Source organism: Tamandua tetradactyla, chromosome 1 (genome assembly GCF_023851605.1).
Source record: "Tamandua tetradactyla isolate mTamTet1 chromosome 1, mTamTet1.pri, whole genome shotgun sequence".
In the NCBI taxonomy this organism is placed as follows: Eukaryota; Metazoa; Chordata; class Mammalia; order Pilosa; family Myrmecophagidae; genus Tamandua; species Tamandua tetradactyla.
This window is the reverse complement of record NC_135327.1, coordinates 35260673-35332761: the sequence shown is the minus strand read 5'-3', so window position 1 is coordinate 35332761 and position 72089 is coordinate 35260673. Positions and strand designations below refer to the sequence as shown.

At 44.1% G+C, this 72089-nt stretch overlaps 1 long non-coding RNA gene across 2 annotated transcripts; it reads right to left on the bottom strand.

Moving 5' to 3' along the window:
- Positions 1–17594: 17594 nt before the first annotated feature.
- Positions 17595–71483, bottom strand: LOC143684030 (uncharacterized). 2 transcript variants are annotated; one of them, XR_013175796.1, is made up of 3 exons: positions 71348–71483; positions 33221–33296; positions 17595–17741 (listed from the first exon to the last, which is right to left on the bottom strand). It is a non-coding gene; the product is annotated as an uncharacterized LOC143684030 (long non-coding RNA). The 2 variants fall into 2 exon arrangements; XR_013175795.1 differs by lacking the exon at positions 17595–17741 and adding an exon at positions 22919–23077.
- Between the last annotated feature and the right edge of the window lie 606 nt (positions 71484–72089).

Below are 72089 nucleotides of genomic sequence, written 5' to 3'. Positions count from 1 at the left end.
TGAGTCTGTGAAAAGTAATTGTCAAAGACCTTTCTTCCCTGCAGTGCCTCAGGGCAAGGAGCTTGGGGAGGTGAAGCAGGGCCGGAAGTGGCTGGGCTGTGGAGGACAGGCTGGCCCAGCCCCTCTGCTCAGGGAGGGAGGGCAAGGCTGGGGCCCAGGCCCTGGCACTGCCTTGCAGGTGCCCGAAGAAGACATCAGCAGCTCAGGCTCTGCCACAAAAAAGCCTCTCTCCTGCAACAGGTTCACAGCGACCGAGATGCCACCCCACCCCTGCTCTGCCGCCCTGTCTCCTGGAAACAGAGTCACATCAGAGCCAGAGGTCACGCCCTCTGCTGCCCCCTCCCTCAGCTGAGAAGACACCTGTTTGGGGAAAAGAAGGAGAAGAGGCATATAATGGGTCCAGAGAAAACAAGTAGAGAAGGATGTTCCTAGTGGAGGTTTTATGGAATTCACCATGGAAATAGAATATGAGCTTCTTAGGGCTGCACTTATTAATGGGAGAATGGTATGCGTAAGTACGTGTGTGTGTGAGAAATATACAAAGGGCACAGACATATCTTCTCAAAGTGCTGTCCTCACTGATGTGGCAGAGTTGCCTCCCCCCAACCAAGCTGCATTTGAGCTCATGGGAGAGAAAAGTGAAGTACACAGTTTCCATTTTAAATGCCAGCAATCCAGACATGTGCACTTACCCACATTCCATTGGCTGGAAGTGGAAGGGAGGCTGGGCAGTGCATCTCTAGGTGGGTGGCTGCACACCAGCAAAAACTCAGCAGTTCTTGTTATTAAGGGGAAATGCACGGGGGGGGGGGGGGGGGGGGGGGGCGGGGGGGGCGGGAGTGAGCAGGCAGACCTGGTGGCACGTGCACTATTAGAAGAGACTGGGACAGCCATGCAGCATAGAAAATGGAGCTCCAAGAGGCAGCTGTCCTTTCAGCATCATCCCAGGCATGGGGTATCTCCAGCAGAGAATGGCATCTCTAGACATTCATGAACCAATGTTCCACCTGCTACTGGACCAAACCTGGGAGAAGATGGATACATCAGGCTGACTGGCCAAGCCTGATTGTTATTAAACATTCAAATAACTGCTCCCTATACTAATCTTGTGCTCATCAAACTGCTTTCAATTCAGTTTACTGCATTGCGCTTACCCACAGGAAGGAGAAGCTCCCGAGAGACAAGGTTTATTCATGTCTATTCCACCAGGAATTTCCCACTTCACCTGGAAAATTTAGCACACTGATGCTCTGGTGTATACATCAATCTCTTATCAGCTTTGCTAATGTGATTCAGCACTCCCACTTCTGATCAACTCTGGGAAATTAAAGAGACTGGAAGTCTGAGACTGGAAGTCACTGAAATGTGATCACAGCAGACCCTCTTATGGTCTGCCAAGCAGTCAGCCAACATTCCAAAGACACACATGCCATCACTCTGGGTCACAAGTGCCTGTCAAGTGATGCACAAGCACATTCTTCCTCATTGGCAAGAAATAAAGATCTCAGTGAACTTCAGAGACCTCGTTTTCAATTAAATAAATGCTCTTTATTTGGCGCGAGTGAAACCACGATGTTGCTCATTAATTATTGTTCTGGGTGATTTGCTCCCAATTCCATACTCAGGTTTTTATACAAATGCCCTCAACACGATGCTTGGGTCAGGCAGTGTTCCAGGGCATATGAAGCTTTGACTGGGTTCCTTGGGGATGATTATGGCACAACAGGCAGAGACTGGTGCTTTGGTCCTTCTGACACGGCTCCACTTTTGCAATCAGCAGACTCTTCAGGCAACTTCTCAAGCTAAACATCTTCTGAGTGGTTGCCTTTGTTGGAAGACAGTCTCCTTTAGCAAGGGGCATGGGTGTTTAAGACCTTGGGTTTCATGCCAGGTCATTTCACAGCTTGAAATGGCCAGTCTACTCCAGAGGCTTACATGTTTTCCCCAGATTGAAAGCCAAAGGGCTTTGTGGAAACTGGATGGTGCCGGATGTGGGGTTGATGAGAAATGCTGTCCTTGGAGAGCCACCCTTGCAGCATGGGGGTTGTGGGAGGAGCAGTCAGGAGCACACAACACAAGCTGCAGGACAGCCAAGACCTGCCCTGTCTACAGCCTCCCATCCTCAGCGCACAGAGGTGGGATGGCCCTAAAGCCAGAGAGCCCAGGCCAGTTACAGTACCTGAGACATCCAAAAACCCTACAAACGACTTGGGAGGGCATGCATGCATTTTAAAGGAAAGAAAATATTCTATCTTCTGGTCTTCTGTGGAAACCTCGAGCTAGATGCATACCCAAGAGTGAAGACCTCTGTATGAGACAATTTTTTCCTTGACCAGTCAGCAGAAAGAGGTAGGAATCAGTGGAAATTCTGAGGATGCAGAGGTTACCTCCTAGGAACCGCACACAAAGATCAGCTAAATTCTTGATTATATTACATGCCTATTCAGGGACCTCAGGCTAGCCTGTGAGAATTATAGTCACCAAGGGGAGAAGGCTAACAGGGACCTAAATGAGGGGATGTTAGTCTTATGGACTAGGATTCTGCTTTCATCCCTGACATTTTGGGTTTCCTGAAATAACCTTTTCTGCCTTAATCTACATCAGTAGTTACAATTCCACTGGTGGCAACCTAGTTTGGGTTCCTTGAACATGTGGATCTGACAGAACCTTCACACACATCCACATAATGAACCCAAGACCATGAGCCCCATGAACCTCTGGGAGTTTGCAGTCTGTTGGTTCCCGACAATTCTCTCCTGAGCAGTCATGGTGGCCTCGAGGGAAGCTGAATTCTCATTTTTGAAATTTGGTTTTCCCTGTCATCCTCACATCCCATGACCATGTCCAGCTCTCCATCCTATGTCTGAAAATGATTGGGTAAGACCAAGAGAAAGGAAAGGAAGCTAAGAGAACTGTGGGTCCCGCAGAGGTTCTCTGTCTTCTCCAGCAAACCCATGAGGGAGCACTCTCACAGACCACTATCCACACTGCTTCTGCCAAGATGCCTGAGCCTGGCACAGAGGCCAGCACCTCTGCAGATCAGCAAGCTCTGCTCATCAGCTCCTTACCTTTTCCAGGTCAAGGTCAACAAAGCCAAGAAGCATGTCTTGTTTGGAAGGCTTTTCAGAGGAAATCTTGGACCTGGACTAAGAGCTTTGAGTGACGCAAGAAGCCAACATTGGTGTTAATGACAAGCAAGGGGCTGCAACATGAAAGGAAGGCAATTCCAGCCCAGAGAGGTGGTTGCTATACCAACCAGGATGGAGAACACAAATTGGGGCTGGCTTCATGTAGGGTGGGACTTTGAGGAGGAACTGAGCTGTGGGACAGGAAGTTCAGGCCCCAGCTCCAAAATGGCACTGCATGGCCTTGAGCAAGCCAGTTAATCACTCTGAACCTCAGTTTCTTCATCTGTAAAATGGAGAGAAGGAAATTGTAATGACTAAGCAAGACCATCTTTATAGGGCCCTACATCAGTGGGGGTTTAACAGAGATCAATCCCAAGAAAACCAAACCAGGAGCCTTCTAATCACACACAGGAAGAAGAGGTCTCAAGCAGGGATGGACTCTGGACCACACCAAATGACTTTGAGGCATGGACACAAGCCCATGCACTAGTTCGTGCACAGATGACACAAGCCAATATAAGTTCTAGGAAAGAGCAACATGGAAGATAAGAAATAAATTACAAGAAACACACCAATCTCTGCTCATCAATTTGCATTTCCAACCCAACCATCATGACCTAATCTAAAGTATCACGGACACCACCCCAGTCTGGTTCAAAGTGATTCTATACACCACTACATTCAGGTCCAAGAAGACATTATACTCCATACCCTTATGGTGTAATGAGAGTTTGTACCTCACACCCATCTGCATTAAAGAGAGTCTCCACCCCATGCCTATCTGCTCTAAGGACAGTCTACACCATGCCGTTGTGCTCTAAGGAGATCCTAACACCACATCTTTCTGGTCTAAGGAGAGCCTACACCCCACACTTATCTGCTTTAAGAAAAGTCTACACCCCACGTCCTTCTGGTCTAAAGAGAGTCTCCCCCCATGCCCTTGTGTTCTAAGGAGAGTCTATACTCATGCCCTCAGGTCTAAAGAGAGTCCACAGCCATGCCATACTGCTCTAAAAGAGTTTATGCCTATGTCGTTCTAGTCTAAGGGCAGGTAACACCCATGCCTTTCTAGCCTAAGGAGAGTTTATACCCTTCTAATCTAGGCAGAGGTAACATGCATGCATTTTTCATCTAAGGACCGTCTACACCCATGACATTCTGCTCTAAGTGGAGTCTACACCCATTCCCTTCTATTTTAAGGAGAATTTGTGCCCTATACCCTCAAGAGTAAGGAAAGTCTACACCCCACACCCTTCTCCTCTAAGAGAATCTACACCTTATGCCCTCAAGACTAAGGAAAGTCTGCATCCCATGTCCTTCTGCTCTAGGAGAGTCTACACTCCATACTCTTCTGTTCTAGGAGTGTCCATGTCCTTCTGGTTTGAGGAGAGTCACATCCTGGCCTCCCAAATTTCAACCTGACTCCTCTGACAAGCAGACACCTTAGGCACCTGATCTCCCAAGGTCATAGAAGCCCTTGTAACTAGTGATGGAGCTTATGGGGCCTCTTGAAAAGGTCAACCAAGATGAGGTAGGTTCAAGGTAAATATCAACAGCTCCTTCACCACTGCTTCACCGTGTGTCGGCCCCAAAGCCTGTGCATTAAGAAATTCCAGACCTACTGCAGCTCACACCATACTGCTAGAGGATCTTTCGCTCAGCACCAGCTTTGAGTGAGGACACTGTGAGGGGTCTATATCCCGTGCCCCAGTACAGGCTTCACAGCAAATACGTTAACACAAGGATCCAGAATATCAGTCCTAAAGAATGTTGAAGAGAGGAATCACCTCCCTAAGTTTTGGTACAAAATCCAGAATATGCTCCAGGGGGGACTAGAAACTTCTCAGATACACACTAATAAAAGGGATGATCTTAGGAAGTTTGAATTCTGGGCTTGCTGCCTGTGGAGGTGATGGATGTTATCTAGTATTCATCAACCTGGAGTGGGCAACTGGTTAGGCCAATTATGGGAAGAAAAATAAGAAAATAAAAAGGGTTGAATTCCACCTATCCTCCACATTATGGAGACCAGGGTGTCCAGCTCCCACTAACTGACCAGATCCTGGAGGTAGCCACACATAAGGTGAAGACACTTTGACAAACATAGGGTTAACCTGGGTGAAAGCAATTTCTTCATAGCTGGAATTCTCAGGGCCTTTAATTTGGGGATATTCATTTTGAATTTCCAGGAAGCAGTTCAGAGTAAGAGGCAATTCCCAAATGTATTTCTCATGAGTGGCACTTATCAAAATCTTGCCAAAGCATAGAAAATCTGGAAAATTAAGCCATTTGTTGAATAATTTGGGGATTTCTTTGCATTGTAGATACACAGCACTCTTAATTATTAAATGAGTATTAATTATTAAATGAAATAGATTCCTTTCTTTTGTCCAGTTATATAAACAGAATGGCCTTTTGTTGTTTGTATGGACTATGTCCCTTCCCCCTGTCCCACGTTGGGCTGGCACCTCCACATCCCCACCCCTCCAGTATCAGCACATAGAGACAAGTGAGTGGACCAGTCCTGGACATTCCATGGACACAACATTGGTCTGAAGATGGCCAGGCATCCAAACAGGGCCATGCAGCATACTTCCATGGAATAGGTACATGGACGGTCAAGGGAAGAGTTTCTATTGGGAAAAGTTATCTTCCCAGACCCACAGGGACAGTAATTGGGAAGGAGGTGAGAAAAGGGACCCAGCGCTGCCTTCATTTCCCTAAATGTTGCCCACCTATCGCTCCAGCCCCAAGCTTCCCAGTTACAAGAGTTACACAGTTCCTCTCTATGCTTAAGTTTGTTTGAGTTGTGCAAGTCACACAGATGGTAAATGTTGAAATGGTACCTCAATTCTTCATCCTGTTTTGTAACTTGTTATCCTTGCACTGATGTTTTCCTTTCCTAATCACTTTATTCTGCTGCCTTAAATCTTCATTGGAACAAGACAAGAACTACAGTCTTCAGAGCTGCAGGTAGACTATAAGATTATTTGCTTGATTCCCTTGAATTTTACCCCAGCGTGGATAATACCAGAAGTTCAAAATCAAGGTGTCAGCAGGACCACAGTCCCTTTGGAGGCTCTGGAGGAAAATCCCTGCCTGCCTCTTCTAGCTTCTGGGAACAGTCAGCCATTCTTGGCTTCCTTGGCTTGTGCCCACATCACTCCAATGCCTGCTTCTATCTTTGCATCACCTCTTTTTGGTGTGTGCCTTAATTCTCCCTCTCCTTTCTTGTATTAAAGCACTTATTGAATTTACGACTCACTGGATAGTCCAGAATGGGCTCCGTGTCTCAAGGTCTTTGACTTACTTACACCTGCAGAGATGCTTTTTCCAAATAAGGTAATATTCATGGTTCCAGGAATTGGGACTTGTACATGTCTTTATTGGGGGTCTGGGGCATTCAACCCACTACAGTCTTCCCTCTGACCCCACAAAAATTCACATCTGTCCCGCATGCAGAATACTCACCCCAGACTAATATCCTTAAAAGTTTCAACACTTTACAGCACTCACTCTAAGTACAAAATCTCATCTAAATCCACCAGCTCTAAAGTCCCCATCTTATGATCTAATCATCTAAATCAGGTATGGGTGAGACTTTGGAATTTGATAAATATTCATCAATCAAAATTACAGATGCTGAGCTTAAGAAACCTTGGTTATGGGAGTACCCACTTTGCCCTGTCCCAGGGCATCCCAGATGGGCTCTGCCACCCAGCCAGCTCCCTAAGCTGTCCTTTCAGGTATAGGGAGAAAACATTAGAGTTTCTATTTGTATATATTTTCATCTAAAAACATAAGATATACATTAGACTTTACTAATATTTAATGTGTGATTAACAGTAACACATACATGTAACTTTAAAATGTATATATTTTTATACAGTGTTCATACACAAATATATTTTATACATTGTTGTGTAAGCTTGATTTTTTTTTCTGATTGCCTTGGGATGATAAATCTATAGCTGTGGTTCTCAAAGTGTGGTCCCCAGACCAGTAAGCAGCATTACATCTCCAGGAAATATCACAGAAATGCAAGATCTGGGACTCTACATGAGACCTTTGGAATCAGAAACTCTGGGGTTGGGGTCTAGCAATTTGCATTTTAATAAGCTCTCCAGCCTTTGCTGATGCTCCCTCCAGTCGGAGAAGCCCTGCTCTCCAGCACACCCAATGCCATACCCGGTCTCCTGCACTTGTGGTACTGCCCGGTATCTAATGCATCTGGGCAAGTGACAATGTTGTCAAACATGTATTAAGTTCGTATTTTTGTTCCTGCCCTCTGAAGTCAATGATTGAGTGTGGGCATATGGCTTTCTTAGAGTAATGTGGCAGTTTTAAAACATGTTCCCCCAAAATCCTCATCAAGAAGTGGAGTCTACATGCCCTCTGTTTGAATCTGAGTAGGCTGTGGCTGATTCAAGCAATGAATGAGGCAGAAGAAATGCATGCAATGTCCAAGGCTGGGTGCCGGCCATACAGGTTCTACCTGGTTTTCCTGTGGGGTGCTCCCTTATGGGATGCCCCTTCTTAGATCCAGCTGCCATGCTGTGAGAAGCACACCGAGAGAGAGAGGACAAAGGTGGGTGTACTACTGCCTAGCAGAGTCCATCCTTGAGCCAGACATGAAAACAAGATGCCACTTGGAAGGGGTTCTCAGTCCCAGGTGGCTCCAGCCATGCCCTTTGAGTTGCCCCAGGCAGGTGAATCCTCCTAGAGGAGGACCCAGAAGTAATGTAGCAGAGACATGCTGCCCCCGCTGTGCCTGTGTCCACATCCCTTGATCCTCAGATTCCATTTACTTAATACCATGATTGTGTATGCACCACTGAGTTTGGAGAGGTTTGTTTCTCAGCCATAGGCCCCTGGAACAAGCAGTATCTGATACACAGCCAGAGAGATCCAGCTTTGCCTTAAGCATCTAGAGAGTGGCGTGAGACAGGTTGATTGCAGAGCAGGTGCAAAGTTTTCTTTTCCTTTTCCAATCCCAGATTTGCGGCTCTTTGTGTTGAGCTAATGCAGTCTGCTCCCTTTAAGAAGAGAAGGTTTTAGGGGAGTCGGATAAGTTCCCAGGATGAGTTTACAGCAGAACTAAAAGAGATCCATACAAGACAAGCACAAAGAGAGATCCCAGACTTCAAAATGAGATCCACCCCCAGGTTTGAACCCCAGCTTTGCAGCCTTTGAGCCATTCCCCAAATGTCATCTTTATTGCACCATCAACAAAGGGATCAAATTACATGAGCTAAGGGTTAAAGTGCAGAGGACTGCCCCTGGCCAATGATCACTACCCCATGCTACTGAGCCATCCCTGGCTCACCCTCCTGCCCAGGCAGGCTCCTCTGTCCCAGGGCTTCTGGCAGGGGTAAGCTTGCCTGAGAGCCCAGTAGCATCTGGGTACCACAGCCCAGGCCTCCAGGCTCACCCAGGGGACACTGGCCCCCAGCTCCCACCTGCCTTCATGCCCCCACCCAGCACCACCATTATTTGTGCTGTGGCCAGGAATTAACAAACTGATGAGACAGAATAGAAAGTCCTAGAAAAAGTGAAACAAGGAAGTACAATTATAGGTTGCCCATCTGTCCCTAAAGTCCTCTTGTTTTCAGAGCTGGGGCTGTATACCTCTGCCTTTTCCCACCCAGTTAGAGTCCAAGACTGTGCAGGCAGGGCCAGGCGGCATATAGCCACAGGGAATTGCTGTTCCATGCCTAGGTACCACCACAATGCCCCAAAATTCTCTAAGCAAGTATCCCAGGGCCAGGAGGTGGATGTTTTCCTTGTGCTTTTGGAAGAGCCCCTGCCTTTATTATAGTTTCAGAAACCAGGTTTTCCCTGGCCCTACATCCCTGCCTAGCTCCTCCCAGACCAGGGTCTTCATTCTTTCTTCAGTATGGTACTTCCCAGGGAAATAACAGTTTTCTCAGATTCCCGACTCTGTGCTTTATGTCTCTGCCACCTGGTCTTGGATTTCTCTGATGTCAATGTTTTTAAATTTAGATTGGTTAGATTTATGTTCAAGTGCACCAAACGATGGTGGCTTAAACAGGTAGACATGTGTCTGTGCATAAAGGAAGTCCAAAGTGTTGGGGACCTGCCTATCTTACTACTGCACTTCCTGAGCACATCATATATTGAGCCAAGATGGCTGCGTAGGCTCCAGCCATCACATCCACATTCCAGGCAGTGGGAGAGAGGAAGTGAAAAGAAGGGTGAGCCCTCCAAGATGATTCTCTGGAACTCCCATAAAATACTTCTCTTTATATCTCATTGACCAGAAGTGAGTCACATGGTCACATCTGGCTGCAAGGGATGCTGGGAAACGTGATATTCTATTTAGGTGCCAATGTGCCCAGCTAAATATCTGGATTCTGTTAGGATAAAGGGGAAAGCAAGAGTGGAAATGGGGACAGACATACACCAGTCTCTCTGTGGGAACCCAGGTCCTACCCCTCCTTGCATTGTGCTCTGCAGGCCAGGACATCTGCTTGTTTCCTCTTCCTGTATCACCCTTACATTGACCATTTGTGCAAACCTCCCCAAAGAGAGCTTCAGGAGCCTCCTCTGAACCCAGTATCCGCCCCAAGGGTCCCAGTGTCCTTGGGTCCATGAGCACGTTAGGGCGGGGCCAAGGCCAAGCCAAGGAGTTGGGAGAAGGGAACAAGGAGCCTGTCCTCCCTGCGTAGATCCCTGGGGTCCCCTGCCTCAGCCTGTGTGTGAGGCAGCTACACCTCCATCTCCTGGCTCATCCTCCACCCACACCTGCACACAGGGCGAGGAGATGAACGTCTAGTCCATCCTCTCCCCTGAGGACCATCCCCAGAAGGTGATTTTGTCATCCTAATGATTTGTGAGCAGGTCTGAAAATGCCCAACTTTCCTCCATCCTACCAGCCGCCACCTCCACGTGCATCTCAGTTGCCCAACACCAGCCGCATTTCGCCATTTGCACGTATAAATCGTTTGATGAAGCAAATTCCCAAGCCATACTCAGAGGGCCTGGTTCCACTGGTAAAGGGGTGGGGGGAGGGGCGGGTCCAGGAAACTGTTTCTAACAAGCATCCCCAGACCGTGCTGTGGAGATCATCCTCCCACCCACCCCAACCACGGGACCCCCACCATCACCTCCCTGCCCCCGTTACTTGATAAAGAGCCCCGAAGCGCCTTGCTCTCAGCCTCTGCTTCGTAGGATCCAATAAAGTCCCTAAAATGTGTTTAACGCCCTCCACTATCAATTAGTAGTAAAGCTCTCCAAGAATACATTTGCATAATGCCGATCATCTGCTTTGGTGCCCTTGGAATGTGCCGATATATGGGTCAAAGAGCCTCGATAATTGCCCATGATACCTAAAAGCTTAGCTCATTAGCAAGCCTGAGGCAAAGAAGTTACTGGCAACAACACATTAATGAGGTACTCTAATTAAAAGACCAGCTCACTGACAAGGCCAACCCTCACAGTCTGTACCATGCAACACCTTGAAAGCCTTTTCTCCATGCACAGGTCGGCAGCTGCTCCAGAATCACTGGGGGGTGGGAAGGGGGCACCCTGGTTTTAAAACCCATAAACCTCCCCTTTGCTGCATTTGTCCACATCCCTTGGGTAGGTCCTGATGACAGAAAAGCTTTAAGTTTTTTATCGTTATTATTATTTAAACTCATTTAACTTTGTGAGTATCAGATTCATAAAAATTTGAGGCAAAATAATTGATGTGTCTTGATACAGTACGGCTGACCAGCAAAACTCCCAAGAAAACTCTCCCCCAAATCTTAGCACTGAAAGGGCCAACGAGGAATCACCCAGCACCCTACCTCCCCTGCTGTGTCCTTTTTCATATTTGGACAGAATCACAAGAGAACTCAGCCCAGGGACCACCTTAACAGGTGTGTCTGCCCTGGTGCTCACAGCTGGAGAAGAACTTCCTGTCCTCAGTGCTGCTGACTCTTTTTATTTTCACTGCCTGAGAAGGCACTGAAGAGAGATCCTTCCTGCATATCGACACCACCCTGGGAAAATTTTGTCACAGATCCCTTCTGTTGGGTCAAAGCTTTGTCTGCTTTGTTTGATTTCATTTGTTGCAAACCCAGGAGCAAAAGTGAGGGATTGACCCAAATTGTCTAGATGCCTCTCCCACTGGGGCTTTCCTTACAGCTTTGACCCAGGACTTTGGAAGTCAGACAACTATAAAACTTGACTAAAAGTATGCACTCATTCAATAGCGCCATCAGCCTCCGCATTTTGTGTCCGGCTTCCCCCTCACAATTTAATGTGGCACCACATGCTCTCCTCTCCACATGACCTCCCCCATCCCCACTAGCAGGGCTAACGAAGAGCCAGGTCACTGGTGCCCCTTTCTGACAAGGTGACCCCCAGTGGGCAACAGGCAAGAGACGTGCAAATGGCACCCCGAGAGAGGGAAGTTCCAGTTAAAACTCAACACTCAGCTGAACTTAAGTGTCTTTCTCTCGGCCCTTCCATGACCATTGGGCCTGCTCCAAAGGTCCAAGAACCTTCCTCCCACAGCCCTTGGTGCCCTTCGCTGCTGAAAGGGGTTTCATTCATGTCCCTGCTGGAACTGCATCTAGCAGGGTGAAGGTCAGGAGTGTAGGGAAGGTGAGAAACACCCGCACTTCTGAAGTACCTCCCACCCCACATACCTTGTAACCCATCGAGGTTTACCTCCCAGTTCAGGATGACAGGAAGACACAAGAACAAATGTCACAGAAGTTTTCGTAGTAAATATATTCTGAGTATCTAACATCCCTATTTCCAAATATGTCTCAACTGGCTCTAGATTGAGCCAGGGTGGCCCTGGCTGGAAAAACCCTGACCTCAAAACCTGCCGAAGGATACGGTTTTGCCAATGAGAGGCACTGCCACCCCTTCATCATAAGTTTCCACAGGCCAGCTTCCCCCAGGGCCCTTTGTCCTCCCTCGCACCCCTTATCCACTCTCCACCATTCCACCTCTGTGTCTGGAACACTCAATGACTTTTATGTGATGCTCCAACAAAGAAATGCATATTCTTTAGAGCTTCAGGGTATTAGCCAAAGCAAAGAAAGTTCACTGACTTCTGCATATTTCAAAGGAAAGCCTACATCTGGCTTACTGGCTTTTCGTTTGTGGTTTGGATGGTTTTTTCCACTATCAGGGAATTAAATCAAGGGCAGATGCTTTGGCAAAGATTTAAATCTGCAGGCTCGGAGCTCCAGAGGGAAAGCTTTTTCCTACTTGTGATGTGAAATCACGTGTCTGTGCATATATTTTCTGAAAGATCCTGCCCCATGGACATCTTCTGCATCTCAAGGAGCTTGTTAATGTACGTGCAGTAAAGGGAGGTTCCCTTTCTTGGATGTGTTCAGACTGTTAATGAATTCCACCCTGGGAGGTCAAATTATGTGCCTTTTGTTGACTGCCTGGGGAAAGTCACATTTCCATGCCTGTAGCCACCATGGCTGAGGGCCAGAAATGGGCTTCCCTTGGGCCTAAGCCCACCCCCTGGTTGTGTGGCATGATGAAAGGCCCCTCGACTGTTAACTGACCTCAGATTTCCCCCTCAGTGGAAAAGGCCAGCGCTACATTTTCTGTGTTTGTACATGCATGTGTGTGCCCATATTTATGCGTATGTGCATGTGTATCTATAATTGAGTGTGACTTACCTGGCATCACATCGAGCAGGGTAGAACCATAGAGTGGAAAGCCAGAGGCCCAGTTTATAAAAACCCACCTACCTTTGCTCATTTGCAATGTGGACCTGAGGAGGACATCACCCATCCGTTATAACTCCAAGGATGTGCCCTGCTCCGGATGCGGGGGAGTCTGCAATAAAGAAAACGTGATTATTTCCACATTCCAGTGCTCTGCTTAGCAGAGTCACCTGGCTTGCCTGACCCCTTTGAAAGCCCTTTAGAGACAACCGTGAGCAGATACCATATCATTAGACTTCAGGACCATTAGGACACCGCCAGGATTGAAGAGACCCCCTGGACATCGGTGCAAACCCAAAGTGTGCAACCTGATTACAGGCTTTATAAAGTCTTCCAGCCCCGAAAGCTCCCCCAGCATTTTCTGCTTGTGCTGAATTGAATCTGTTATGTACCCCAGAAAAGCCAGGTTCTTTTAATCCATTCTCATGGGTGCAGATCCATTGTGGGTGGGACTTTTTTTTTTTTTTTTTTTTTTTTTTTTTAAAGAGAGAGGGAGGAAGGGAAGGAAAGACAGAGAGAAGGAAGGAAGGATGGAAGAAAGGGAAACATCTTTAAACATTTTCTTGTTTTATTATATTTTGTTTGTTTGTTTGTTTTTTACATGGGCTGGGGCCGGGAATCGAACCGGGGTCCTCCGGCATGGCAGGCAAGCACTCTTGCCCGCTGAGCCACCGCGGCCCGCCGTGGGTGGGACTTTTTGATTAGGTTGTTTCCATGGAGATGTGACCCACCAATTCAAGGCGGATCTTAATCCTGCACTGAAGGCCTCTAAGAGAGCCAATGGAGGAAGAGAGCACAAAAGGAAATGTCCCTGGAGAAACAAGCGAGGACCCACAGAAGCCCAGAAACATGTTTAAAAAAGGACCAGCAGACGTCGCCATGTGCCTTCTCACATGACAGAGGAGCCCCGATGCCATCAGCCTTTCTCCAGTGAAGGTATCGTCTTTTGAGGCCTTAATTTGGGACATTTTCATGGCCTTAGAATAGTAACTTGTAACTAATTAATCCCCATGAAAAAAGCCAGCCCATTTCTGGTATATTACATTCTGGCAGCTTCAGCAAACCCAAACACTGCCCAACTTTTATCATGGTGCAGAGGTGCTAATCCCATAATCAGAAATGAGGTGTACAATGCAGATGCCCCTGGGAGAGGATGAAAACTATCTGAATTCCTGCTGATTCATCAAGTTTTGATTGGCAGGGATAGGAGTCAGATCATGGGAGCAGAAGAGCAGGGCCCAAAGAGGGAAATACTGCTGAAATCAGAATACTCTCCATCCAGAAGCCCGTGTAAATAGGACCTTTGGAGAAAGTTTTTCTATAGGGTGTGGCCAACTGAAGCAGGGTGGGTTTATAGGAGGCCTTACAAAGAGAACTTGGAAGTCATGGAAGTAGAGAAAGGAGAGGGCATGGCCATGTGGAATGAGGAACGCCAAAGATTGTGGTACACAAGTAGAGGAAGATACAGATCCCAGGAGGGGATTCTGCACCCAGATGGCAAGATCTAGTTCCTTCCAACACCTGCCAGAGGTAGGGCTGTGGACACAAGGGCCAGGCTGTCTTTCAGCCCCCTGGGGTTCATCAAGCCTGGAGGACCACCAGAGAGGCAGAGAGAGAGAAGCTACGTCAGATGCTCCTCCCTGCTGGGATGTGTCTACTCTCAGCAAGCTTGAACATTTGAAGTGCACATGGAAAATGCATTCCATTGAAGGTATGCATGGGTGATTGTGCTGGAGACGTAGTGACGGCCCTTCCTTAGCTTTGGAGACTGCCAGGCCATCCTCACTCCAAGACCTATTGGCAGAAGGAAACAGAGAAGACCGAAATGAACTCAAATGCAAGAGAAGATTTAGAGAGACCTCCAGATCTGCTGCCCAGGAAAAGAATTCTCACTCTCATCTTCATTATTCCTAAATGTACCCAGGCCACAGAGAACTGCTTTGCCGAGGTTGGCCCACCCAAGCACCACCCACCTCTAAGATGGGCATGTAAAGGTCAGGGCATTTAGGTCAACTCAGAGTAACCCAGAAGGGCCCAGGGCACAGCTCTGTGTGGGTGTGACCCCAAAGTTCCTGCTTAGTACACTCTGCTGGCCAAGCTCCATTTCAGGTCTGCCCCTGGGAGCTTGACCTGTGACAGGCAACTGTAAGCACTGTTGTACTGAATGAACACTACATTTTCTGTGAGTGTGTATCACTATTCTGTGTGTGCACATGTGTCTATATGTGATTGAAGTTCTGTGTATAAGCATGTGTGTGCATGGCCATATGCATGTGTATGTGCACATACATGTGTGTGACTATGTATATATGTGTGTTCATGTCGTGTATGTCTCTGTGTCTGTGTTTCCACATATGCATGTGAAACTCTGTATGCATGTGTGCGGTTGTGTCTGTGTGTGTTCCTGAGTGTGCATGTTTGTGTGTATGTCTGTGTACATGTTCATATGTGTGCATTTGTGTGTGTCTGTGTGTGTTTGTCTTTGCATGCCTGCATGTGTTCATGTGTGTACATTTGTGTGTCTGTGTGTGTGCACACCTGTGCACCTGTTTGTGTGCATTTGTATGTGCACCTGAGTGCTTGCATGTGTTCGTGCATGCCTGTGTGTGCATGTTTGTGTGTGTCAGTATGTGTGTTTTCATGTGTGCTTGTGTGTGCTGGTGTGTGCCTGTGCGTGCAGGCTCCTGTGTGTATTTGTGTGTCTTTGTGTGTCTGTGTGTGTCCTTGCATGTCTGTGGTGTCTGTATATGTGTACATTCTTGTGTGTCTGTGCGTGCGTGTGTATATGTGCACACATTTGTGCCTGTTATCTAATCCTCCCTTTTGATAAAGCTTGGGGTTATATCCAGAAGGAACTAGTAAATACCTGTGTAATGCAAGATCTCTTCTTTCTCATTTATCCTGGAAATCCCGTGGCTTTCAGTAATAAATGTAAGGATTTCCAAAATGCCTAAACTCCCCACCTCCTAGGAAACCTCAGTCAGCAGCAAAGCTTCAGCACTTCACATCATGTTTTGAAGTAGCTCATCCCTGGCCTGAAGCTGCCCTGACTTAGAACGAGGCAACCTCACAGCCTGTTTCTGGCTTAAAAAGATGTGAAGGTTGATCAGGGAATGTCATTCTTTGAATGAGGCTTTGTGGAAATGAAAGTGGCTGGTCAGAGCTCAAGTAATTGCAAATTCTGGAGAAGCTGCAGATGCAACATGAAAGATCAATCATGGTTCTCCAAGCAGATGCTCAGTAGAAGGAGGGCTTCTCCAGCAAGCTTCTAACCTACCTGCCTTAATTATTTCTAACCCAGCATACACAGGGCCTCTAGGTATTCTCTGCGGGAGGCTGTCGAACAGCCTAGGGTGCTGGCATGGGATGGAACTGACTCTAGAAAGGAAAACAAGCTGCATTGCTCCCACGCAGATACAGGAGGACCCAGCATTCAGGGGCCAGCCTCTTGCACCCCAACAGGGTCACCCTGACAACTGCCTGCTCCATCAACAGGACCCTTGCCAGGGGGTTCTGAGATCAATCCTGAGATTCTCATCAGGGGTGGCCCTGGGCCAGCTCACAAAGAAGGCAGGGTGGTCTTCTTACACGGCCCCAACCAGCCAATGCCAACAAGAGGGACAATCAGTGATACCCAGCCAGGGCACTCATCTAGTTGTGTCCTCAGGTAGCTCGGGGCCCAGCCACTGAGCCCAGAGCATAGGGGGAGACACAAGGGACTACCAAGCCAATCTGGGTACCAGAGGGCTTCCTGGAGGAGGAACCAGGATCCATCTGGGGGTCCTCAAGCAGACAAGCATGTTTGGGGTGTAGAAGGCCAGAGAATGTATGTCAAGGAATCAACCTGAAGCAGAGGCTTGGAGGGAGGGCTGTGGGTCCAGACAGACTCGGGGTCCTGCATTTCAGCTGCTCCATCCAAGGCCATTCACAATGGCGCACACAGCAGGGTGAACCTCGGGCCCTCATCCTGAGGGTGAGTCTACAGCCAGGCTGCACGGCCAGTTGCTGGTTGGACTTACACCACCAGGGTCTCCTTCTGCCATCAACTATTTCCTGGTGGAACCAACTTTTATTTGCAGCCGAACACACTACTGCTTTCCCAAACAAACACAGGACTCATTTAATGGTTAAAGTACTGTATTCGTTAGGGTTCTCTAGAGAAATAGAATGAACAGGGAACACTCGCAAATACAAAATTTATAAAAGTGTCTCACATGACTGCAGGAACGCAAAGTCCAAATCTGCAGGGCAGGCTGTGAAGCCAACGATTCCGAGGGAGGGTCTGGACGAACTCCACAGGAGAGGCTCACCAGCCGAAACAGGAAGACCCTGTCTCTTCTGAATCCTCCTTAAAAGGCTTCCAGTGATCAGATTAAGCATCATTCATTGCAGAAGACACTCCCCTTTGGCTGATTACAAATGGAATCAGCTGTGGATGCAGCTGACATGCTCATGATTTAATTCTATGAAATGTCCTCATCAAAACAGACAGGCCAGCACTTGCCCAACCAGACAAACAGGTCCCACAACTTGGCCAAGTTGACACATGAACCTGACCATGTGTTGTGTATGTACCTGTACATACAAGTAACATGCGAGTTTACTGTGATCAGAAGTAAGGAATTAGCCTTTCCAGTTATTCCTGCTGTGTAACAAACCATTTACATCTTAGCAGCTTAAAACAATACCACCCACTTATTATTCTCAAGGATCCGCAATTTGGGCAGGGATTTGTGGGGCAGCTCATCTTGGGGTGAGTGGAAGATTCACTTTACTCACGTGGTTGGCAGGTAGGTGCTGGTCACCTGGGGGGAATGTGTCTGTGACACCCTGCCCTGGTCCCATGGTGAGCAAACATCAGCCAGCAGAGTCCTGAACCATCATCTTGGAAGTGTCGTGGTCCCCACTGTCAGGAAGGGAGAACGAGAAGGGCTTCGCACCAAAGGAGATGGACAACAAAATGCCGCCACGATTCTAAACCAGGTGCTTTAGGGACAGTGGGGATCACAGAGGGTCAGACGCAGTCACTTGTCCATGCTAACTGTGCTGTTTGAAAGGATGTATGCCCCTTAGAAAAGCCATGGTTTAATCAAAATCCCATTTCATAAACGTGGAATAATCCCTATTCAATACTGTATGTTTGAAACTGTTATCAGATCATCTCCCTGGATGATGTGATTTAATCAAGAGTGGTTATTAAGCTGGACTAGATGACAACATGTCTTCACCCATTTGGATGGGTCTTGAGAAGTTTCTGGAGTCCTATAAAAGAGGAAACATGTTGGAGAATGAAGGAGATTCAGAGAGAACAGAGAATGCTGCAGCACCAGAGTCCATCAGCCAGTGTTTTGGAGATGAAGAAGGAAGACGCCTCCCAGGGACCTTCATGAAACAGGAAACCAGGAGAGAAAGCTAGCAGATGATGTCATGCTCACCATGTGCCCTTCCAGCTGAGGGCAAAAAACCATGACTGTGTTCGCCATATGCCTTCTCGGATGAGAGAGACCCTGAACTTAATCGGCCTTCTTGAACCAAGGTATCCTTCCCTGGATGCCTTTGATTGGACATTTCTAATGATTTGCTTTAATTGGGACATTATCTCAGCCTTAGAACTGTAAACTAGTAACTTATTAAATTCCTCTTTTTAAAAGCCATTCCATTTCTGGTATATTGCAATCAGGCAGCTAGCAAACTAGAACACTAATTTCTTCATTGTGAGAGCTGCATAGTGGTTACCAAGGAGAATGTTCCAGCACTTGGGTCTTTGTGTTTAAGTTTTGTTTAAAGCGGGGCATACCCAATCACACAGTACCGAGGACAAGACTTAAAATTTTCCTTAGAGGCATTGGTCCTTGTAGATAGATGCAGAAGAAAAATGTGACTAAGTGTGGACTTAAAGAATCAGAAACAACTCTAAAGCATTTAAAGAGAGGCCAGCACAACATATCACCCATCTACATCAAAACAATCTGACTGCTTAGTAGTGCACTTTCCAGGTTCACCAGTGGACTTGAGAGCTTTATGGCAGAAACCTCTCCCCTCGTGGGGGCTGGGGACCAGGGGACAGGGGACCAGGGGACAGGAGCATCAGGCCGAGTGGGGAACCACAAAGGCAGTAAATTCAGAGGGGCTGTGCGTGTGACAGACAGAGGTGGTTCCCTAAAGCTCTGATCACAGAGAAACAAGTGCAGTGGTGGCCTTTCGATGCCACATGCCACCCTTTATTTCTGTGGTTCATGGTAACAAAGGAAAAATGAAATCTTGGCTGGGCAATGGTGGCTCAGTGGCAAAATTCCTGTCTGCAACACCAGAAATTCAAGTTCGATTCCTGGAGCCTGCTCACACCAAAAAAAGAAAAAATGAAATCTCCCTTCTTTTATTATTATTTTCTTAACAGGGCTTTCTCTTTTGCAACCAGAGGAGCACCTAGCCATGAGTACACCGGCAGGAGCTGAACCATCCCCTGCTGTTGCTGGGCTTTTGCCTTTTCCCAACATCCTTATGGCAGCCACCGAGGCTGAGACAGGCACATCCTTCCCTCTGCACGTGCTCCCCAGCGCACTGGCTCTGTGGCTTGCAGCCACTTTATCATTAAGATAAATGCAAGAGCAAGAGCTTCCACAGCATCTCTCACCAACTTGACATTTCATTTGTTTAATATTCCTTGTGGAAACAGAGGGATGCTGGGCCGGAAAAGTACGAGTCAGCCTGGCGGGGATATGTTAATCTGCTTTCCTTGATCACCCTCCTTGATGCTTGCACTTTGAGTTCACACACCCCATATCAGTGCTGCCCCAGCCTTAAGCCACATGCTGCTTTCAAGTCCTGCTTCCCTGAGACCCTGGGTACCTGCTGTGATTTGCCTGCACTGTGGGGGGTACAAACCCCTGGGCTGTGAGCCACTCCAGAGCAGTGGCGGTCAGTAAGTGCTCCAGGGATGACCCCTAAAGGAAGGAGCCATCTGTTGCACACACAGGTGCCACTTTTCAGGCGGATGTGGGGGAACGATGACTGAGGCATGCACGCCTCACTGCTGCTTTGGATCACTGTGTGTTTTCTAGAAATGCAAAGCACCGTCCTGCTGTGTCTATGACACATCTCAATGTTTAGAAAGGGACCTTCATGAGGCAAAGCCACAAGGAGGGAGCAGGAACCTCCTTGCTGGGGGAGGGCTGCAGCAGAGCTGACGCCATCGATTCTCAAGGGGTGTCACCAGAACTGGACACCAAAGAGAGTAAACTTTAATTTTAATAGTTTTCAAAAATGATAAATTTCATTAGGCTAATTCATATTACTAACTTTAACAAGTACATTTTAATACATTTTTTAAAAGAGAAATCTTCAAATGACAAGACACTGGTCTAGTGAGAGTTGGATAGACCTGTCATGTGTGAATCCCGGATTTGGGATGACCAGATTAACCACTTAGAGCACCTCTAACCCATCTGGAAGGGGGCAAGTCAAAGACGGACACCCACAGGCTTAGGCATCTAGGTCGCTAGCTCCTGTTCCCTGCAATAGCACTGCCTCAGGGGTCACTTAGAGACTAGAGGAAATGACCCCTGTGTCTCCAGGGGGTCGGTGCCAACTGCTTTCCAGTGCCCACCCTGCCTCCACTCTGGGGCCTCCAACCTCCCAATGGTCCCATACCCCGCTCATGAGTTCCCAGGATGGGAACTAGTCCTGTGGACGTGACCTTTACCCTGTCAGAAACAATGCAAAGGGGGCTTGCTGGAGAAAATGAGTGTCCATTCTGTTCCATGGGAGCACAACACACGACTTGTTATTTTCTGCTCAACATGAATGAAGGTCGATACCTAGGAGGTATCAGCAGCTTTCTTGGGGCCATGAGGAAAGGGGCTGCCTGGAAATGGAGCTGGAGGGTATTGAGGAACCCAGCCCTGGCCACATCATTCGTGCCCTGGAGCAAGCCATACCTGACCTACAACGCACTGCTCAGTTGAATGAACTGGTAAAATCCCTTCTTCCACACAACTGCCAACAGGAGGCTCTCTGCTGCTGGCAATATAGAACATGCTGACCCATCCTGGAAGGCTAGCACAGGGCAGGGACTCAGTGCTGCCCTCACCATAGTGACTCTGAGAGGCGTGCATAGCCCTGCTCGCCTTGGGGAGGGGATGCTGGGTGACAGGCTGGTTCCTGCCTCAAGGCTTAGCGGTGCAGAGAAGACATTGCCATGGCCAAGACCCTTCCACCAAGCAAGGCGGAGTCTCAGAATGCTGCTCTTAGGATGAAAATGCCAGTGCCAGGAGGACATATGCTTCTTAAAAGAGGTGACATGACCCAGACCTTCCTTGAAAGAGGTGCCCAGTCTAGACCTGCAGAAATGAGGGGTTCTTATGGGTCCACCTTAGCATTTCCTCCCAGTGGAGTCAGAGCCTGGCCTCCCCGCATCTCACACACAAGGAAAATTATTACCTCCACTTGCAAGTTAACTGTCCCTAAAGGTGACTGCTTTTCTGACTCCCCAACTCTCCCCCCTTGTCCTAGCAGAAGGAAGCCCAGGGCTCCCTATCTTGCTGGAAGTGAGCTTCTCAGCCCAAGTAGAGCCAGCTCCCACCCCGAAACAGTGCTGACCCATTCTAGCTGAACCAAGTGAAATTCTCAAACCATTTCTCTGGGAGAGAAGGACTTGCATTCTTTTCTAGTGAGGCTGCCTGAGCTGTGGCTGGATGATAGTTGGCCTGCTGTCCCCAGGGTCCCTTTTCCTACTTCCTCTCACCATCCAGGCAGACAAGACTCAGGCTATCTCAGAGGAAACCTAACATGGGCACCTCCTGGCTTTGTTTTCCGAGATCCCTAGGCCAAGGAAGAGGACAGAGGTAAAGAGATGAGGTGGATGCAGGAGCAGGGTGGAGGGGTTCCTCCAGAGTGAAGAGACCATCTGCTAGGCAGGAGAGAGAGGACTTTGGACCCAAAGTAGAGAGGACTCAGGCTCTGATGCCCCAAGGAGGAGGCTCCCCTAGAGAATGGCTGTGGGACCCCTCCTGGGGGATGGTAGCACCTGAGTTCCTGGCCTCCTCAAGCATGGCAGGGAGGGACACCCACCTGCCAGACATTGTGGGCCACCACCATGAGGGGGTCAGTGCCCAGAGGTCTTCCAGTGCTTGAGTCCTTGAAACCATCCTGGTGCAGCAGTGAGGAAAGGGTGCCCCTGACACCAGAAGTGGAGTTTTCCACAGTCCAGGGAGATGGGGCTTAACATCAAAATGAAGGTGATTTAGAAAAAATGAAGAAATGCAAGATTTTTGTGCAACCATTTCTGTGGACTGATGTTCACGCCCTTTCCATCCTCTTCCTTTGCCTCCATCCTTCATTCTCAAGGGCGGTGCAACCAAAGCAGACTCTGAGCTGCCATTGTCGTTCTGAGAGCCAGGCTCCCTGGCCAGGCACACAGGTCCCCTCGATCTTGCAATATCCCCACTACTCATGAAGCCCAAAGTCATTCCCAAGTAATATCCTCAGGATGCCTACAGTCTGCCATTTCCCTCAGCATCATCCCTGGAGACGCCCTTGTGCTCATCCGGGACCTTCTGGTCACAAGGACAACCATCTTTGCCACCGTCCCTGGAATCCTGGCGCCCTCAGAGCCAGCCTCGGGACTGGTTGTCAGAGGCGAACCCGTGCTATGCATGTTCAGTTGGTCTTGCTCCCTATGGCCAAGAGCATGGGTTCTTTAGTGGCATCATCGCCTCATCCTCCCCGAGTGGAAATCATCAGCACCTCTAAGGGAAAGGCTCCTCCACTCCAGTTCAGGAAAGGCCACTACTTCAGAGGCCATCCTGCCCGGGGTGGAAGCTGCCCTCCATGTCAGCATGTCGGAAAGGGAAATGGACAGAGGTGTGACTTTGAGGTGTTTGTTAGTCACGTCCTATGTCCTGTGAGCACATGTCCCACATGCGTGGGGCCCAAGGCAGCTGTGCAGCCCTTGGGAGGGACACAGAGATAAGAAAGGAAGAGACTCCGTCCACCACCCTGCCCGGGCCGACCGTCCTGCCAGGGGTCACAGAAGAGGCGTGGCTCAGGCGCAGGGAGCCCCCAGATCTTCATGGGGCCATGTCCTGTCCACTTGCATGTCCCCTCCTTCCCCAGCAGATGACATTGGCATTGATGGGAGCCACGAAGAATCGGCTGGAAATTGAGAGGTACAGCAGCAAAGCCAAGAGGCGGACTGGGGGGTTGCCAGAGCTGACCAGGCCTGGGGACAGATCTTGAGCCTCCCTAAGGGATGGGAGAGAAAAGGGAAAAAGAATAATTGACACTTGTGCACAACCCAAAGAGAAAAGCGCCGAGTCGTAAGGCAGAGAAAGCTGTGGAAACTAAGGCCTAAAGGAAGGCAAAGCCGCCTGGCCGGGCCCAGCGCCCAGCTCACCTGGGGGCTCGTATCCCCTATACCTCAGGCAAGCCAGGTCCCTGGTGGCCAGACCCTCCACGCCAGGGCCTCATCTCCCCAGGGCCTGCGCAGGCACTGGCCATGTCTACCCTGGTGAGCCTGACATGAAATGAATGAGCCAATCCCGGACAACCCACCTCCCTGTCTGCCTTGCGTCTCCCACTGTGTGTTCAGAACCAGTGAAGCAGTTTAACTTGACTTGAAGTCCCACTTGTGGGCCTGGAGACATTTAATAAAAATGATTGGCACATTACACAGTTAAACACATCCCCCCAAGTGCATCCTCAGATTTAGCTAAAGAAAACTGCCCCATCACAGAATTCATCACATGAATAATTCACCACTTGTCCAAAAAGGAGTGCAGTCACTGAAAAGCAGGTTTTGTGATGGAGGCATGCAACAATAGTCTCTCTTCTGTCCTCTTCCAAAACCCCCCAAGCACCTGCTCCCACTTAACAATTCCAAGAACCCAGAGGTTCCCAGCCCTGGCTTCACATTAGCCTCCCCTCCTGATACTGGAAACTCCAAAGTCCAGATCGCACCCCAGATCCACTGAAGCCATCTCGGGAGGGCAGCCCAGGCTGCTGGTGTTTCTTAAAGCTCCCCAAGTGATCTCAGGGAGCTGCCAAGCCTGAACTGCTAATTCAAATGCACTCAATTTCTTAAATATGACTCCATGTTTAAGAAATCACCAAAGGAACAAACTGCAAAAGAAAACATAGCTAAACTGGAGTTCATGAAAATTTAAAACTTTTGGACATCAGAGGATGCTACCAAGAAGGAGGTGGCCAACGATGAATGGCATTCACTGCTCCTTTCTTCTCCTGATGCTCAGGAAAAGCAGAACTGCACCCAGGAGGGGCTCCTGAGCACCAGGCAGAGAGCCATACATGGGGGCGGGGGTGTTCCCTGGAAAGGAGGAGTCAAGGGTGGGGTTCTCCACTGGAGGGGAGGGGGCATGGGGCTCCACAGGAGGTGAGGGATCAGGGGAAGTGGCTGTTCACTGGAGACAGCCAAGCCCAGAGCAGCCTCTGCTGCTGGGGGCTCCTGCAGACGCTACCCAGAGTACTAGAAATTGCCATTAAGGACACCCAAGAGAACCAAAGAAGGCTCAAAGCCATGCTTTCTCAAGTTGAGCAGGGGAGAGTCTCAAAATTAAGAAGATTCTATTCTCTCCCTTTCTTCATCAGAGTCCCATGGAGCGGAGCAGCGAGAAAGGAGGTTCAGCCCCCAGCGAGGCTCACAAGGAAGCTCACAGTCTCAGGATTGAAGTGACCCAGCAATAAGCCAGAAAGTGCTGTGGGCTCCAGGCCACTCCATCCTGGGGGACGTCAGGCTCAGGGCAAAACTAAGGAGGCAGTGACAGCGAGAAAGCAACCAAGACCCCCAAAAGGGTTTTCATTCAAAGTTAAGTGGTCACTGGATCAATCTAGTTTTATTTTTATTATGAACGGATTTTACCTAACTTTGATAAAGCTAAATGGATATCTGAGATTTTCAAAATGCACAAAAGAGATAAATCCCAGTCCATGGTATGTCCCTGCAATGTGCTTCTGAGAAACATCACAAAGTAGGATTTTTTCTCTCTTCCTTCCTCCTTTCCATTCATTTATTGAGCCATGTGCTGAGGACACAGCAGGAAACAAAATGGACAAAAGTCTTGTTCTCATGGGGCTTACATCCTGGTCTATTAGAAACCAGCAATGAAGAAAATGTCTTCATTGTGCTCAGAGCCACGGGGACAGGGGCACAGCAGCTACTGCAGACTGGACGGCTGGGAATGCCGCTCCACGTGCGCAGAGTTTGCTCTGAGACATGAAGGACAGGAGACAGACCCAGGACAGATGTATCAGGCAGAGGCAGGAACAAGTGCCAGTGGGAATCCCCGGCCCTGGCGCAGGGCGAGGCCGCTCACAAAGTGCTCATTATTTCCAAGCAGCTGGCCAAGTCCTGCAGGGAAGCAGGGGAGAAAGGCTGAGATACAGGGCCTGGCCTGAAGGAACGTGCATGCCATCTGGGACAGAAAAGTCGCAGGCGATCTTTGAGGTCTGGGTTTGGACCAAGCTCTGGTTCCATCTGAGGGCTTGGGTGGCTTCACCCCTGCGCCAGGAGCCGGAACCAGTGTTCCCGTTTCACGGCGGAAAATATTGCATCCCAGCTGGCAGCCACTCGCCTATCCACAACACCCTGAGCCAGGTTCAAGGGAGACTGTCAGAGAAGGCAAATGTGCTAAGTGGCCCTGAGGAGCAGAGAGGCAGCAGGGAAGAAAAGCGCAGGGAGCCCGTGGGGCAGATGACTTGGTATCACAGAATGTGGGACATCAAGGCCAGGGAGGCACCTCCCTGCTTGCTCGGACGCTGGTGCCTGCAACACTGAGAACCTCCCTGTGAGATTGGCAGTGCCCAGAGAAAGCTGAGTCCGTGGGCACCTGATAGGAAAGGGAGCCAACCTTCAGGTGACTCCACCCTCAGCTTTCGAGGACTCCCAGCTGAGACCCACACCTTGTGCCCTTTCCAAATTCCTAACCAAGGGAATTCATAAGCATAGTAATGTGGCCGCTCCTTTCCCAAGTGTGGGGTGGTTTGTTACTCAGCAGTACTAACTGAATACCAAGAATGTGGAAAAAGACAAAAAGTAAAGAGAAGCTTTACTGAAGCTCTATAATAACTTCAAAGAGCAATGCTGTACTTGAAGGCCCTGTCCCTGGATTTGGAATGTCAAGGGAATGTGTCAGAAACAGCTTCATGCCCTCTTCAGGGACAAAGTTCAAGGCTGTGACGTTCTCAAAGGTGCTATTACCACTGGGCACTGGAGCCAGAAGCACCACAGGAACTCCCAGTTCCTTCTCACCTGGTGCACTTTCTGGCAGAGTACACTGCCCCCATAGAAAACCCTATAAATATAAAGCAAATGTACTAGGAATATTGATGACACATGGAGAAATGTCCCGTACAAAGTACATATGGAACATAAAAACTTTGGCTCAACTACATCATAAATTTAACATACTTCATATGAATATACTAACCATGATAAACAGCAAACATGTACAAATATATCTTCTCTTGCTTCTTTGAATTTTAAAGGCTTTCCAGGATATGCACAGGGTTACTAGCATCTCTTTGAAAACTTGTTGATGGAAGTATGAGTAGATCCCTTCTTTACCTGGGGTGGGTTTCCCGTAAGCAAGAGAAGCACACAGACAGCAGTGTTCTGCTTCTTTTTTCAAATTAATTTTCTCTTTGCCTCTCTCTTCCCACTTTCCTTCTCCAGTATCTTCAGAGGAGTCTTAAAGCAAGTAAACAAACAAACATATGCAGAGAGAAGTTTGCAAAGGTCACCTCCTTGCTCCCCACCTTGAGCAATCACTGATTCCAAGCTCCGGTGGAGTTCAGCTAAGAAAATCAACAAATGAGCTGCCAAAGGTGTTGAGGACTGAAACTGACTTCTGTGCCTGATTCTGCTGAACACGCAAAGCAATATTTTGAATGGTTTTTTAAAAACAAAGGATCAGGTAAGCAAGAGTGCACCTTGTGGCGGCTGCAGGAACTGCGAGCACCCCAGGATCATAGACTATAAGGCAGAGTCTCACTAGTTGCATATTCTATCTTTGCAATTCACCTACTCCTTGAAGTGTGTTTGTAACCCTGGAGGCAACACTCACAGAATGTTCATGAGTGCTCACCCCCAAGCACATTCCCAGCTGAGGTTGAACCAGGTACTAATCTGCCTTCTTGTTTCAGCTCTCACACTATAACCAGTCCTTTGGACATGTATTTAGTGTCACATTTTTTGCATTTTTTATGCTTTTTGTTAGTGATTTTACAGTTTAACATGACCTCCCAGCCAAGTACTGAAATCCTGTCTAGTGTTCCTAACCACAAGAAGACTGAGATGTGCCTTATTTTGGAGAAAATTCATGTTTTAGATAAGCTTTGTTCAGGCACGAGTTAAATACAGTGCTGTTGCCTGTGTGTTCAATGTTAACAGAATACAAATATATATTAGATTAAGTGTCTTTAAGCAGAAACACACGCAAAACAAGGTTATATATTGATCAGTTGATAAAAATGTTGTGACCAGAGGCTCTCAGGAACCTAGCCCTGCACTCGCCGTAGGAAGGCTTAGTCTTCACTAAATCAGCGTTCCCAGCAGCTTCACTGGGAATGACTACCACTGATAATGAGAATCAACTGTACTTCTTAGAGACCCAATAGACGCCATCATCTGTACACTTTATACACCCAAATTTGACATTCATGTCAGTCACATGTTTAAAAAGAAAGTGTGAGAAAAACAGCCATGTAAACAGGGCAGCCAATTTCACCAAAAAAAAAAAAAATCTGCTCTAGAATTTCCCACCCTAAGGAACACCTGAGCCATAAATGCTATGATTCCTTTAGTCAGACTCGGCTTCTCTGCACTTTTCCTGGTGAGGCTGTGGTGCTGATAATATTTATAGATAAATCATTTGGGAGCACCATGGCCCATAATTTCCACCAGTGGCCTCTTCTGGTGGTTGGCTGGAGAACTGTGGAGTCCCAGAGCTGGAGAAAGCCCTAGCCAAGCCAGCCTGGGGAGTCTGGGTGCTGGTCTCACACAAGGCTGACACTGGGCCACAAGCACCAATGTGGGAGCCCATGAGCAGACAAGACCTTGTGAGTGATTTGGGGCATTTAATAGCTGACTTTGGCTTTGTGCATGGACTCCAGTGTTAACCCTAGGTAAGGGGTGGCTGTTGCTACCCTGCCGTAACTTGGTTTAACACTACTTTAGAGATGAGAGCAAAGAGGTTTCTAAACATTGCTCACACAAAACCCCTTGCTATGGTTCATGGGCTATTCTTTTTTTTTCATTTCTTCTAGACCTCTTCCCCTTCTTTGGGGGAGCTCAAACAGTAAAGCAGGAACAATGGCCAAGATACAGTGTGACCATGGCCAGGACAGAGCAGCAGTTCAGCCTCTTCTGCCCCCTCCACACTTTCAGAGATGCCACACCAGGTCACCCAAGCCCATCTTACATGAATGCAAACACCATCTGCACAAAAGGCCAGGTGTCCACAGGATAGCCCACCACATGAGACAGAGTTTATTCCCACGTGTTGTGGTACATTCCTCTGTTTTGGAAATCCATGATCATTAAAAGAGGGGGTTCTCAGAAAAGAGTCCTGACATAGGGACTTAAAAGGAGTCATTCTCATCCCTCAACCACATCTGGCCTTAAAAGATTTAATAGAAGATGGACCTTAAGGAAGTAACTATGGAAATAGAAGAATTCAGGCAATATCATTAAAGAATGCTTTGAAAAACATGGTAGTAATTGGAGCTGAAGGGATACAGACTGTACAACGGGACTGGATATAAAAACTCAGAAATGGACAGCACAATACTACCCAATTGTAATGCAATTATGTTAAAACACTGAATGAAGCTGCATGTGAGGTATAGGTTTTTTGTTTTTTTTTTCTTTCTATTAATGTTTTAATTCTTATTCTGTTGTCTTTTTATTTCTTTTTCTAAATCGATGCAAATGTACTAAGAAATGATGGATATGCAACTCTGTGATGTTATTAAGAATTACTGATGGTACACGTAGAATGGAATGATTTCTAATTGTTTTGTTAATTCTTTTTTTAATTAATAAAAAAAAAAATCAAAAGAAAAACATGGTAGAGTGTTAGTCAGGGTTCTCCAGAGAAACAACTGACAGGAACTTTAAACATTAAGATAATGCTCACACAACTGCGGGAGATCAGCAAGTCCAAATTCCATAAGGCAGGCCACTGGAAACTCAATGAAGATGATGTAGAAACCCCTACAGAAGTCAGAAGTTGGGAACACCAATGAAGATAAAGTTGTATTCCCCAAGAGGAGCTCGCTGGCTGAAGTAGAAATAGAAATTCCTCTTTCTGACTGCTGAAATCCTCAGCTCTCCCTTTAAGACCTCCAAATAAATGGATGGAGAGGCTCTCATTACTGAAGACAATTTCCTTCGATGATTGTAAATGCAAACCACTGTGGATGCAATCAACTGACTAATGATTTAAAACCATCTACAAATATCTTCACAGTAACAATCAGGCCAGTGCTTGCATGACCAAACAACTGAACAGCATGACTCAGCAAGTTGACACATGAAATTAACCATGACAGTGAGGAAGAAAGAGATAAAGCGAATATACTCATATCCAGAAATGAGAGGTCACTTGATAGACAGAACTCCAGAAGATTTTCAGGCCATGGAAGGTGGACCTTGTATGTCTATACCCTTTTAGGAGCACCTTTAAGTAATCCACAGCATTTAGCAAAAAAAATAAGAGTCTTCTCTGAAGAAAAAGAAATCCTAGGATAGACAATCAATGAATTAAAGTCTTAATAGCAGACATGTGCCAATGGAAGCCTCAACTGTTTTGGATAAGACCCAGTATCCAGCTCGCACCAAAACTTCTGCAAGGGCAGCATCTGGCCAGGGCTCCTTCCTTACTCACTTAAGTGAGATTAGGAAGTGATATAAGAATCCTCTTACAGGTGGAAGGGAAAATGTTTTGAACAAATGCAGGCAGTCAGCAGAAGGATCTCAGATTTGGAAACACCCTTGGGGCCAGAAGGTCACTGGCTGCCTGGGGAGGGCCGCTCTCCAGGGGTCCCGCAGCAGACGTGGGCTCAGAGCTTCAGGGCTGCTCGCCTGGTTCTTCAGGGGCTTGGGCCCCCACCAGAGCATATAATCCCACAAATCTAAGAGCTTGAACTGGGATCTGTCAGGTGAAAATCTAAGTGTGGGCCTCAAATAAAGGAAAGGAGCATTGACATGTGGGAAATGCTGAGCAGTCACTAAATAAACTATTATTCAGAATCCATAAAAAAATGTAGAAAAGCTCAGACAACGGTGCTGACTCCTTCAGTAAAAAGATGGGCATTCAGTAAGCACCGTTGAGACCACCAGGGTAATTCTCTGATAAAAAAAAAAGGGATCCCTATTTTATTCTGAGATAAATTCATTTACTCCAGGATAAATTCCAAATGGACCAGAGATTTAAATGTAACACTTAACACTGTTAAAGTATGGGAAGAAAATGTAGAAGAATTCCTTTATAATCTTGGAGTAGAAAGACTCAAAAAAAATGATAATCTTGACTCACAAATATAAAATAATGTTGCATGGAAAAATATGGATTTCTGCAAAGAAACACAATAGTTCTTAAGTGTAGGAAAAGAAACTCAATCTTGCTAATAAGAACAAAAGTGCAAATTAACTCCACACTGAGAAATCATTTCACATTTATCAAAATGACCAAAATCCACAAGTTTGATAATACCCTCTATAGGTGTGATTATGTAGAAAAGGCACCCATGCTCATGGCTTGCTGGTAAAAGGGTAAACCAGTACAACCCTACAGAAGAAAATGTGGCAGTATCTATTAAAAAGATGACTTTGACCCCTTCCAACAAGCACATCTGTTTCTTGGAATTGTGCATAATGATAGATACAGATATATTTGCACCAATGCAGAATGTTCAAGGTTATTCTTTACATTTTTATTACAATTTGGAATTGCAAAATATCGGATACAACTCAAAAATCTATCAATAAGTAACAACGTGAAAAAGGACATGCGTCCACTCACTGGAATGTTACATCACTATGAAAAGGTCTGGACGCCGTGGGAGGATTCATGGTGGAGTTTTTCTGTGACAATACTCCCCGAGTTCTTCCAATTTCCACTAAGGTGAAGAGATCTTCCAGAAGACCTGGAAGGATGCTTAAATGAAAAACCAACAAGCAGAAAAGGGTGCATATTGTTATCTGTTGTTATCTTTTTAAAAAGTGGGGAATTAAAACGAGAATGGTATTGTTTTATTTGCTCATTGATATGTAAAGAAAACCTAGGAGGTTTTTCAAAAAATTAATAATAGGTGCTACCTAGGAGAGAAGGAACTAGACATTGGGGAACAGAGAGGGGTGGAAAATTTTTACTGTATTTTTAAATATTTTTAATACCAAACCAAGTGAATATATAAGCATATACATATGCTCATAGATTATATACATATATTAACATATACACGTAATATTCATATATATATATATTAGTCCTTCAACATGTGTTTTTTTAATATAAAAACAGATTTTATTAGGAAAGTAATTAAAAGAGCTTTCAAAAATAAGGCATAGTTACAGTACCAGGTAAAGATGGCACCTACACCTGAAGAGAAATGCTGGGAAGTCTTGGAAGCAGCATTCTCATTAGTAAAAACCCACAGCAGTCTTGGAGACAGCATTAAGTCTAATTAGTTAAAATCCACAGCAAAGCATCTTTTCCCAGATAAGATTCTGATGAGATGTTCTCTCTTTCTCATAAGATTCTCCTCTTTCTCTTCCTTTCTTCTCCTACTCTTCTAACCACTGGCATATAGTTTTTATGATATTTTTACACAATAGTGGCCAAATTCCAATTAGTTTACATGACCAGGCCCCGTTGGGTCCTCTGGGACCTAGCTAGGGACTGAGAGGAGCTTCCTGGGACCTAGACATCTTTATCAAAGTACCCCTGCTTCTGGGAAGGTAGGCAGTCCTCCCAGCTAGAGTGCACATTTCAACTTTAACATGTGTTTTTAAAATATTTTTCACAAAGGATCTTAAAACAAAGGATGTAAGAAAGAGTTTTCAAGTTTTCTTTTCATTATTGAAAGTGGAGTGTTGGAGTCTCCAGCCATTGTTATAGAACTACCTATTTCTTCCTTCAATTCTCTCAAATTTTTGTATCATATATTTTGGGACTATGTTGGTGCACTTATATTTATAATTGTTATATCTTCTTATTGGATTGATTGTTTTATCAATATATAATGTCCTTTGCTTCTAGATAATTTTTGTCTTAAAGTCCATTTGACTGATATTAATAGAGCTAACGTATCTGTCTTTTTCTTACTATTTGCCCCCAATTTTTTCTGTACTTTCACTTTCAACCTATTTGTGTCTTTCCATCTAAAGTGAATCTTTTGTAGACATCAAATCATTGGATCATGTCTTAGTTTTAATCAGTTCTACCAATCTCTGTCATTTACATTTAATCCATTTACATTTAAAGTAATTGCTGATAAGGATTTATATGCCAGTTTGAAAAGGTTTATGTACCCTAGAAAAGCCATGTTTTAATCCTAATTCCATTTTGTAAAGGCAGCAGTTTCTTCTAATCCCTATTCAGTACTGAATGTTGGAAACTTTAATTAGATTATCTCCATGGAGGTGTGACTCACTCAAAAGTGGGTGTTAAACTGGATTAGGTGGAGATGTGTCTCCGCCCATTCCAGGTGGCTCTTAATTACTTTACTGGAATCTTATAAAAGCATAAACATTTTGGAAAAAGCAGGAGATTCGGAGAGAGCAGAGAAGAATGACAGAGCCACAAGCAAGCCACAACAGAAAACGCCCAGAACCACAAAGCAGAAAGTCCACCAGCCAGTGACCTTTAGACATGAAGAAGGAAAATGCCTCCTGGGAAGATGGAGAGGAAGCTAGCAGATGACACTGAGAGAGAAGCCCTGACTGTGTTTGCCATGTGCCTTTTCACTTGAGAGAGAAACCCTGAACTTCATCAGCCTTCTTGAATTAAGATATCTTTTTTTGGATGCCTTAGATTGGGCATTTCTATAGACTTGCTTTGTTTGGGAGATTTCCACAACCTTAAAACTGTTAACTTGCAACTTACTAAATTCCCCATTTTAAAAGTCATTCCTTTTTTGGTATATCGCATTCTGGCAGCTAGCAAACAAAACCTATTTATGTCTTTCCATCTAAAGTTAGTCTTTTGTAGACATAAAAAAAAAAAAAAAAAAAAGAAAGAGTTTTCACCGCCTACCATGAATCCCACCAAGAAATAACAGCCCAGGGTGGGCAGGGTCGGGGCAGAGGAAGGAGATGTCTGCATGTTTCCCCAGCTTTTCATTTCTAACTACCACCCCCCCCCTCACCATCAGTGGCTCCGCGTGGCAGGCAGGACCCAACACCGCGAGAAGGATCCTCCCGGGTCCTTTGTTCTTGAGGTTTCTGAAGGAGAAAAAAGAAAACGTAGTTCAATCACCATAACATGTAGCTGCAAAAGCATAAAAATAAGTGATTGTTTATTTTCAACACCTTAACTTTCGGCTGCTGTAGCAATTCAGAGAATCTGATAAGCTGATAATGGAAACTGCATCGTGCATGAATATCCATTTTAAAATCACACTTGTGTCGCACCTTACATGAAGGTCAAAATTAATGTTTTGCTGAAGACATTTTTCAAAGTGCAATTATCTCAACTCGTGAAGCAAACCGAATTCCTATTAGGTTTATAGTCTCCGCTTTCAGCAGCAGTTTGATCCGAAGGGGACTCACTCATCAAAGTGGAAGTTGAACTGCGGACATATCCGATGGATCTTTTCTATCTTGGAGTGGGGCGCCGCCTTCATCCTGCTTAGCGGCCACAGCCTCCATGGAGAGGCAGGAGCCGGGATTCAGAACAGCCAGAGATGCTGGCCTTTCTGTGATACACTGCACAGCCGCATCACCATGTGTTTCTCCGCATTCTGAAACAGACCTGTGTCTGCATCAGAGAGCCCCAGGCCTGAGTCGCCACACACAGCATCCCTGTAGCGGCAGGGACACCCTGAGTCACTCGCCCACAGTGGGGGAGACTCCAGCTGTCCTCCAGAGGCAGGAAGGCAGCCAGCCCGTAGGTGCACCTCATCATGCCCACAGGGACAGTCACCTGTGAAGGTGACCCAGTGCATCAGCTACAGCTTCGTAACAAGTTGCCACAAACTTTGCAGCTTAAGACAGCGCTCACTGATTACCCCACAGCCTACAGGTCACATGTCTGTGGGGGGCCTGACTGGGTCCTCTGCTTAGGGTCTCACAGGCCGAAATCAAGGAGATTGTCAGGCTGTGATCCCACCCAGAGAGGCTGGAAAGAATCCACTCCAGGCAGATGCAGGTGGTCAGCAAAATTCAGTTCCCTGAGGCATCCTGTTGACTTTCTGGCTGAATGGGGGACCATTCTCAGCTCCTAGAGGCTGCTCAGGGTCCTTGACGCGTGACCCCTTCCCTGACAAAGCCAACAGTGGGGAACCTCCCTGGAGAGGAATCCCGTCCAGTCTCTCTAGCTTCTCCTCCTGCCACCTGCCAGAGAAGACCTGCTTCTAAAGGGCTCCTGTGGTCAGGTTAGACCCAGGCCGAGCATTTTCTGATCTTAAAGTCACAGGTTAGGAAGCTTGGGTACACGTGCATCTGCAAAATCACTTTTGCCGAGTAATATTACATAATGCAGGATTAATGGCATCTTAATTCCCAGTCTTGGGATTGGGGTGGAGGGCACTAGAGAATTCTGATTACCACACCAGGGAACTAAGGAGCACCTACTCTAAACTCAACACCCAGCTCTCTTTCCTAGCATCACCCTTTCCCATTGGCACCTAATTTCTGGGTTTTCCAGTTGCAACAGTAATAACAGCAACAGCCCTTGATGCCAGACACTCTGCTCAGTTCCCAACTAACATCCCTGAGGGAAGACTGTTAATAATCCCATTTGGCAGAGGAAGAAACTGAGGGTCAGAGAGGTTAACTCCAAGTCACAAACCAGTGAATGACTGGAGGCCGTTCTAGGTGCTCCTAGCTCTAGAACCTAACATTCACAGTCAGTTTCTCCTCTCAACAGATACAGGGTGCCCATGTGTGATCACCAGAGTACTCAACCACACTCCAGATCAGGTCCTCTCCCACGGGTGAGCTCCCCAGCCCATCCTCAAGACTGTCATCCCCACCCCTCTCCCGTCCAGACATCTGAAGCCTACTGGACAGTGAGCAAATGCCACAGAATCTCTGTTTATTATTTTTGCCAACGTGTTCCACCAAGGATTCGATAAAGCTTACTAGTTTGTATAAATGAAAAAGTGTAAATAAATGCTTTAAAAAGCAAGATCATGGAGGATTTAGATTAGCATAGAAAATCAAGTGTGAGGGCAAGTTTGAAGTCCATGCTGTAATATACAACCCAGTTTCTAAATTGATACATGAATTCTACTCTGAGCTTCTTGGTAGACAAAGCAAAAAAGGAAATATGATCAGTTACAAAATTAACTCTGTCCAGAAGCAGAACATGCCAGCTCCTTGGAAAACCCAACCCACAGAGCTAGAAAACAGTTTGCTTTGTGTTTCATATAAATGGGTGCTGAGTATTATGGTTTAAATAGCATCCCTAGTGCAAATGCAGGCGTGGGTTTCTAGGGTTACTCCCTTAACTTCCCTTAGTGTAAGCATAGCCGGGTGCCAAAGCACAAAAGCACAGTTGAGAGGATACTTATCTGCACAATTCCAGGAAATGTGGCCCACAAATGAAAATTCTGACTTCCAGAGACACCATCCAACACATACCAAAGAGTGAAGTTCCTGCAGGTCCTTCAGACACCCTCCACACAATAACCCTTCTCTCAACCAGAATAAATAATTGACAGTTCTACGTTCTCATCTCCAATCAAGACCTCATGGGCAGCTATTTTCTTTCCACTGAACAATAACTAAATAAATGAAATGAGCTAAATTGGATAGAAACCATCTGTGCAGGCCCTTACCAGGCCCACCCAACCTTGAGAAGAGGTGCGAAAAAGGAGAACTGATAAATGTACCAGGATTTTACACACACACACACACACACACACACACACACACACGCACACATGGATGGTTGCACATATACGCAAGCACACACACAGAGACAAACACAGAGAGATACACACACATACACGTAAACCTGTACATGCATACACATGCACACAGACACACACATACACATATAAACCCACATTTACACACACATGGAAATGGCTGCTGAGTCCTTGGAGGGGGCTGCCCTGGCTGACATCTTCAGGAGACGCCTGTGCGGATCATCCAGAGCCTTCCATGTCCACAGGGCCTACGGCATGGCCATTTCCCTGGGACTACTGACAGAAGTATTTCCTCACTGTTTGCTCAAGGTAAACACACTAGTCTGAAAAGAATCCAAACTCCCTGCAGACAAAAAGTAAGTGAATTTTATAGAGACCAATAAGCCAGTGCAAATCCCTCTTCTACCAGGCTTGTTTTTTCCCCACTCTCCTACGGGTGCAGAAATAAAACTAAATGGCAGTAAGCTGTTTCCTATCAATCAAAAACTGTAGGGTGTTTACAATTTCATATGGTCAGACAAAGCTGCCGTCATCCCCAGGATAAGGAAGGAACCCAGGCACACCTGGGCAGGCACTTCACTCTCCCTCTTTCACTGCTACCAGACTCTTCTTCCTGAAATAGATCATGGCATCTCCTGATTCCAACCTGGCCTGTAGACTTCTGGTTTTCTTTTCCAGAAATTCCCATTAAACTGCTGCATCATTTCTTGCTTTTCTTGTTCCCTCCAATTACACTGTCCTGTTTTTGTTTTTGTTTTTTTTTAATGATGGGAGTGAAATGTTCCCGGAGTGATTTTCCAGGGTGAGAAAGATGGCCTTGACCGTTACCTGATGGGTGGTTTTATCGTGGTTGTCACATCCCTACTGTCCAGTTGGGCTCATTAAAATACGGGCAAGTCATATTGGTCACAGCGAGACTACAAGCCTTACTCCAGTACTGCAAATTGGCAGCAGTAGATCATGGGGGGAGGGGGCTAAAGGGAGAGTGGGAGGGAGGGAGGGAGAATGACACAACAAATGTGACAAAATATTAAAATTGGTAGGTCTGGGTATCTTGGGGTGGGATATGTTAGAATTCACTGTATGGGTTTTGCATTATTTTTGTTTGCAATATTCTATAAGTTTAAAATTATTTCAAAATTAAAAGTTTAAGAAAAAAAGGCCAACAGGTACACATTAATCAGAGCCCCTTAGGCCTGCAAGCAACTAGAAAAGTTACCAAGGTGGGCTCTGTTTTGAAACACACTTCTCCTGTTCTAGTTTACTAGCTGCCAGAATGCTACACACCAGAGACAGAATGGCTTTTAATAAAAGGGGATTTATATTGTTAGTTCTTCAGAGGAAAGGCAGCTAACTTTCAATAGAGGTTCTTTCTTATGTGGGAAGGCACAGGGTGATCTCTGCTGGCCTTCTCTCCAGGCCTCTGGGTTCCAACAACTTTCCCCAGGGTGATTTCTTTCTGCATTTCCAAAGGCCTGGGCTGAATTTCAAGTGCCGAGATGAGGTGTGCTGAGCTGCTTGGACTGTGCTATGTTGACCTCTCTCATTTAAGCGCCAGCCAATTAAGTCAAGCATCATTCATTGCAGCAGGCAGGCCTCCTAGCTGACCGCAGATGTAATGAGCAACAGATGAGGTTCACATACCATTGGCTCATGGCCACAGCAACAGAATTAGGCACCCTCACCTGGCCAAGTTGACACCTGAATCTAACTACCACATCTCCATGACCATATTGGTATGGTCATGACTCTTTGGACCCATGCCTCGTCCATGTGCTCTTTCCTCAGCTATAGTGGAAAATTTTGATTGCACCATGCCAACCATGTGATTGTTTGAAGGTAAGGTATTATTCCTATTCCTAATCAATGAGACATAAGAGAAAGGCTGCTGGGAATCTAAGAAGTGGCCCCTTGCTCTTAAAATGGAAACACCAGGAAAGAGCATCCTTCCTTTGGATAGTGCCCCATGTGGATATGATGACTGCAGATGTCAAGAACTGGGAAAGGGGCTGCCCGAGGTACAGTCCAGGCATCCATATGGCGGGTTAGGGGAACCTGGCTCCCAGATGACACACTGAACCACACGTCATGCATAGTTAACATCATCATAGTCCTTAAAAATGACTCAGTGGATTTTCCTTTGTTTTACCTTGAGAAAAATTAAGACAGTGTAATTTGAGGTAACCAGAAAAGCAGGGGGAAACTCAGTAGTTTAATGGGGATTTCTAGAATTGAACTACTGGCTTCTTATTGCATGAGATAATAAAGTTCCATCCTTTGCAAGTCAATTTGAGTTAGCATGTTAAGTTACTTACAGTCAGAGTCATCCTAACTGAAATCAACTAATCCATCCTCTTATTGTTGGATAGATACCCTCTTATAACATCCCAGAAAATGGGGAATTGATCTTACTTTTAGAAGATACTTTAACATGTAATCCCACTCTAAGAGAGTTCAAATAAAGTCGAGAGGCTGCTCTGGAAGTTACTCTTATGCAAGCTTCAGCTAGATATTGCTACTTACCGTGTTTGCCTAATCTCAACTGAAACCATTCCTGCCAACTCTAAAGAATACCTAGGGCTTTATCTGAGATTCTACAAAGGTTCCATGCACTATGGTTACTTTCGGGAAACCTACAACCTCCAGATAAGTCTTAGGCCAGATAAGTCCTGAAACCTAGAGGGGCCAGCCTCTACATAATAACAACTAGTGCCATATTAGCAACAGCCTCTCCAACATGAAACATTTAGAATGGGCATACCCCAAATACCCCTAAAACATTGGGAGAAAGATCAAAGAGAAGGTGGAGTTATAACAGAGAAGATAGGACTTAACAAATTAGTATGACTGCTGAATCATTATACTGATATTTCTTTTAGTCTCCAGTGTTTTGGAACAGCTAGATGGAAAAACTTAAAATTGAGGAATTGTAACCCATACCAAACTCTGAAATCGTTCTACAGCTAATTGTTACACTGTACTTTGAAATTTATTGCTTTTTTTGTATATATATTATTTTTCACAATTACAAAAGAGTAAAAAAAAAACCCCAATGTGAACAGACACTTCACAAGAGAGTACATAGAAATACACATATACCCCGTGTCCTTAGTGATGAGGAAAATGCAAACTTAAACCATAATGAGATACCACTTCTCACCCACAAGGACGGCAAAAAAATAAAATGTGACTTCATCAAGGACTGGCCAAGACCAGAACCTGTGGAACTTTGAGTGTGAGTGTGTGTGGCCAAGCCCTTTGGAAGCTGTGTGGCACCTTCTACGCCTCTTCTGAGATTGAAAACTCCACAGCTAGGTATTTGCTCAAGAGAAATGAGAACATATGTCTATAAAGACTTACACAGCTGTTCACAGGGACCTGTTCATCATCATCAAAAGCCAGAAACAACCTGAATGGCCACTAACATACATAAGCAAGTGTTAGTCATTTTGTGCACTGGATGCTGCATTAGAGGGTGGAGGATAACCCAGGCCAGTCAGGAATGAGCACCCAACAGTATATGAAGCTCCAGAACAGGTGAAATTAGCATACAATGAAATAAACCAGAACAGGGGGCACCTGGGGGCATGAGGGAGCCTTCTGGAATGACAAAAATTTTCTAGAGCTGGTTTGGATGATGGCTACAGAGATATACAACTCAATTCCATGCAATTGAAACTCAAGACAAGTGTATTTTAAGCAAAGTAAAGCTAGATAAATAAAAATAATAATAAATGTGGACACCTGACAGCAAATAATCACTCCATCCATGAGGAGAGACATTCCTAAAGTCTTTTTTAAGCACAGGGATGGAGACATGGGCAGGGAATTTTGCCTTGTTCACTGCTTTATCCCCAGATCCCAGAACAGCATGTGGCTAAAAGAAATCTACTTCTATGACTAAGTGTCTCAATCATTGACAACCACGGATTCAGTCGTGACACATTTGCTATAAGATGAGAGATTTTCCCACAGCTCCAAGGGAGGGGAAAGGGGCAAGCCTGACTCCATCAGCTCAGCTCAGCTCAGCTGCTCCAGCCCCCAGCCCTCCCCAAGATGCCCTGGGCTCTCCCCTTCCTGAGCTGAGGCTCCCTCCCCTTCAGCTGCCACGTGGCTGCAGACAGCAAGGTCATTCTAACTCTCCTATCTATTCTGAGCCTCAGCAGTTTTGCCAGTGATGTTCCCCCCAGCAAATTTCTCTCCCACTGGTCATAATCGCATCCAAATGCTACTCTGGGAATCCTCAGGAAGACTGTTAAACATCAGCGGTGTCTGGAGCTGTGTAAGCAACTCCTGCATGTGAACCAAATGGGGAGCAGTGGTGGAGGCCCAGGGATGACCTGGAGGGCACCCTGAAGTGCATACTGCTGACAAGACAAAAAGGTCATGGACAATGGGACTGCCTGTCACCTCTGAGCTCTGCCCACCACACAAAGGCGCCAGCACACACAGCCTCCCCAGCACCCACACAAAGTGCAGGCGCTGCACCTTCCTGCCACAGGAGTGTCTGGTGGAGAGGAGCCAGGCCACGTGGGCCCTCTCGGCCAGACACGCCCCCATGGGCAGGGGCAAGTCCCCTTGTCCCTGACCCAGCCTGATGCCCACCCACAGGCCACCAGGCATTCTCCTGAAGCCCAGCCCCTGTGCACAAAGCTGGAAGATCTCTGATCTCTGCCGGACACCAGAGCTGTGTTCTTGGGGACTCTCCATTGGCTCCAAGGGCCCCCACATAGATGGATGGACCAAAAGTAGACATGTCCTCCTCATCAGACCCTTCTGAACTCAGCTCAGACCCCATGGCCCTGGCTTCCTCCTCCCTACAGTCAGCTTGTCCTTGGGAGACATGGAAGTCCTGCCCAGAGTCTCACTCTTACTCCACCAAGGAGAGCAGAGGGGAGTTGGTTCTGAGCATTCTGGGATATTAAATACCTAAAGATAAATTTTTAAGAAGTCACCTTCATTTTATTACATTAATAGTAATGAACATCATCTCTGTAGTTCTGGCCCCAAATCCTGAATGGGGCCTGCCGCCCACAGGACTAGATCAGAAATCAACTGCAGTGGTAAGGTACCCCCTGCAAATCTAGGGAGAAGCTCAGGACCCCTTTACTTCAGCATTTTGCTCTGAAGCCCTCTCCCAGCCACACACACATCCCATCAGCGGCACATTCTGCATCTGCAGTGCCCCAGGGAGCTACCCGGGGACTCTCCGACAGAATTCTTATCGCCCAGACTGCCTGCTCCCCTGAAAAGACCAGAAAGCAATGCTCTCCCATTCATGCATTTTTTTGATGAAAGTTTTTTTCAGTACTTATCACAGGGTTCACTGCAACCAATAAAGCTGGGGGCGGCTTTGAGTGGGCATCCACAGTGTCTGCTGAAAAGGCCCCCTGAGGGGTCCCTGGGGGCCAGAACTGGGATTAAGGGGAGGAGTTGGTTGAAAGAAGAGAAGGAAAAGGCACATCATATCACCAAAGTGTGAACATACCAGCACATCTTTTTATAAAAATAAACCAATGCTATATGTACCCGTTTGTAAGTTTTTTTTACTCAATGTTTCATGCATGTGTTTCCAAGCCATTAAGTATTTTTCCTTCCATTTTTGATGGCACAGCCATCCTACTCAGTGGCTGTCTGGGAAGAGGTGGTTTCTGTACTGGTTAAACTTAAATTCACAGGCTTGGGGCCTCACTGCCTATATTCAGATACCCACTCTGCTTCTTACAAGCTGAAGTCCCTGCATCTCTTTGGACCTCAGTTTCCTCATCTGTAAAATGGGAACAATGATAATAGCAACTGTATAAGGTGGTTGTGGGGATTAGAGAGAATAATTTACATAAAGTACTCAGTAGGAATTAATAACCATCCTCTAACAGCAACTTAACTAGCTCCTCCTTTGTGGCCACTTAACTTATTTCGAATGTTCTATAAACAAGGCTGCAATAGACCATTGTAAAAGCCAAATCATTTTGCTTATTCTAAAATCTTTCCTACATATACATTTCTAGACATAGAAAACTTCTTATAGAGGTGGTAAACTTGCCTTCCAAAAACAGTCTTCCAAGTTATTTTACAACCAGGAGGGTGAGAAGTGTCTTTGTTCCCACACCTGTGCAATGCTGCGTGTTCATATTTGTTTATAAAGCTTTCCATCGTTAAGCAAAAATACTTCACTATTGTCACCTTCATTTTTTATTGACAGTAAATATTTATTGGCCTGGTGTTTTGATCTACATTTGTAAATTATCTGTTTGTGGCTTTACTCCATTTTTCTGTCAGGATGTTCATCTGTTTTCTTTTTAACATGCAAATACACCTTTTGTATACTAAGGATATTAACCATTTGTAAGATAACCATATAATTTATTGTCCAAATGAGGACACTTTGGAGAGGAAAAGTGTTGCTATGAGCATTTATGCCAGTTCAACAAACCACGACTGTCTGGAGCAATCCAGAGTCACAGTGCAGCTAATTATATGTCATTCATTGCAAACATTTTCCCAATTTTGCCCTTTTCCTTTCGATTTCATTTAAGGTGCTTTTGATGTGCAAAGATTTAAATATTTACAAGTCACATCTCTCTCTTCCTTTATAGCTTCTGCTTTCAATATCTTGCTTTGAAAGTTCTTCCCCAACCTGAGACTATGAAACACCAGATATCCCAAAATAGTCTCTGTCCATCCCAGAGGCCCAAAGCTCAAGCTCTATCTTGGGGTCAGAGACTCCAAGGCCCCCTGGCCCAGCAGGCACCTGTAAAGAGCCATGCCAGGAAAGGAAAACCAGCTTTCTGATTGATACCTCTCAGAGTTTAAATGTCTGACAACTAACTAAAGGTTAAAAATGAACTAAGTTAATACTCTGCTGACAAATAAACAAGACAACAAATACACATGCACCATATCTGGCTCGTGAGCTGCCATGAAACATCTCAGTGGCTTTGTTCCTTTGCCACTTTCTCTGGCCATCCAGCTCAGCCTCTCATTTTTTATGGCAATTACCTTTACTATCATGGGTCACTTACTACCTTTCTCTTTTTTTGTGTTTATATAAAACTGGGAATACTTGAATATAAATGGACTCTGGCCATGAGCTTTACTAAGAGAACTTCTCTACATGTAACCTACATGTTGGTTTAAAATCAAGAATGTGGTCATTGTTCAGCCCAGCCTTGAGCTCCTAGTGGTAGATAAGAAGCCCTCACTGCCAACCAACCAGAGCTACAACAGTTCTGCTGGAGAAAGCTCACAGCTCATTCACAGGGTGGTGCTGAGTTATTTTCCCAATACAGGCATTGGGGTCAACGTTGCAGAGAAGTCAGCAAACAAAGCAAATCAGGAGCAAAGGTGACTGCTTCTGATAGGCCACCAAAGCAAGGTCCCTTGCTCTGTGCTTCACTGACGTACTGAGCAGCCCAGAGGTCACCAAGCACTATGCCTGCCCAGGAAGCTCTGGGTCAATACAAATGGCTCGAAGAAAACTGAAAGTTGTTCCTCTGAGTTGTCATTCAAGTCAAGCCCATCAGCAGCCCAGAAAGGATCTCCCTCCTCTCTGCAACACTCAAGCTAATTACACAAGGTTTTTGCAAGATGAACTATTGATTTACTGTCCTCTGCTTCAGCCCAGTGTCTTGGACTCAGCCAACAAAGCCCAAGAATAAGAAGAGCTCATTCTGTGAACAGGTGAAGGAGGAGCCCTTGCCTCACAGGCCATCAAAACCTTAATCTTCCATTGATTTCATGGCAAGGAGCATTGCATAGATAAAAACTCCAGCCTGATGGGAGAAAAAGTATGAAATATTAAACTTTACCACCAGGGAAACCACTGATACTGTGTCAAACATTCAGTACACCCAAATCAATAAACCAAGCCATTGATCTTGAGGTTTGCTCTTGTGAAGCTTGTGTAAGTAGCAGAGAAGTTTAAACTATCTATAGACATGCCTAAGAGTCACCTCTGGGGAACCTCTTTTGTTGTTCAGATGTGGCTTCACTCTCTCTAAACCCAACTCTTCAAGTGCAATCATTGCCCTTCCCACTACATGGGACGTGACATCCAGAGGTGAAAGTCTCCCTGGTGGTGTGGGAGATGATTCCCAGGGATGAGTCTGGCTCTGGCACCTTGGAACCAACAATTCCATCATGACCAAAGGGGAGAAAAGAAGTATAACAAATAAGGTATCAGTGACTGAGAGAGTTCAAATAGAGTCGAAAGTTTACTTCAGAGTCTCCTGCAAACTTCAGTTAGACATTGCTACCTATCATAACTTGCCAAACCCCAACCAAAACCATTCCAGCCAATCCTAAAGAACACTTAGAGCAATATGTAAGATTCTACAAAGGTTCCATGCACTAGGGTAGCTTTCCAGAAACTTGCAACCTCCAGATGGGTCCCTGGACCAGATAAGTCCTGAAACCTAGAGGGGCCAGCCTCTCCAGAACATCAAATAGTTTCATCTCCTGACTCCTTATTATTGAAAGCCCTTCCAACATGAAAAATGTAGAATAGGCATAGCCCAAATGCCCCTAAAGAGTGGGAGAAAGATCAAAGGTGATAGTAGAGTTATACAGAGAAGGTAGGGTTTAACAAATGAGTATGATTACTGAATCATTATATTGATATTTCTTTTAGTCTCCAGTATCTTACAACAGCTAAGAGTAAAAACCTAAAATTGTGGAATTGTAACCTACACCAAACTCTGAAATCTGTTCTACAACTAATTGTTGCACTGTTCTTTGGAATTTATTGCTTTTTGTATATACGTTATTTTTCACAGAAAAAAAGATGATGATAAAATATATATATATATTCCTTCTAGCCTCCAATGTTTGGGAGCAGCCAGAAGGAAAAATCTGAGATGATGGTATGGTAGCCCCTGACAGACTGTGGGATCTATCCTGAAACTACTTGTTGAAGACTGCTTTGAAAACTATTGCCTTTTTCTTTCTTTGCTTTGTATGCATGTTATATTATACAGTAAAAAAGTTTTTAAAAAACTTATTGTAAATTATGCTATTGTGTTTAATAGCCTTTGACTATTAAAATTGTTCATTGCAGAGACTGTGCATGGAATAGAAAACAGGTTGACATTAGAAGAGTATATGTTATTAACTAATAAAAAGCAATCTATATGAAAAAAATTTTAAAATTCCAGCCTGCTCTGTCTTACAGATGCCTACACCTCTCCCAGAGCCTTCCCCAGCACCAAGTCCAGTCTTGGCAAAGTCCGTTTCTGTTCCTAACAAAGCTTCTTGATAGGATGCAGAAAAACACAGCCCTCCTTCCCCAGGCTGGGAAACTCCCCACTTCCTACTCAACAACTGCAGGGCCCAGATGCAGGCCAGTACTGATTTGGCCCACTCTGGAGTTAACTGTAGATCTCCCCCACAGAAAATTCTCACTTGTCTCTCACTCATCTCTTTTTTTCAGTGGTGTCTCTAGCCTATGGGACACCTGGAGCAGAACAGTTTTAAAAACCAGCCTCCTCTATACGATGAAATCATTTTCAGTAATAACCATAACTGTAGAGTTACAGTAATAAAGATAGTGTGTTATTGACGTAAGGACAGCATACAGATAAATGAAATGAAATAGAGTGCCCAGAAGTACATCATACATACAAGATCAATTGACTTTCAAAAAAGGTGCCCAAGTAATCCAATAGGGAAAGGAGAGTCTTTTCAACAAATGATGCTAGACAGCCACATGCAAAAAAGAAATGACCCATATTTTGTGACATATACAAAAATTAACTCAAAATGGGCCATAAACCCAAATGTAAAACCTAAAACTACAAAGTGTCTGGAAGAAAACATATTTAAAAAGTAATTGTGATCTTGGGCGAGGCAGGTAATGTTTAGTATTCACACCAAAAGTAGGATCCATAAAAGGAAAAAATTGGTAACTTGGCTTTTACCAAAATTAGAACCTCTTGTTTTACAAGACAACAGCATTCAAAAATCAAAAGATTGGTTTTTAAAATATTTTTATTGATAAAACTTAACATATAAACATTCCATACATAGTGTACAATCAATGGCTCACGATATCATCACATAGTTGCATATTCGTCCCCATGATCATTTCTTCGAATATTTGTACCACTCCAGAAAAAGAATAAAAAAGAAAAAAGTCATTCATATCATACCCCTTACTCTTCCCTCTCATTGACCACTAGCATTTTCATCTACCCAATTTATTTTACCCTTTGTCCCCCCATTATTGATTTATTTTTAATCCATATGTTTTACTCATCTGTCCAAACCCTGGATAAAAAGAACATTAGACACAAGTTTTTCACAATCATACAGTCACATTGGGAAAGCTTTATCATTGTACAATCATCTTGAAGAAACAAGGCTACTGGAACACAGCTCTACAGTCTCAGGCACTTCCCTCTAGCCATTCTAATACACCATAAACTAAAAAGGGGATATCTATTTAATGCATAAGAATAACCTCCAAGATAAACCCTCGACTCTGAAATCTCTCAGCCACTGGCACTTTTATTTTCTCATTTCTCTCTTCCCCCTTTTGGTCAAGAAGGTTTTTAAATTCCTCAATGCTGGGTCCTGCACAGACTGATTTTTACACACCAGCAATGAAAAATCTGAAATGGAAATTAAGAAAACAATTCCATTTATAATAGCTTTTAAAAGAATAAAATACCTAGAAATAAATTTTACCAAGGTAGTGAAAGATGGCATTGAAATCTACAAAATATCCTCTGCTGAAAGATGCTAAAGAAGACCTAAATAAATGGCAAAGCATCCTGTGTTCATGGATTGGAAGCCTTAATATTGTTAAGATGTCAGTACTGTACAGAGGCCTGCAGATACTATGCAATCCCTATCAAAATGACAGCAGCCTTTTCTCTGGAAATGAGAAAATTCATATGGAATCAGTGTCCCCAAGTAGCCAAAACGATCCAAAAAAGAGAACAAAGTTGGAGGTTTCACACTTCTTGATAAAAATTTGCTACAAATAATCAGAGAAAAAGATAAACAGGACTTTGTCAGGCTAAGACTTTGGTGCATCAAAGGAAATTATCATAAAATGAAAACACAACCTACAGAATGGGAGAAAATATTTGGAAAAAACACAATCTGATAAGGGTTTTAGACCCAGAATATTCAGAACTCCTGCAACTCAACAACTAAAAGACAATTTAAGAAAGGACAATGAACTTGAATAGGCACTTGTCCAAAGAGGATATACAAGTGGCGAACAACCATATGAAAAGATGCTCAAAATCATTTGTCATCCAGAGAAATGCAAATCAAAACCATGAGATTTCACCTCACATGCATCAGGATGACTGTTATTAAAAATGGGAAGTAACAGGGTTGACAGGATGTGGAGAAATTGGACCACTCATACATTTTGGGGGGTAGGGAATATAAAATGATGCAGCATGTGTGGAAAATGTTTGGGCAGTTTCTCAGAAAGTTCAACTTATGAACCAATAAGTTTACCAAATGAACCAGTAATTCCCCTTCTGGTATGTGCTCCAAAGAATTGAAATTGGGGTCTCAAACAGATATTTGTGTATTTTCATAGCAGCATTATTTGCAATAGCAAAAAAGTGGAAACAACCCAAGTGTCTATCAACAAGTGAATGGATAAACAAAATGTGATTTTACATACAATGGAGAATAATTAGCTATGGAAAAGAATGAAGTGCTGGTACATGTTACAACATGGATGAACCTTGAAGACATCATATTGAGTAAAATAAACCAGACACAAATGGACAAATATCGTAGATTTCACTTATGTGAATGCCTGGACTAAGCAAACTCACAGAGAGAGAAAATAAGTTACAGGTTACCAAGGGTGAGGAAGGAGGAATGGGGAGATATTACTTAATGAGTATAAAATTTCTGTTTGGATGATGAAAAACTTTCAGTAATGAATAGTGGTGATGGTAGCACAACATCATGAATAAATACCACTGACTTACACACTTAAAATGGTTAAAATGGCAATGTATATGTTACATATATGTCACCATATAAAATTTAAAGAAAATAAATATCAAGCTCATGAAACGCAAAAAAAAAAGACTGAAAAACTTTTATAGACAATGAAACTATGGAAAATACAACTAAATGCAATGTGTGGTTATGGATAAAGATATAGAACTAAAAAATAACATCAGTGGAAAAACTGATGAAATAGAAATAAAATCTTTCATTAATAATAGTGTACCAATATTAATTTTTTTCATTTGGATCATTATAATACAGTTATGTAATAAGTTAGCTTCGCATTAGGAGAAACAGAGGGAGAAGTTTATCGAAACTCTCACAAATATTTTTGTAACTTTTCTGTAAGTTTAAAATCAGTTGAAAGTACAAAGTTATTTATTTTTAATGTCACAGACTGGAAGAAAATATCCTGCTGATAAGGACTGTATATCTAATAAAGGACTTGTCTCCAAAGCATATAAAGAACTCTCAAAACTCAATAACAAGAAAACAACCCAATTTTTTTAAGTGGGCAAAAGATTTGAACAGACACTGACTAAAGAAAAGATATTGTTATAAATAAATAAGCCCATGAAAATATGGTCACCAAAATTAGACATTAGCAAAAATCAAATTAAACTACAATGATGCTACATTAGAATGCCAAAAATAAGAAGATTGACAATAACAAATGTTGACAGGGTTTGGAACAACTGAAACTCTAATACATGACTAGTGAGGATGCAAAAAAAAAAAAAACCATTTTGGAAAAAAGATCAGCAGTTTCTTATAAAGTTAAGCATGTATTTACCATACAACCCAGTAATTGCTCTTCTATGTACCTACCCATCAAACTGTGCACTTAAAAATTTTAAATTTTAAATTTGTAAAATGTGAATTTTACATTATTCAAGTTATATCTCAATAAACGACTTTAAAAATACTTATGAAATAATCACTATTTTCTTGATTTGTTCTTTAGTTTTAAAAGAGAAGTAGAAATTTCTACTGATCAGTAAATTCTTTCATGTAAGAACTAAAATTTGCTCTTACCAAAAAAAAAAAAAAAAAAGACTTGAAAATCATTCTGTTTCAGTGATTTAAATGTCATATATAGATTAAAGCTTCAAGTGATCACATAGAATAACTGGACTGAAGTAGTTTCCTATTTTTTATCTTTTCAAACACATTGCTCTCATATTTTATTTAGAATCTACTGTTTAAAAGCAGGAATATGTTAGACCACAGAGTCTGAAGACTTGAATTCTGTGTGACACAAGCTCAAATGATCCTGAATGTTTATGAAATGACTCTTAATATGAATACATGTAGGTAAGTCCTACCTGTCAGCTCTGACTCTATAAATGTGAGCTCTCCAAATTAACTTCTGCATAGAAAGCAAAGTTTATAAAGGATAAGTAATAAAATGCACTAATTTGAAGCAGAAGGGGGCAAGGAAAGGTGGATAGACAGAGGTGTAGGTATAGCTGACGATGATAGATGACAGACTAGATATAGATAGATGATAGATAGATAGATAGATAGATAGATAGATAGATAGATAGATAGATAGATGATAGATAGATAGATAGATAGATAGATACTTGAAACTCAATAATAATCAAGCAATTTGGGGGCAGGCCAATGAAAGATTTTTTCAGGGAGAGTTATTTCCTTATTGACACTATTTAATATTACCAGTGCATGGTCATAATAAAAAGCAGACAGATTTTAGGCAGTACTATTATGGTTTAACATTCTTTCCAGGTAAGACCCACCCCACCCCGTGCCTGCACCAGCTACCCCTGGTACTCCTGGTTTGTCTCACTGTAGCACCCAGAATGGGAGCCTATTACCCCACAAAGACCCTGGCATTACTCTCCCATCAGAAGATCTCCACACTTTTGTTCTGAAATTACTTCCAAACTGTTCCCCACCTCTGCCCTCCCTCCCAAGCGCTAATGCTGAATCACCCCCCGGATGTTCTAACCTCCAATTCTCAGTGACTACGACCAAATTAAAATCACCCTCCCCTGCAACCTTTGCCTCTCCCTGCCTTGCCTGCTAAGGCTGCCAGTCTTTCACCAAGCCAAGCAGGGCACTTTACAAGCGTTTTATACTGGCCATTTGTTGGCCCACATTGAGTTGGTCAACAAGTCCTATAGAGTCAGTGTGCTCTATAATATTCTTTAAATTCATCTCACCTTTTCTACTTTCACCTCCACCACCAAAACTAGGGATATTAACATATTTATCTCAATGATCAAGATCCTCTGTGGTTCCTACTAATGTTCAGGACATAGAAATTGCTCTAGATTCTCAATGAAATGCCTAAATTTTTGAAGAGCGAAAGCCATTTTTATGGAGTTCACAGAAATGAAGACTGAGAAAAGAAAAAAATGCCCTGAGCAGTGAATTGTTTGTTTGTTTTTTCTTTTGAGGTCTCTCAGGCTGCCAGGGCGTGGGTTGGATGGAACTGAAAACATTTGTCATCCTAGAAACAAAGCACAGCTAACAGGGGGATTGTCAAAGCCTGAGGAAGAATATCGGATGCATTCTATGACCAGATGTGACAGCTGCCTATATGGTCACAGAATATGCCTTGCTTATTGGCTCCCTTGGAATTCTTCCACACACACCCCAACTATTTGTCCAGTTCTTCAGCATTCTAGATCAATGAGTCTGCACCTACTCAACAAAGCCTTCTTTTACAAACCACCTTAGAACCCTGGATGACAAGTAAGATATATCATGCACGCACCCAATCTGGGGACATGCTGAGAAATGCCAAGGCCAGCTGCTAGTTGGCAGCCACACATGGAGGAAGTCAAAATCTCTCTGCTTACGGTCAAAACTTGCCTAAAGGTTGCCATTCTTCTATAGAATCCTCTCCTCTTCCCAACCCTGACAACACCCTCTCTCTGTGTGGCCTACTGAGGGTGAGTAGCAAAAATAAAATCACATATTTCTCAAAAATCCTTCCACAGTAATCTATAAATTAAAAGCATCAATAAAAAGAGCCCCCATTAGTCAAGAGGCATTCTAATAAGTAGATCTCTAAGAGTAGACTCTCAGAAACCAACGCAGTACCACTGGGAAGATCTGTGGGGGCAGGGAATCCTCCCTGAACCTCTGAATCCCCAAGCCACCAACCTCCTCCTGCTCTGTAGCATTAATCTGTTTATAGCCCCATTAGCTACGAAGGCCCAAGAAAAGGCAGATACTAGTTCTGCTTATCACATTTCTTAACGTGGACAGGGGGCCTTGGGCAAATCACGTCCATCTGAGCCTCAGTTACCTAATCTGTAAAGTGAGAGGAAGGTCTTTAAGATTCTTTCAAACTCCAGCATTCAATTTTTTGCCCAATCTGTTCCTCCGAGTTAATTAAGGCAGAACCCTAAATGAAGAATGGGGAAAACCATCAGCCAACTAATTTATCTACTCAACTATCTCAAATGATTGTTTGTGCTCAGCTGGTTAAAGGGACTTACTATTTTGACAATTTTAGACATACTTGCACACAGAGGGGAGCCTAGCTTTGGAGAGAGAAGATGCTGGAGATTGTTATGCTCACGATATCAGAAATTTAGGAAGGTGAGATGGGTGCGTCCTCTCTGATGCTTTGGCTTTAATGGAACTTCAGTCCTTAGAGCAGATTCTTGCATACCTGCTTCTCCTTTTCCAAGCTTCTCCTCCAGATCCCTGCCAAGTGAACAGCTTCCCAACCAGAGCCCTTCTGGACTCGAGAAAGATCCCTTCTCCAAACTCCCTCTCCCACCTGCTGGCTGGGCCCGAAGATCCGTCGACCGTCCCATCGACTGTCCATTAAACCATTCTTTAGACCAACCTGTCAGCCATCTGTTGACCATCCCATTAACCATCCCATCAACCTCCCATCAACCATCCTGTTGGCTGTCCCGTCAACCATGAGCCATGCACTCATGGCTGTGAGACCTCTCAAAACGCAGCATCAGAAAAGAGGTCTCTGAGAAGTAAAGGGTCAGTCACATAACACAGCTTGGTCAGGCATCACCAGTGCAGGGGACAGGTAGGTATGGGGGACATGGGGTAAGGGAAGGGATGTGGGTGAGCAGAGGCCCTTCAGCTCTGGACTCTGAATCCCAGTCCACTGGGTCTGAAAAAGAAGAGCAGAGTGGACCCAGGACCAGAGGTGACAGGATTGGGTGGAGGTGGAGGGGATCCAGAAAGGGTGAGCTGAAGACACCTATTCACCTACTTCGCATTTCTGCCAAAGTTTGACCTTATCTCCGTATCTTATTTTCCCACTGGCACACAGGATAGAAGAAGTTATTTATGTCCAGTTTACAGTCTTTTTTGCTTGCCAACCATCCACCACAAAATACTTCTTGTCAACAAAAATTTTATTTGCCCCTTGCTAATGCAAAATAACTTAGCTGATAAAGCAGAAGTTGATTTTATTTTCATGGATGTCCTTAGTTCTAGCAAACCTCCGGGTCACACAGGAGATCTCAGCCAATTTCATCCTTATGCCTATATACCAGAAGAAGAACTAGCTGCAGGGGAACTCACAGTACCTCATGTTCTTCCACCACAGGTGGGCGAGACTTGCAGAGCATCTTAAGAACCTGGAGCCATAATGTGCTATTGTGGGAATCAGGTATTACCATGTTCAAATTGGAACTCCCACACATCACCCACGTACACACACATTTTCCCCTTCTAATTTGTCTATCAATTTTTGAAAATCTGATGTTTAAGAAAAATGAAACAAAAGATTTTAAACACTCACGAATTTTTTTTATAATTCCCATAAACCATCCACAAATAACAAAGAAATCATGTAACTTTGGCTTAGACAGCCCCTTGCAGAGAGAGGGTTTTCCCACCCTCTGTTTTCTCCTTCTGAAGGAATTGGACAAGTTTCCTTCCAGCTCTTAATTCTTCAAGGGACAGAAAATATGATACAAATTGCAGAAGTCAGGCATTCAAAGACGACCCTGCTTTTGTTGACATGCTTACCCAAGGAATGTCACTGGCAACAGGGTCTCCCCTTGAATACATTATGCCCTCATAGTGTCTTTGTGCTCAAGATGGAGCACGGAGAGAACCTGGGGAAGGGGTGGGTGAGCCCATTCCAGGGTCGTGGACTACACCCACAGGAGATGGAACAGTGACTGGTTCCAACAACTGAGGTGAGCCCTCACAGCTTCTCCCAGCTTGTGGCACTGTCCTGGTCAACATTTTATTGACAGCTGGATGTAGACGATCCATCACATTGCCGGGTGCCACAGAGCTGGGAACAATGGTACATCAGAGAAGCCCTGAGAGGCTATGGTTATTGGGCCTAAAAACACCAGATGCAAGGTCCTACATCAAGTATCAGTCATATAGATAAAATGGGGGAGACCTGAATTAGCAGTTCCTGTGAAAAAGTCCTACATTTTTAGGTCACTGCAAGCTTGACACAAGCCAAGCTTGTGGTGATCTAAAAATGTAGGACTTTAACCTGGCTACCAAAAGTATTACTTTAGTAATAAGCCAGGACATCTTAGGAGGGCATCCAGAGTTTCTGTGGCTACCACCTGCCACCTCTCCACCTTTGCCATCTATCATTTCCTCACCTCTGCCACCTGTCACCCCTTGCCTCTGTCACCCATCACTTCCTCACCTCTGCCACCCATCACCTCTGTCTCTATCACCTGTCACCTCCATGTTTCTGTTACCCATCACCTCTGTGATTTTGCCTTCAATCCCCTCTGTGATTCTACCTTCAGCCACCTCCATGCCTCTGTGTCTCTGCTACCCATCACCTCTGTGATTTTGCCTTCAGTCATCTCCACACTTCTACCACCTATCACTTACAGAAGTGATGCCACCTATCACCTCTTTACCTCTGCCACTCTTCACCTCTTGTCTCTGCCACGTGTCAACTCTGTGCCTCTACCACCCATCACTTCACCTCTGCCATCCATCACCACTGTCTATTACCTGTCACTTCTATGTTTTTCTTGCTCATCACCTCTGTGATTCTGCTTTCAGTCACCTTCATGCCTCTGCCACTTGTCACCTCTGTGCTTCTGCCACCTATTACCTCTGTGGTTCTGCTTTCAGGCAACTCCACACCTCTGCTACCTATTGTTTCTGTCTCTGTCACCCATAACCTCCTCATTTCTGCCACCCATCACCTCACACTGCCACCTGTTACCTCTGTGTCTCTGTCACCTGTCACTTTCACGTTTCCATTGCCCATCAGCTCTGTGATTTTGCCACCCATTACCTCTTACCTCTGTCTCCCATCACCTCGTATCTCTGTTGCCTATCCCCTCCAGGTCTGTGCAGCTCAGACCACCCTCCCAACCTGCAGACATGTTTCCAATTATCTACAAGTCCTCTCCACCAGTACATCACACAGACCCTAAAACTGAACACTGTTTAAACCACATTCAAAATCTACCCTCACACCTGTACCCACACCCATAGTTTCCAGGCGGCCCATCAGCTTAGACATTGGCATTATCCTGCATCTCTGTCCACTGCTCTCCCTTACCTCTGCCAAAGCCGCTTCCCAAAGAGCATCATATATTGACATCTGCACTGCCCCTCTTGGCCAGTCATTCCCTCCTGCCTGCACGTCTGCAATGACCACCATCCTATCTCTTTCCTTCATCGTGATTACCCCAGCCCAATCACCAAAGAACCTCCAGAATGACTTCTCAAAACACAGTTCAGATCATTATCAGACTCCTTCTTAATATTCCCTTCCCTGCAGAATGAAGCACAAACCCTGTAGCCAGGTTCCAAGTTCCTTCCTGACCCGGGTCCTGCACATCTCTCTACCCCACCCCACCCCACCCCTGTGCCAGGCACAGCCACCCAAGGACATCCTCCCACAGTTGCAGCTGTCCCTGCCAGGCTTCCTGGAATTCCCTCCCCTGCCCAGTCCCCTTGGGAATCCCCAGCAATTCCCTAAGACCTGTGGAGGAGTCTCTGGCCACCCTGGGTCACACCAAAACTAGGTGGACCTACTTTGTGTGGTCTGTAATGAACCTCTGTTTATAGATCAATCTCAGCCGCGAGACTGAGAGACTTGGTGAGGAACCATGCCTTGTCTTTTCACCCCAGCCCCAGGTTCTGAGTTCTTACTTGCTTGCTTAAAAACAGGGGGGGATGAATGAATGAAACAATGCTTAAATGCACACTTGGATGGGTGGGAAGGTGAATGGATTCCGCCTTTCATTCCTTCCCGTTTTACCTTGCCCCTGAATTTTCTCATGGCAGTGCTTTCTGCAACAGGGCTGAACTTCCAAAGCCAACCTGAAGCAAGCCTACGATACATCTCTAAACAGACTCACAAGACAGAAAGAGGCTTGGGTTGTACCAGCCTGTCTCCCAAGGAGCTGCCCCTGTGTGGCACCTGCTACCCTAGGAGAAGGGAGACCTCCTGGTTTGGTGCGTGAAGGACCAGAGAGAAGTCATCATCTCTCCATCTCTAAGGAAAACCTGCCTTGGAGGGAAAAATAGGGGAGAGGTGCCTGAAGAGAAGAGGCAAAAAAAAAAAAAAGAAACTTCTCTGATCTTTCTATAGCAAATGACTGTCAAGGAGCCACTGATCTTTAAGCCTTGCTGAATAATGAACAAGGAGAAGTAGCAGCTTGAAGAGCCACTGCAATGAAAAATGTAGGGAATTTTATTGACTTCTCATTAAAAATGTTTCATCTTGCAGAGCATCTGCCAATAGGAGCACAGACACTCATTACATGGTCAGGACTCAAAACATGTGGGCAATCAATGTATTTTATCTTTTGAAGAACATTCAAAGGACATGACACCCCAGTCTAGGGAAGACTCCAGAGACATTCTAGCAATGTTTAAATGCCAAGGCGTAGAACATCTTCAAAGACTGCATTTGTATGGGTTGTCATCTTTGGGCCGGGCCATCTGATTGAAAGACAATGTTACCTTGAAACTTTATTATACCAGTCGTCAAGAGGCAATTTTTTTTTTATTTTTTATTTTTTATTTTTTTATTAACGGAAAGAAAAAAAAAAAGAAATTAACACAACATTTAGAAATCATACCGTTCTACATATGCACTCAGTAATTCTTAACATCATCACATAGATGCATGATCACTGTTTCTTAGCACATTTGCATCGGTTTAGAGGAACTAGCAACACAACAGAAAAAGATATAAAATGTTAATATAAAGAAAAGAAATAAAAGTAGTAATAATAGTAAAAAACAACAACAACAAACAAACCAACAAGCAAACAAAAACAAAAAAAACCCTATAGCTCAGATGCAGCTTCATTCAGTGTTTTAACATGATTACTTTACAATTAGGTATTATTGTGCTGTCCATTTTTGAGTTTTTGTATCTAGTCCTGTTGCACAGTCTGTATCCCTTCAGCTTCAATTACCCATTGTCTTACCCTGTTTCTAACTCCTGCTGAACTCTGTTACCAATGACATATTTCAAGTTTATTCTCGAATGTCCGTTCACATCAGTGGGACCATACAGTATTTGTCCTTTAGTTTTTGGCTGGATTCACTCAGCATAATATTCTCTAGGTCCATCCATGTTATTACATGGTTCATAAGTTTATCTTGTCTTAAAGCTGCATAATATTCCATCGTATGTATATACCACAGTTTGTTTAGCCACTCTTCTGTTGATGGAGATTTTGGCTGTTTCCATCTCTTTGCAATTGTAAATAACGCTGCTATAAACACTGGTGTGCAAATGTCCGTTTGTGTCTTTGCCCTTAAGTCCTTTGAGTAGATACCTAGCAATGGTATTGCTGGGTCGTATGGCAATTCTATATTCAGCTTTTTGAGGAACCGCCAAACTGCCTTCCACAGTGGTTGCACCATTTGACATTCCCACCAACAGTGGATAAGTGTGCCTCTTTCACCGCATCCTCTCCAGCACTTGTCATTTTCTGTTTTGTTGATAATGGCCATTCTGGTGGGTGTGAGATGATATCTCATTGTGGTTTTGATTTGCATTTCTCTAATGGCCAGGGACATTGAGCATCTCTTCATGTGCCTCTTGGCCATCCGTATTTCTTCTTCTGGTAGGTGTCTGTTTAAGTCTTTTTCCCATTTTGTAATTGGGTTGGCTGTCTTTTTGTTGTTGAGTTGAACAATCTCTTTATAAATTCTGGATACTAGACCTTTATCTGATATGTCGTTTCCAAATATTGTCTCCCATTGTGTAGGCTGTCTTTCTACTTTCTTGATGAAGTTCTTTGATGCACAAAAGTGTTTAATTTTGAGGAGCTCCCATTTATTTATTTCCTTCTTCAGTGTTCTTGCTTTAGGTTTCAGGTCCATAAAACCGCCTCCAGTTGTAAGATCCATAAGATATCTCCCAACATTTTCCTCTAACTGTTTTATGGTCTTAGACCTAATGTTTAGATCTTTGATCCATTTTGAGTTAACTTTTGTATAGGGTGTGAGATACGGGTCTTCTTTCATTCTTTTACTTATGGATATCCAGTTCTCTAGGCACCATTTATTGGAGACTGTTCTGTCCCACAAGAGGCAATTTTATGTTGAGTTTTTTTGTTGTTGTTACTGGCTTCTTGACAAATCAGAGAGGCAATAAAACAATAGCAGAACAGATTTAAAAAAAATATTTTCAAAGAAACATTTATTATATGTCAACATTTCATCTCATCTAATACACAGCTCAAGGTTCCTAATGATCTTCATTAACAGTCATTCTGAATGAGGGAAAATATATAGAAAAGGGCAAGAGAAAGGGAGAGGAAATGAATAATTTACCTGTCCTTGGGTACGCATATATGACCATGTTAAAGATGAGGGAAGTGAAGTTCAGAAAAGTTTTTGCAAACCAGCCTGAGATCATACAGCTATTGAGCTGGAAAGCAGAACACAAGCTTGGACTTGTATGTCAGAGATGACAGAGGAGGATTTGCAGGGGCGAAGCAGCTGTGTACCCTGTGTGTGAGGGGCTGGGGTCAGGGGTCTGGCCGTGGTGGAAAGCTGTCTTTGGGCAGTGTTGGGAGGGACGAGAATCCTGCTAGCACCAGTATCTGTCAGAGTACAGGCCAGGCAGAACTGAGGCAGCTCTCATGCTGGAGGGAGGCCCTGAAACTTTGAAAAAGAAAAGAGTCTCCCCTGAGAAGGCAGCACACCCAGTGGTTTCAGGCTGGAAGTCACAACTACCTCTGTGATAGGGGAAAAAGTGAAAATCCAGGATAAAGGAGACCTAGATTAGTGGTGTCCAGGTTTCCTGACAGAAGCAAACTTACATCCTTCCTGAGGTATTTTAAACTCAGGCCACAAAGAATCCCCATACATGGGGATTTAAAAAATCCTCAAATATATAGGGGTAAAAGCCACCCTAATCTACAGAGAATTGGACCATGAAGATTTTAGATATGGGAACTGATAAATTCAAAACTGTAAATATGCAGACATGCTGTATTAGTGTTCTCCAGAGAAACAGAACCAACAGGACATATGTGTATGTACATATGTGTATGTATATGTACAATAAAGAGATTGACTATAAAGAATTGGTTCTCATGACTGTGGGAGCTGGCAAGTCCAAATTTAATAAAGCAGGTTGCAATCCAATATAAAGTCTGAATTTCCCAAAGGAATCTGGCTGATTAACAGTGAATCAGAAATTCTTCTTTCTGACCTCTGAAATCTTCAGCACTGGCTTTTAAGACCTCCAGTTAATTGGATGAGACGTCCACATTATTGAGGGAAATGTTATTTGCTGATTGTAGATGCAATCTGCCATAGATGCAATAACTGATTATTGCCAGTGTTTGGCCATTGCATGCTTGAACAAAATCTGGAAACTATAACTTAGACACAGTGACACATAAACCATCACACATTTAAAAGAAATAAAAAATGAAGGATAAGAGACTCTCAAAATTGGCCATGTCATTTTGGGATAGTATCAATGGATTTTCTGGAAATGAGAAAAATATTAATCGAAATTAAATTGCAGAATAGACCCAACTGAAAAGAGAATTAGTAAGTTGGAAAGCAGAGCTAACAAAATTATGCAGAATACACACCTGAAGAAATGCAAAATGAGAAAATCACTAAAGGTAGAAATCGATGCAAAAAAAAGATAATGAAGGAGCAATACTTCCAGAATAGCAGTTTGAGGAGACCCACAGACCAATTCTTCAGTGAAACAAACATAACTGGTAAAAATTATTTTTTTAATAAAAATAATCTTGAAAATTTCCAGAAATTGCCCCTAAGAGCACAGAGAAAATGAAGAAATGTTTATTCAAGAAAATGCACTAAACCCCACTGATAACAACAAGCATTGTGGCACTTGAGCCACAACCATCTCCCTTCTTCTCCCACTGCAGTTCAGCTTTATGCAAACTGCATTCTGGAGGATGTGGCCAAAAATATGGGCAGGCCTCCAGAATTTCTCATCCCTCCAACTTCGTGATGCAGAGGCTAAATTCCTGATAATGAGTGCAGCTTCCAAGTTAGAGGTTCCTTTCTAGGTGCAGGAGGCTGAGACTCCTGGGGCCCCAACCATCTTTACCCTCACTCACTCATAGTCTGGAGGTTCTTTGCTGGAAGAGGCAAGACAAGAAAACTAGAGGCTCATGTTCCCACCCAACCCCTGGAGTACTCATTCAGAGATTTCCCCAGAGGAAGAGGGTGACCATAAGAACAAAGAGCTCTGCAGCAACTGCCAAAGAAACCAACTTTATTTGAAAGCCAGTTTAAGCCTAAGAGTGCTGATTCAGTTTGCTAAAACTGCTGGATATATACCAGAAATGGGTTGGATTTTTCAAAGGGGATTTATTTGGTTACAAATTCACAGTTCTAAGGCCATGAAATTGTCTGAATAAGGGATCCAGAGAAAGATTCCTCGACTCTGAAGAAAGGCTGATGGCATCCACGGTTCCTGTTACACGGGAAGGCTCATGGTAATGTGTGCTGGTCCTTCTCTCCAAAATGTTTCTGGGCTTCTGTGTGTCCTTGCTTGTTCCTCCTGGGATATTTCTGCCTCTGAGCTCTCTCTAAAATGTCTCCACCTCTTGTATTCTCATAAAAGAGCCCCAGAAAAGATAATTAAGACCCACCTTGAACTGGATGTGTCACTTCTCCATGGAAACAACCTAATCAGAAGGTCCCTCCACAATAGGTCTGCACTGGCAAGAATAAATTGGAAGAACATGGCATTTCTGGGGGTACATAGTCTCAAACCAGCACAAGCACCCTCAAAATGATGGAGATTTTGATGGCAAGCAATGTAGAGGAGGTTGGTAATTCTAAGAGAAAAGCAAACTAAACCATTGGACAACTAGTCTTTTCAGAGAAAACCAGGGAAAGAAGATAGCAAATAAGAATCCCCCTGGGATTCTCAAACCTCAAAGACTGGCCTCAAAGACTGGCCTCAAAAGTACTATATCTAAGTATAACTGAATCAGACAGTGAAGCAGGGTATGCCCCAGACATTGTTTGAAAAATAAAAGAGCAATCAGTGGAGTCTAACAGCTGGGTGTGATACAAAATGAAGCAGACAGCTGAACAGAGAGATGAGAAAAGTAGTTAAGGAGAGCCCTGCTAAAACCACTCTCATCCCTGGGTGACTGCACACTGCCCAAAGCTGTGCATCTGCACAATGACATCAGAGGATTCACAGTGCAAGTAAATAGACTCCACTAAAATAGTCTAGCCAAGTCTCTAAAGAAATAAACAATAAACAAGCAAACAATAACAAAAACAAACTCCAGAGAGAGGGATACAGACAGAATTACTACAATATATTATCTAATATCTAGTTTTCAACAACATAAAAAATGACTCATGCTAAGAAATAGGAAAGTATGGCCAATACTTGGACAAAAAAAAATCAAGCAATAGAAACTGCTTGTAAGAAGTCCCAAATGTGAATTAATAGACAAAAACTTCAAAGCAGTCATAATAAGTATGTTTAAATAACTAAAGGAACCATGCTTAAAGAAGTAAAGGAAGTTATGATGGCAATGTCACATCAGATAGTGAGCATCAAAACAGAGATGGAAATTATTAAAAAGAACCAAATGGAAATTCTGGAGTTGGAAATTACAACAGAAATGAACAATTCATTAGAGGAGTTCAATAGTAGAGTTCAACTGGCAGAAAAGAGAATCATTGAGCTTAAAGATAGATCAACCTAGAAGTGCTTTCCTTTCTAGCTTTAAATATTTTTAATTGATAAGATAGTCCTTAGTGTAATTGTTGCTCAAATAAAAAAGGTAGATTAATATGAATCAGCAGTCCAAAGAACAGAAAAAAAAAATGAAGAACACCGAACAGAGCTTCCGAGAAACACGGAACACCATCAAGCATACCAACATATGCATTAATGGGTATAGAAGGAGATGAGAGAAAAGATCACAAAAATTATTTGAAGAAATGATGTCTGAAAACTCTCTAGATTTGATGAAAAACATTAATCCATGCATCCAAGAAGCTTATAAACTCCAAGTATGATAAACACAAAGAGATTCACACCAGCACTCATCATGGTAAAATGTTAAAAGACAAAGAGAAATTTTTGAAAGCAACAAGAGAAAAATAATTTGTTACATACATGGAAACCCCAGCAAGATTGACAGCTGACTTCTCATCAAAAACAGTGAAGGCTAGAAGGCAATGAGATGAGATAGTCAAAGAGCTTAAAGAAAAAAACTGTTAGACTGAGAATCTAACATGCAGCAAATCTATCTCTTAAAAATGAAGGCAAAATAAAGACATTTACAATAAACAAAAACTGAGACAACCCATTGCCTAGGAGACTCACCTTACAAGAAATACTAAAGGATATTTGTGCCAGTTTGAAGCTATTATGTACCCCAGAAAAGCCATGTTTTAAGCCTGATCCATATTGTGGAGCCAGACCTATTGTTCAAGGTGAAAACCTGATTAGATTGTTCCCATGAAGGTGTGACATACCCAGTCATGGGTGTGACATTATGGTTAGATTATTTCCATGGAGATGTGATACACCCAATTGTGGGTATGGCTTTTTGATTAGATGGAGATGTGACTCCACCTATTCAAGGTTGGTCTTGATTAGTTTACTAGAACCCTTTAAAAGGGGAAACATTTTGGAGAAAACTCAGATGCAGATACTTAGAGAACAAAAGTGACAGAGCCAACAGAGCCAACATGAGACCCAGATGTTTGGAGATTCAGGGCCAGCAGATGTTGCCAGATGCCTTCCCATGAGATGCTAAGTGAGCCCGAACCTGGAGAGAGACAAGGGGAGCCAAGAGTTGAAACTCAGCCCTGCAGAAGCCAAGTGAGGAACCCCCACAGTAAACAGAGGCTGACAGCAACAGAGTGCAGGAGCAAGGGACCAGCAGATGCCAGCCAGGTGACTTCCCAGCTAATAGACGTGTTCTGAATGGCATCAGCCTTTCTTGATTGAAGGCAACCTCTTGGACATTTTCACAGTCTTAGAAAGTAAACTTGCAGCTTAATAAATTCCCTTTTTAAAAGTTGTTCCATTTCTGGTATATTACATTCCAGCAGCTTTAGCAAACCAAGACAGTGTTCTTCAGGATAGAAGAAAGTGACCATAGACAGTAATTTCAGTCCTCACAAAAAGGCAATGAGCACCATAATGTGCCAATCAGCAGATGGATTTTCACGGCTACAGTGTAATAATAAAATAATAAGGGATTAAAAGCATCATTTACTGAAATAGATGATGATGATAATGATGATGATTCTTCATAAGCCAATGATGAGGTCAGGTGGCAAAACCCTTAAACCCTGGTGCAAACTTTTCGCTCTCAAAGCCCCGTCTGACCTCATCCTTCTGCAGGACTACTACACTAATCCCCAGCCCTGGACTAATCAAATCGCTTGCTCCTTAGAGCTGCCAATGAAAAAAAAAAACATTTTCAGGGCCACTAACATTATAGTTTTACTGTTTATACCAGTGAGTATCAAACTTTCCTGTACATCAGAACCACCCAGAGGGCGTTTAAATCTCCAATCGCCACGATCCATCCGCAGAGCTTCTGATTCAGTGAGCCTGGAGTAAACCCAAGAATCTGCATCTCTAACAAGTTCCCAGGGGATGCTGTTGCCAGCAGTCAGGAAGCACAGTCTGAGACTCAGTGGTAGTCATCATTTCTGGAGAGTCTACCCTGTGCCAGGCACTGTGTTTAATGATTTACACAAAAGATTTCCCTTGGTTTAGCTCTTATGCAGATTCTGAGGTAGATAATAATGTCCCCACCAGGAGATTGCGTCCTTTGGGATTGCAGCAAAGTGTGATGTAGCAGAAGATGCATACTTATCACATAGTGCAAACCCTGGGTCCATGCAAGATGCGTGCGTGCATGCATGCTTGCTGATCATCCAGCAGGGGGCACTGCATGCCTACTTTCTCCAGTCTCATACACGGCTGGGCCGGTGGTCTTTGGCAAATGTTTAACGAATGATATTAATCAGATAATTAATGCAAGAATAATATACAGAGATGCATTTGAAATATAAAGCTAGGGGCAAATAGACACTAAAATAGTTACAGAAAAAAATTATCAGGCAAATAATAATAAAAAAAAGCTGGTATAACCATACTAATATCAGACAAGACAGATAATGAAGGATATCGCAGAATGATAAATGGAGCCAATCAAATGGAAAATACAACTATCCCAGACGTGTAGCATGTAATCACATAGCCTCAAGCTACATAAAGTGAAAACTAATGAAACTGAAAAGAAAAATAGACAAATCGACAATCATTGTGGGAGGTTTTCACCTCCCAATAACGGATAGAACAAAAAGACAAGAAAGTTGGTAGAGCTCTAGAAGTTCAACCTGATGAACACACCTGACCAACACTTACTGGGGACACATGCCTTTCAAGTGCACATGGAGCATTTCCTACCAGTGGACCATCCGAGCCACAAAGCCAGGCTCAACAGATTTCAAAGGTCCGAAATCACACACAGCACAAACACAGTAAAATTAAGCTAAAAGTTAATCATTTTTAAATAACTAGAAAATCACCATCTGTTTGGGAATTAAGCAATCAGACTTCTAAATAATGCATGGGTCAAAGAATTGTTTAAGGTTGCCAAATTTCTCTAAGAGCACCAGCCTCATCTCTCACCCCTCGTGTGTAAGAATTTTGACTTCCCTTCATCTCATCAAAACTTCATAAGAGCTATTTACGTTTTACTACCGGATGAGGCTAGTTTGTTTCTCACGACTTCATTTGCATCTTCCCTGATTAGTCTCAAAGTCAACTACCTACTCAATTATTTACTGGCCATGCTGGCTTCCTCTTCTGTGAGCCATCAGTTCACATTCACCTTAATTTGCTGGGGCTCCTATAATACCAGACTCTTCAGCTTAAACAAGAGAAGTTTATTGTCTCTCAGTTCTGGAGGCTAGAAATACAAAACCAAGGGGTCAGCAGGCCATGCTTTCTTTGCACTCTAGTGTCCTGGCAGTGTCTGATGAAGGCTCCCATAACTCAGTCTCTGCCTCCTACCTGGCCTTCCCTCTCCATATCTGTCATTTTCTCCCATCTCTGTTCTGTCCAGATTTCCTCTGCTTACAAGGACTCCAGTCATTTTGGATTAAGGGGCACCCTGATGTTGTTTGGCCTCTCCTTAACTCATAACATTTTCAAAGAGCCTATCTATAAGTGGGTTCACGCACGCCCATAGAACCGGTATCAGGGCTGGGAGATGTCTTTATGGGATATGCTTCCATCCTACAACACCCATTGATGGTTTCTCTACTGGATTGTTTGTCTTCTTTTTTGTAGATGCACTTTGTAAATTCAGAATATGCATACTTATCACATAAACAAATTGAGAAGAAAAGATTACCAAATCAACCCCATATGTTTGGCAGTTTAAAAATACCTTCTAAATTACTCATGGAAAAATAAGTAATAAATTAATCAAAGAAGACATCACCATAGACATGATAAATCACTTAGAACCCAGCAACAACAAAGACAGCAGACAGCAAGTCTTACCTGGCACAGGCAAAGTCACACTTAGAAGGAAGTTTGTGCCCTAAATGTTTAGAGGGATAATAGCTAAGCATCCAACCACAGGAAGATGGGAACAACAGAATAAACACATAAAAAATAGAAGGGATAAAATAATGACATCAAGAACAGAAATCAATGAACTAGAGAAGAGTATGATCATAAAGCAAAAATCAGTCCCTGGGGCAGTGGGATGGGGAGAAAATTCAGGGAACGAGACTCACACTATTGCTTTTTGCACTTTTCTACAGTCTGAATTTATTTGTAAGGACCATGGGTTACTTTTAAATCCCCATTCATGTTTTTATACTGCTAATTCTATAAAAGATCACTATCTTTTCACTGAAGAGATACAAATATATACATATAAAGCTGAAGACCCCACAACCTCATCCCACCCCCAAAGGCAACCTCCATTGTCAGCTTCATGCACAATTTTCCAGAGGCTATAAGTTTCCAGTTTAGTGTTTTTTCATTTCCTATGAATTAATATATACACCTATAACATGTACCTGTCAAAATGTATTACATTCTTACTCTTCAAAAAGTCAATAAAATGACAGCCTTAAACTCCAGGAGGGAATCTACAGATCCAGAAAGAAATAGAGGTGCATGAATGGCCTTCATCAAACTTAACCTCTTACTTCTGAGACTTGTGCGGTCCTAACGGGACAGCGTCCCCACTCTACAAAAGAAGGGCTTTGCAAGGAGGAGGCCATGTCCGTAAACTACTCCACCCAACGTGGTCCCGAGTTCACAGGTATTTTGTGCCCTGCTTCTCCAAAGATGTGTGGGAAATTTGCAATTTATTGGCTCCTGCTAAAACCTGTAATGACCATGCTAATTATTGGCAAACCCAATTCCATTTCAACCTGAACTTACCCCTTCCCTGGGGCTTTCCCTGAACTAACTGGAGTTCCCAGGGCTGGGAAGGCCCCACCACCACCTGACCCTTCAGTCAAACTCTGTGCCAGCCCTCCTGGGTGTTCTCTAAGGTGAGGCATCATTTCCTGTGGGGTCTGTGAGATCCTTTACCTCCAGGGTGTTGGGGATTGAATCACATCCCCCACAGAAGACAGTGTCAGGTCTCAGTCAACATTCCTTGGATGTGAACCCACTTCTAAATAGGACCTTTGAAGACATCCTTGTTACTTAAGGGGTAGACTCCTTTGTGAACAGGATCTTCAAAGATACTGTTTAGCTGAGGCCAAATTGAATCACAGTGGGCCTTACCCCATATTACTGTAACCCTTATAAGAAAAGAAATTGGGCATGGAAACCAGAAACCAGGGGAAGCCAGAAGTCAGAAGAAGCCAGAGAGGAGAGAGAGATCAACAAGGTCAGAGAATGGGCACCCCCAGAATGCTTCCACTCCCAGAGAAAGCATGGCCTTGCTGGAATCTTGATTTTGGAGCTCTAACTCAAACCGTGAGCCAACCATGCCTGCTGTCTGAGCCAGCCCATGGCAGGGCAAACTGAGACGCTGAGGAAGGGGGGCTGGGTCTTTGGGACAGACCCCGGCGTGGGCATCCTGCCACCCAAACCATACCCTCAGAGTTCTTCCCCTTGGTGGTCTTGGTGAGGCCAAGAATAGTAAGCTCCAAGTGCCAATGGTAGGCTCCAAGAATAGTAAAAAGGGGGTGTCGCTTCCAAATGGGAATTCAAGTCTTTTCCGGGGCCAGCCCTGTTCACAGGAAAGGTATGATGTAGGAGCAAAAAGCACTGGCTCCAGGCTAAGTTGCCCCCACATTCCCTAGATACTGGGTAAGTCCCTCAGTTCCTTATCCATGTGGTGGTTACAGCACATGCCTTTCCTGCCTCTGAGAAATGTCATCAAAGTTAAACACCATGCAGCACAGAGCAAGGAGCATGGCTGTCTTTAAACCAAATGCACCTACTCCTCAGCTTCATCGCATTAGGCCCTGGAGTGGCTGGAAAAAGCTAGAGGACCTGGAGGGAAGGGGAAAGGGCAAGGGATTAAACTTCTGTTGCACGATGCCTGTTCCTACCACAAACCCCAACCCTCACCCCTGAGGCACACGAAGATCACCAGGTCTCAGGTGAGAAAACACCCCTATATACTTCTCTGGCCCTCACTGGATACTGTGGGGGACAAACCTGATTTGGGAGGTTTGAAATCCCGAGTTTGAACAGATCTCAACCAGATATAAACCCTCGTCCCCAGTTCCCGCTTCCCAAAGGCATGAGGCAGCAGTTCTGCTCTTTGTCTTGTCCCTTGAGGGGAGAACCTGCCAGAGATTAGGGAGTAGCCCACTCAGTCCCCGCTGCAGGGGACCACCAGCCTCCAGTCAGTCCCAGCCTTGGGGGACAGGATCCTTCTTCTCCCCACTCAAGAAAAATCTTTTCTGTGAACTTTCATCAAAGATAGTGAGAAAAAACCATCTCCCGCTCCTCTCCTTGCAATCCTAAGGCAAGGACATAAGGAAGTTGCCCCCAAAGGCAGCCCAGAGACCTCTCACATCCACATCCCTGTAACATGGCGTGCAGGTGATATGGAGGGAGTATGTAAGCCTCAGTCACCCACAGGTCAGCGCAGGGTCTCATCAACAGTGACACCCCCCACATCCCACCCTTGGAGGGTCCCTGACTGTACTGTGTCCAAAGCTCAGCGAGGCCGAGGACTGCTCGGCTCAGTTAGGGACTGTCCAGCACAAGAGGTCACTGTTAGGGCCGTGTGGGAGTCCCTAAGGCAGCTGGGAGCCACCCCACTACTGGGCCCCAGGCCCTACAGCACGGAGAGTATGATCCCAACCCCAGAGGAAGCTATAGGAACTGTATTTTTTTTTTTTACAACAGCCCAGCTTTAACAGGAGGTATGCAGCAGCCACTCTCCCGAGCATTTGACAAGGTCTGAGCATTTCTTCACCACTATCGTATTGAAATTCATTCCATAACCCCCATTTTATATGTGGAGAAACTGAGGCTCAAACAGGGAAGCAACTTGCCCAGGTAGCACCCTAAACTGTGGTTCCTGGAGTCCTGCAATAGCTGAAAATAAAACTAGAGGACCCAGGGAGAAGGAGGGAGAAAACCCTTAGGACATTGTATTGATTGATTATGTCACTCTCCCTCCAGAGCCTGCTCCAAGTGGATGTTTTCATAAGAATTTGAATACTTGAAAACATCAAAACAACTTCATCTCACCTCCCATTTCTGTCCCCTCCTATCATCATACAAATGACCCCAAAAAGAAAAGGAGAGAGTTTTGTTCCCTCTGCCAGCCTGTATCCAGAGTAGCTGCACCATTCTGCATCCTTGCCAATATGTTTTTAAAATTAGCCATTCTAATAAGTGTATAGCAGTACCTCCTTGTGCAGGACAGAGACAGACTCCTGTGCAGAGGTCTTCCTTGTACTAGGACATTCCCAATCAAGTGTGGCCATGTTCCTAGCACTTCCATCATAAATCAAAAATTGGTTAAAATATTTTAACACAAGTCACAATAGAAGATACATAAAACAGCCAATGAGCACATGAAAATATGTCATTATAGAAATGCAAATTAAAGCCAAATGATTCACAGAGCTGTTTGGTTTCAGGAGAAAATGTCAGCTTCCCAGCAGAGGAGCTGGGAAAAGATTGTGGTCTTACTTAAATGGTTCCAGTTCTGTTTGATTAATATTAGACTTGGTCACAATGAAGTCAGGTGACTGAAACAGAGTCTCTAAAGCCCAGTTGGATATATTCAAACACCCAACCCCACTGGATGATGCAGATGAAAACATGGCTCAATGGAGCATCACACCTGTCCATCTTCTTGGGTAGAATGATTTGGGGACTTTTTAGTGTCAATTCTACCTAAACAATTCTATAAACTTTATAGGGTCCTAATAAATATTCCTACTGATGCTTTTTGGAAACCTACATTGTTTCTAAATTAGAAAAAGGAACCACATTAAAATAATTGTGGAACAAAGAAGCAGAATAATGAGAGGAACTGACCCTCCCCAGACATTAACCTTCTTAAAGTGAAGGAACTGCAAACCAGGTCAGCCTGGTAAGGGAAAAGTTAGGTGGGTCAATGAAATGGAAACAGTACCAGGTTTATCTTGCATGTCAGTGGTTCTCAACCAGAGAAGGTATCACATCAAAAAATATGGATTTTGAAAAAAAAAAAAACTTTCTCCAAAAAGTTTCCTCTTCTAGGGGTGGGCCCCTACCCACCCACGCAAAACCTGGCTCCGAATGAGGATGTCCCAGGGAGGAGCAGGGCAGACCAGTTTGTATAAAATAGCCCCCAGACTCTAAAGTATACCCAGTTAAGATGCACCCCGTATACTGGGTGTTCAGCATCTCCAGTCAAATCGATGGGGAAAAGAAGGGTTATGGGATTGCCAGTTTGCATCTGTGGTGGACCCCAGAAAAGCCATGTCCTTTAGTCCTCATTCAATATTGTTGGCGCGGAGCTTTTTGATTATTCCCATGGAGATGTGACTCACCCAATGTGGGTATTAACTTTTGAATAGAGGATGATGTGACTCTACCCATTCCAGATGGGTCTTGATTACATTACTGAAATCCTTTAGAAGAGGAAACTTTTTGGAGAAAGTCCCAAAAGCCACAGCAGAGCTGAGCAGAGCCATGGCAGAGCCACGAGGCCAAGAATCAATGCCAGAGATCTTTGGAGATGAAGATCTACATCTTTGGGGGAGCTTCATGAAGTAAGGGGCCTAGAGAGGAAGTTGGCGGATGTTAACATATTTACCATGTGCTTTTCCAGTTGAGAGAGAAATCCTGAACTTCATCGCCATTTTCTTGAGTGAAGGTGGCCTCTTGTTGGTGCCTTAATTTGGACATTTTTATAGGCTTGCTTTAATTGGGACATTTTCTCGACCTTAGAGCTGTAAACTACAAACTTATTAAATTCCCTTCTTAAAAGCCATTCTGTTTCCGGTATGTTGCATTCTGGCAGCTAGCAAGTTAGAAGATGGGATCTTGGGGAAACCAAGCTTTCACTTACATGGGGTGAGTCCACACCTTATACCACTGTACACCACAAGAAATCCAAATAGGTGAAATACTTAAGGATAGAATGCGAAATCATGAAAGCACAAGAAAATGTGGGTAAAACTTTTTAATACCTGGGAGGAGAGAATGTTTCTAAACACAATAAAAATGTTTAAATGAAAAGACTGAGGGACAGAAATTCAACTACAAAATTGTGTACAGCAAAAAACATATATACATATATATATATATACACACACATATACATAAAAACATGTCCACAAAATCAAAAATCAAAAGACATAGTAAACCATAATTACATGGAATCTTGAATAGAGCAGTAGTGTGCTACCCCAATACATACCAGAGAAATTTGGGCAGGTAATAAAAAAATAATTTGCAAAGTCCTCTTGAGGGAGTGGGGGGAAAGGAAGAAATATTAAGCTTCCCCATCTGGGGAATTCCCAATATTTTTGCAAGCAGTGGGCACAGCCAATTCAATGGGCTTAGCCCTCAATCTTAGGCTTTGCCTCCTATGAAACTTATTCCTGGCAAAGGAGAAGCTAAGCCTGCTTATGATTATGCCTAAGAGTCACCCCCAGAGAACCTCGTTATGTTGCTCAGTGGCCTCTCTCTCTAAGCCAACATGGCAGGTGAACTCATTGCCCTCTCCCTCTCTATGTGGGACATGACTCTGAGAACTATACATCTCCCTGGCAACATGGGACAGGACTCCTGGGGATGAGCCAGGACCCAGTATCATGGGATTGAGAAAGCCTTCTTGACCAAAAGGTAGAAGAGAAAAATGAGACAAAATAAAGCTTCAGTGGTTGAGAGATTTCAAACAGATTTGAGAGGTTATCCTGGAGGTTATTCTTATGCATTATATGCATATCCCTTTTTAGTTTATGGTGTATTGGAGTGGCTAGAGGAAAGTACCTGAAACTGTTGAACTGTGTTCCAATAGCCTAGATTCTTGAAAATGATTGCATAGCTATATAGCTTTTACATTGTGACTGTGTGATTGTGAAAACCTTTTGTCTGATGCTATTTTTATCCAGTGTATGGACAGATGAGTAAAAAAATAAGGATAAAAATGCATAATTAATAGGGGGAGATAAGGGATTAAAAAAACTGGGTAGATTGAAATACTGGTGGTCAATGAGAGGGAGGGGTAAAAGGTATGGGATGTATGAGTTTTTTTCTTTTTAATTCTTTTTCTGTAGTAATGCAAATGTTCTAAAAATGATCATGGTGATGAATACAGAACTGTGTGATGATTTTGTAAGCCACTGATTATACTTTGGGTAGACTGTGTGTAAAGGTATCTCAAATATAGATATATATTTTTTAATGAACAAGGAGATACAAGTGCTGGAGGAAATGTGGACTGAGAGAGATTTAAATGCACAAGCAGTCATGGTTTTTATCTCAGTTATACCGCTTACCTTGGGACATGTCTTACTGCCCGGTGCTGTTGCTTCCACATTGGAGTAGAGCGCAAAGGATATTAAGGAATGACGAGCAAGATAGATGGGATCAGGCGGTCTGAAGCTCAACAACAGACAACTTTATTCTTAACTGGTTCCTGCTTAGATACTGCAGGGTTCACGTGACAAAGAGTACGCATGCACCTGGTGAGAATAGAGAGAGCTTACTTAAGATGACCTTAAAGAACCTGGGGCTAAGACAAACCAAACATTCTCTCTCTCCCAGACTGTTCTCCATTAAGCAAATAGCAATCTCCACAGATTACCACTGTCACCACTCTGAAGCCAGCTGTTCTCAACAAATTCCGCAGGTCTTGTTTTAACCGTTGCTCCTACGGAGATTGTTATTTGTTGTGAAAATAAGTACACCTAAAGATCAATTAGCAAAAGCACTGTTTACTTTAAATTTTTTAAACATTCATGACAATCCATCACAGACTCCTGTAGAACAACATTTTAGTAATCTGGAAAAGAAAAGTGATGCGACTCAAACAGGCAGCCAACAGATACAGTGGCGCGGCTTGCTATTTTGAACATTTGTTATTTAACACAGCTGAGGAGGAACAGAAAGAGTATAAACAGCCCCAAACCTAAGACTATAGTATTGAAAAAGTGATGTAAATTGTACATTTGATCTTCAGTATGAACCAATGCTGTTTCTATGCCATTTAATCTATTAATGATTTGTTCATAAATATGC